The sequence below is a fragment of the Arvicola amphibius genome, chromosome 14 (genome assembly GCF_903992535.2).
Source record: "Arvicola amphibius chromosome 14, mArvAmp1.2, whole genome shotgun sequence".
Classification (NCBI taxonomy): domain Eukaryota; kingdom Metazoa; phylum Chordata; class Mammalia; order Rodentia; family Cricetidae; genus Arvicola; species Arvicola amphibius.
The window spans coordinates 13143487-13207281 of record NC_052060.1 but is presented as its reverse complement, the minus strand read 5'-3'; the positions used below and the strand labels follow the sequence as shown (position 1 = coordinate 13207281).

Below are 63795 nucleotides of genomic sequence, written 5' to 3'. Positions count from 1 at the left end.
TTGTGGATTTCTGTGATGTTCTCCATCTATTGCAAGAAGAAACTTTCATGAGGGGTGAGAGCTAAACGATCAGGCAAGGCTGGGGCATGAGCTGCACACCCAGGCTTAGGGAATGTGGAGATGGTGTGGGCAGGCTTGATTCTGGAGGACCTCACCAGGCAAGCCTGGGGCAGGAGCTGAGTGACGGGAGCCAGGCCTGGGAGTGTGGGAACGGGGCTTCACGTGAGGCTCTGGTAGATGATGTTTTGAAGGAAGGAAGTCCCCTTGGATTCCCCGGGACCCACCAAGATGCTGGGTTTTCACCATGAGTCTGTGTTATTGAAGTGCAGCGCTACAGAAGAGCTGGATAGTCAAACATGAATTAAGCTAATGACTAAACCAGAAACATCAAAACACAAAACACATTCTCCTTACCCAGAAACAGTCTTTTTTTCTTGACTAATCCCCCAGATTGCCAAAAATCTTTTATTTCCTAATTTAAAAATGCATTCTGCCAATGTTTGCTAATTTTTCATTGTTTTGAGAGTGTGTTTTTCATTTTTCTTTTTGTAACATATCCCTATTGGTGTATTTTCATTGTACCTGGGAGTGGGTTGGATGGCAACATTTCTATACAGGTATAGGCTGTGTTTGAGGGTTGTTCTCACCCCCGACAGCCATCTATTTCCTCATCGGTCCTCTTTGTTCCCCTAGACAGTTTTGTTTCTACTGACATACCATGTGCTCATATGCAATTTGGTGTATTTATATAAATCTAGGAAGCACAAGCGAAAGAGAACAGGAGCTGAGGCTCAGTCTGGGAACTTCAGCGGTCTTTGTCCTTCCCCCCGACATCACTGGCTTTTGGTTTTCAGCCTGCTTGTATCTAGAACATCTTTCCTGTCTGAGTTGTCTCACCAGTCCTTCTACCTTTCGTGACTAATGTCAGCTTTTCTCCTGTGACTTCCCAGCACAATATCCCAACACGTGTGTACGTCTGTGACTTCCTAGTCTATATCCCAGCATGTGTGTGTGTGTCTGTGACTTCCTAGTCAATATCCTCATACATGTGTACATCTGTGACTTCCTAGTCAATATTCCCACACATGTATGTCTGTGACACCCAGTCAATATCCCAGCACATGTGAACGTCTGTGACTTCCTAGTCAATATCCCTGCACGTGTGTATTTACTTAAATTTGACTGTCCCCCTGGCTTTGCAGTTGAGTGTCTCAGCCTTGACCAGAGACCCTTTCTGTCTCATCTACCGACAACTCTGCTGTGCGGCACCAAGAGTGTAGAGTGTCAGCGATGTCCCCTGGCTGCACGCAGATGCCCTCTGCTGCCTTGAGAGACTTGAGGCTTTAAAGAGGGGAAATGTGAAACCCTTCTGCCAGCAGAATGAAAGCAAGTTACCAGTGGACCTGTGAGTACAGACAGAGGTGTGCTGTGTGTATTCCGTTTACCTTAGCTGTAGTCTTTTCTGGAAGACCTGGGTTCTTCTGTAACTTAGGGTCATGGTGGAAAGTGATTGTAGCACCTTAGTAATTTCAATCATGCCTCAGTGTGTCTTTAACTGAATCTTGCCGCTAACCTGAAGATGTTATAATAGAGATTGTGGTGTGGAAGCTTCTAGAAGTAGTTAGTCAAAAGGAGTTATAGAGCCGGCCTGGGCACAGAGCTGGAGGTGTGACTGAGTTGGATCCTCTTTCATGCTTTCCTTTTTGAGGGGCCTTTTGGCTTCCCCGTGTTAGTCAGCTTTCATGACGATTTTAGTTTCATTTAATGACTACGGCAAAGACTGGGCTGGGAAGTTGAGGTTTATGTAATCTTGCCCTTAATTGAGCATTAAAGAGGAAACAGAAATCTGAGAAGTCCCTGATGCCAACAGCCCAGAAGCCTTTGGAACCTTCCAGAGTTAGCAACCGGCTCTCCGTTGTTATAATAGGACCAGACCTCACCAGGAGACAGATCATTATTTGAAATGAAACCACACGAGCTGGAGATAAGGGCCTCCTTTGTCCTTCTGTTAGATACTGTTGTACTAGTTGCTCATGATTCATGGGTGTTGCCATAGCGATAGGAGAAAATTCACTGGGAAGTGGCTGTGATGGAGAGTGCATTAGAGAAGAACGAAATGGCCTACACATCATTTGTTAATAGGACTTTGTCAGTAGCCTTTCATTGACTAGGTATGAAATGTCATGTGGCCCCATGAGAGCCACATTATGACATGTTACATGAAGATAGTGCAAGAATCCTGCAGCTCTGCGGATCGGTTTGTCCCTGTGTCTACTGCATTCACCTATGATCCCAAGAAGCTTAGGCACCAAGATAGAGACCTGGTCCTGTGTGTTTTTTACAGTTAGTTTAGGAACTAACGTCACTTGGAAACCAGCTATCCCAATTGGTGTCTCTCACTAGACCCTGTGTCCTGGTTATTTCCATGAGCAGTTTAATAATGAAGACCGACTGGTGTTGTCGTAACTCATTTCCCTCTGTCCTTCCTGCCATTATCCTTTGCGTGGATGGGCTGACCTCGCTTTTATTGAAGGGGCACTTGGCCTTTGGGCCAGTTTTATTTATTTATTTATTTATTTATTTATTTATTTATTTTGGTTTTTTGAGACAAGGTTTCCCTGTAGTTTTTGGAGCCTGTCCTGGAACTAGCTCTTGTAGACCCGACTGGCCTCGAACTCAGAGATCCGCCTGCCTCTGCCTCCCGAGTGTTGGGATTAAAGGCACAGTTTTATTTTCTTAACATCAGTGGTAGCGTATATGCTCTGACAAACCTGTGTGGGAATAGCCACACTTTCCTTCGCACTTGATTTTCTCAGTTGTGTGTCAGCATCAACTCTGTGGTTGTGGTCTCTAAGGGTGGAGTGAGGGTCTGGTGAGGCCTCCGGCATTACTCCAGAGATTGTTGTCTCTGCCAGGAAGGACACAGTCTATCCAGGGTAGCCTTTGTGGGCCTTCCTACTTTCCTGAAGTCCCAGGGGAAGAGTTACGATACTTGGATAGTCCACTTGAAACCACTGTGACAAAATCCTTGCAGCTGGATCGTTTTTTATTTTTTTTTGGTTTTTCGAGACAGGGTTTCTCTGCAGCTTTAGAGCCTGTCCTGGAACTAGCTCTTGTAGACCAGGCTGGTCTCGAACTCACAGAGATCCGCCTGCCTCTGCCTCCCGAGTGCTGGGATTAAAGGCGTGCGCCACCACCGCCCGGCTGGATCGTTTTTTAAAGACAGTGGCTTGTTAAATTCCGGTTCTAGGGGTTCAAGAACATAACAGTCCCTTACTTGGGCCTTATGTTTTGATTTAGGACTCTATGGCAGGTGGCGCCATGGCAACCACAAAGTAAGACACAAAGCCAGAATATGGAGAGGAGCCAGGCTTGCTTCTTTTGTAAAGAGCCACTCATGAAAACCAACCCCAGATGGCATGAGAATGTCATAAACCCATCCAAAGGCGGTGGTCCCTAAGACTGAGTGACCTCGGTAGTGTGCACCTCTCCAGGGCCCCCACTTCTTCCTAGCGTCAGCACACAGGAGACCATACTGCTAATACATGAGCCGAGGGGATGTACTCACCCCTTCCTATACCATAGCTGATGTCTAAGTTTTCTGAAGAGAAATTGTGGAGGGAAGAGTTCTCTGCGAGGAGGGGTAACAGCCACTTTCCTGTGGCCAAAGGGGGAACACAAAGCTGTCCTCGGAGGCTTGTGGGGGTAAGGAAAATAGCAGAAACATGTTTCTGAAAAGTAAAACACCCAAGGCAGGCTAGGCATATAGCTCAGTGGTAGAGAGCTTGCTCACCTATCAGGGGTGAGGCCCACCTAGGGTTAGGGGAACAAAGTCGGACACAAAGCCTCCGAAGGTGCTGGCCAAAAGGTCAAAGTCTGTGAATGGGGCAACTGATGATGGTTTGGTTAGTGGCAGAGGATGAAGTAGCAGGTGGAGCCACTAAGCTGCTTTTGCCTAGCCCTGGCCAACACAAGTGGCTGCTTTCACAGAGGAGCACCCCTCTTCCTGGGCGGTCACTGAACGCCACAGGCTGGGCGGGCTAAGGGGCAGAAGTCCTTCTCACACTTCCAGAAGGCAGAAGGCCAAAGTCAAGGCGCTGTTACGCTTGGTTTCTCCTGATTTTTTTTTTCTGTGTATGCACACCTGTTGGCCATCATCTCCCTTTTATAATGAATGATGTCACTTCTAAGAACTCTTTGTTTAACACCAAGGCACAAGGGTTTACCCCACCTTTCCTTCTACGAGCTTTAGATTTATGCCTTTCACTGAGGTTTATGAGCCATGTCCAATCGGTCTTTTAAAAAGACTGACTTCCTTTCCTACGGTGGACCCATTGCTCACACCGCCCGCTGCCCATCTTTCCTTCAGTGGGCTGTGTCTATTCTTCGTCAGAGATCAAATGGCCGTATTTGCATAAATCTATGATGGGAAGTGTTTGTCTCCCTCCACATCCTCATGCAGGTCCCTTTCGAGTAAGCAATCAGATCTGTCATGCTTCGTGAACAACAATGGGTGGGACGGGGGAGGGGGGCTTCCCTCTGAACACCCCAGAAGTAAAACTGTGGATTCCACTACCCAGGTGTTTCCTCCTGACTCAGACATCCCAGAAACTGAGGTGAGCAGTTACCAGACGGCATAAAGGGGGGAAAAAAAAGAAGAAGGAAAAGCCATCTACTTCCTGAACTGCCGCTCTCCTCTCTCCTCCCCTCACTTTCTCTGGAGATAGCAACTTAAAAATAGCTCAGCCTCACGTGACCGGGGTGGTATCCTGGCTTCAGGAGGAGTTTTGAATGTAAATACAGTGTGCTTTCTTTCTTTCTTTTTCCTAAATAGGCAGAGAGATTCGATTTGAAAAATCAAGTGTTAGCCAAGCTGCATGGCCTTGATGACTGTCCTCTGTTAAAACACCAAGTCCCCGGGCTGGTTTCTGGGTTTGGTCCACGGGATGAGGACAGTCCAGAAAAGTGTGCTAGCGATCTTGTGCACTTGGATGGACACACAAACCCACAGGCACAGGCCTGGGAAATGTCCCTGCCCCCGCCCACCCTGAATCATTTCTCATTCTTTCTCTCTTGTTAGACATTTCATCTTTTTAGCTTTGTGAGTGAGTGTGTGTGAGTGTGTGTGTGTGTGTGTGTGTGTGTGTGTGTGTGCTTGTAGGTGTGTACCCTTGTGAGAGCAGGTGTCTAGAAGAGGGTATCAGATCTCCTGGAGCTGGAATCACAGCCGATGTGAACTGTTGAATATAGATGCTAGCGACCAAACTCAGGTCCTTTCTAAGCAGTGCATCCTCTTAAGTGCTGGGCAATCTCTCCAGCCCCACTTCTTGAGCATTTTGCACCTAAGCCAGACTATCTTTGCCCAGTGAACTGCTTGAGGTCACAGCCTGGCTTTCCCCACTCTCATTGACCTCAGGCTGAGCCCTGGCCGTTAAAGCAGGCATCGTTATCTTTTTCTCTGAGGGGTGCTGCTACTTCTGGAAGTGCTGGGATATCCCAGAAGCTAATAAACAGTATGATGTTCTTCAGCTGGCTGGGTGCAGCCACGGCTTTCACAAAGACTTGAGGATTCTGGGCTTCTAGCATGTTCTCAACATTGGGCTGTTTTTCAGCATTCCAGCTAGTATTAGACTGTGAAAAATGACTTCCTTCAGGTGCAGACACATCTGTTCCTGCTGCTTTGCTCCTTTTGGGTTGGAGTCAGCCGTGTGTGTGTGTGCGTGTGTGTGTGTGTGTGTGTGTGTGTTTTCATGTGAGTGTGGAGGTCTGAGGTCAGCCTCAGGCCCGGAGCTCTCTAAGTAGGCTAGCCTGGCTGGCCAGCAAGGCCCAGGGAGCCTCCTTTCTCCATCTCCCCAGTACTAGCATGAGATACCACACCTGGCATTTTCCATGGGCTCTGGGGAATCAAACTTGTGTCCTCATGCTTGAACCACAGCTACTTTACTGACTGAGTCATCTCTCCTGCCCTGGGTGTATGCTCCTGAAATTACCCCAGGTCTCACCTTATTCCATTTCTACGCCGTCCGGGTTTGTTTTAGAGTCTGCTTTGCCCACAAAAATGTGTGAGTATGGGAAGCCTTGCCTCTGAATCTAGACAAAAGGTCAGATGACCTCAGTGCAAGAGGAAAGGAGACAGTACTCTTTGGTGGAACTGTTATGAATGACCCATGTCATGATCTGACCCAACAGAAACAAGGGAGGATGACCCATACACGTCACAAGAAGGCCCTTTGTCTTCAGTGAATAAAGCAGAACATGAAGATAAACATTTACTAAGATCCTATCTTGTGCCACATCCAGTGTGAAGTTTTCTTATGTCAGGCTTTTCATAAAAGGAGATGATAATTGAAGTGACCACAGGACCACGCGTGTAGTTGAATTTATAATACATAAAGGGAATGTTTTGTACCTTACAGTATTTTGTTAATTATAGATAGATGGGATACATGGACATTCCTAGAAACATGGATTTTCCCTTTTTCCTGCCCAAACTGAGATCATTTTTTTCTTTATTTGTTTGTATGGTATTTGGGGGAGGGGGGAGCTGGGAAAGAGTCTCACATTCAGCCCAAACCGGCCTTGAGCTCAAAGCAATCCTCTTGCCCCAGCCTCCCTAGTGCTAAGCTGTAAGGTGAAATTGCCATGCCTTGCTTACCATTTATTCTCTATAATTTTTATAGTGCAATGCCACAGATTTTAAGGAAGTATTTGATAATATTTACTGACCAACCTTGTGTGCACTAGAGGCTTCCCTGGACACAGAGAGCAGCCTGGAACACTGTTGCAGATGGTTTGTTATTGTGGGTTTCATCCATCCTTCAGTCTCCTGAGCTGCTGGATTTGACTCTTCCTAGATTAAAGCGAATCCATAAAGGAATACGTTAGAGTTTGTAGCCCTGACGATCTTGAGCAAATCTGCACATTTTAGATTGATTTGGGTCAGGCTAATCTTTCCTCTCCTTGCCATGAAATGTTTAGCCTCTCGATAAACCAGTAAAAACACTGGGTAAGCCTGGATGGGTGTGGTCTTCCCAAGAACCCTCGTTGAATACTAGGTTTGGTTTAAGATTTCTGAAAATCTTGAGCTGGCTCCCTTCATAAGGTTCTTGCCTTGAAAGCATGAGGACATGAATTTAGACCCCGGGACCCATGTCAAAAACTGGCTGCTATGCCACATGCCTGTGATCCAGCAATGGTGACATGGGAGGTAAGGCCCAGAGGCCCGGGAGCTCGACCTACACGACAAGGGTCTCTTGACAGTGAAAGATTCTGTCTCCAGGAAAAGGTAGAAGGCACCCAAGGATTGACACCTGAGCTTGTCCTCTGATCTCTGGGTGCACACCATGCCACAAGATCCCAGTATAAAACTATCAGGAAATTTTTTTTGACTACTTTGTTAAACAGACATTAAATGTGTTATTGGTCCTGATAATATATTGCACTTATCTGTCTATTATGTGTGTATGTGTGTGGAGGTGTTCAGGAGGCAGTGTCCTGGGAGGTGGGGAGAGATGGAGCTCTGGTCGTCAGACTCAGTGGCAGACATAATCTGCTGAGCCATCTAACCTGTCCCGTCCTCAAACTCTAAATTGAGATAGAGTCGGCTTCCATTTTCAATTTGCCTTGCAAGTAAATCATGAAAAACGAGATTTTTTTTAAAAAAAATTATTTTCCAAGGATAAAGGAAAATTTGAATTAACTGGATCCTTCTTGGTGGCCCTAGGCACACCCTTACCCACCAGATTTTTTGCTGACCTATTGTCCAATTAACTAGAGATCTGTATCTGCTAGGCGAGCCTGTTTTCATCAGCCTTTCTGCCAAGAGCTGAGCTGTGGAGCCATCCCAACTAGGAACTGGGCCATGCAGTGAGTCTACGCTGAGTTCACACAACCCACCCACCTGCTCTCTAGCGGGAAAGCGCCTGCAGGCAGTTTACCCTAGGTTCACGGTGCCTATGCTTCTCCAGGTTCCTCTCCTGTAGCTCAATGATCTGATTTCCCCGTTCATACCTGGCCAGAAGCTTTCCCTCTTGGAACAAAAGAAGTTTCTGGATACAACACTTTAAACCTGCAGTACTGGGGTAACAGATGGCTCGGCATCTGAGTGAGAATCGAGGAAGGTGCAGGTGTTTGATTCCAAAAAACCAGGGCAGCTTTACTGTTATCAGGAAAGGTCTGAGAGGAGAGGGATTGAGGTCACAGTTCCAGCAAAAGCAGAAGCCAAGGGCAAAACCAAAAGTATGCAGGGGAGAAAAGGGGACTTTGATGCTGTTGAAAGTGACGCGGAGAGAGAATTCCAAAAGGCAGGTTAAGGGGAAGAGGCTCTTGTTTCATTTGTGAAAAAAAAAAAAAAAAAAAAAAAAAAAAAACTCATGTGGTCGATTGGAATGTTGACCAGGGGAACAAAGTCCAGGGAAGAAGAGTCTAGATTATCTGAGAGCGCGTGCCCTAAAAAGAAGGGGATTTCCATGACACAGAATAACAAATGGAAAATCAAGGAAGTGTGGAGGGGATGCTGAGGATCCCGGCGGAAGCTGTAGCTTTTCAGGACGTGTTAAAAGTTCTGCATCGTCAGATGGAGCCTGAACCAGGCAGCCTAAACACAGGAGAAGGAGGTGGGTGGGGTCTCATGTGGCTCTCACCTGGAGCTGTCTGGGAGGCTATGCAAATGCAGGGCCACAGGAGAGAGTAGAAAGGCGGGGTTGGCAGCTGTGGAAGAGCACTGAGGAGGGTGGTTTGGGGAGCTGCCTGCCTGGAAGCCGGACTCAGACTTGAGCTGGGCTGTCAGTCCTTTGGATCACAGACAGTACACTGTGATTTTAACCAGCTTCAGGAAGATCAGGTTGCTGGGATTTTTTTTCCCCTGTGCTAAAACTATCCCCAGCCAGTCAGACTGGGGACATACTGCCTGAGCTATTGTCTAGAATGAGTTTTACTGGTAAAACGAGATGTGTTCTAGACTCTTTAGAGGACTGTTTATACTGATGTTATTTTGAATGTCAGCCATCAAGTGGGACAAGGAAATCACATCTAAGGTCAGCAGGTGAGAGGCAGGACTCTGCCCTCCTTTCCTCTGCATGTATGTGCCTGTCTGTAAGCCTGCCTCTCTCTCTCTCTCTCTCTCTCTCTCTCTCTCTCTCTCTCTGTCTCTCTCTTTCTCTGTCTCTCTCTCTCTCTCTCTCTGTGTGTGTGTGTGTGTGTGTGTTTTCTCTGTCTCTGTTTAAGCTTGCCTCTGTATGCACGAGTTTATTTGTGAGCTTGTGCTTTTCCAAATGCTGATCCTGGCTCTCGTCTGATTGACAAGACTTAACGCTGGGCATGGTAGTGAGACACCAGATGGCTTGTTTGCAATTTCTTGTTTGTTTATGGTAAGGAAGTAAATCAATTGCAGAATTTTCTAGATTGGAGGGCAGGGGATATTTACTGTCAGCAGGATAAGGACAAGGAGATGTAAAGACACTGCGTGCCAAGGTACACCTGGTGTCAGGACAAGAGGATAAAAAAGACAGGATAAACCAACATCGGGTAACGTCAGGTGGGCTCCAGTTCATTTCCATCGAGTCTCCTTTTTAATCTCTCTATAATTCCCTGAAAGATGGCAGACGGATTCTCTCACGTTGGAAAGGAAAACTGCAGTGAGCCGGCGAGAAGAGGCCAAGTCTCTGGTCCGTGCTCACAATTCCAGAGAAGTTTCATCCAGAGAGTAACGTTGCTGGGAAGGCTGCCCACCAGCTTTGTCCTCCATCGTGAAAAGAAGCAGAAGGTTGCTGCTATACTGGGGATTGACCAAGACACCATGAAGTCTCTTCCAGAGGGAGACTTACAAGATTGCCTGCTGAGTAAGGTAAGCTGGGGCTGGCCTCTCCTGGGCACGCCCTCTTCCTCTCCATCCCACTGACACTGATCCAGAAGGATTCCCCTGCTTCTGGAGATCATAAGATGGTCCTTGGGAACACAGGACCACTAGCATCAGCATGTTGAGAAGGTCTCTGAGGTTCTAGTGCCCAGAAGAATGCCGGGTATAAAATACAGAACAGACCTCTGACTCTGCCCATCGCTGACACTTATGTGGCTGGGTAATCTATCTGAGCCTCAGACTTCTTTCCATAAAATGAGGGTCTGAATGGGGTCACTGGAAAATGGCCAGCCAGGCATAGACACAATGGAGCATACCTGTGATGCCAGCATTTAAGAGGTAGAGGCAGGAGGATCAGAAGTTGAAGTTTTCCTGGGCTACATAGGACCTTGCCTCAAAAAGAGAGAGAGAGAGGAAAGAGAGAGAGACAGAGAGAGAGAGAGAGAGAGAGAGAGAGAGAGAGAGAGAGAGGAGAGAGGAGAGAGAAGAAAAGAGAAACTTTTTAAAACAGCAAAACTGATAGTTTTAAGAAATATCATTTGGGCACTGGAGGGAGAGCTCGGCAGCTAAGAGTGTTAGCTTCATGGGCACCAGGCACTCCTGGGGTGCACAGACGTGCATGCAGGCAAAACACCCATACATGTAAAGTAAGAGTAAAATAAATACATCCTTAGAAGATATTATTTCATTTGTAAGTTGGACATGGTGGTACACTCTTTTAGTCCCAGCACTCAGCAATAAGAAGCAGGCAGATCTCTGTGAGTTCAAGGCTGGTGTAGGGTCTTTGGATGATGGACTTTGTAGGGACCTTAAATATTATTTAATGTAAGAAGACCCATTGTTCCACTCACGCATGAAGCTTCTAAAGCATGCAGTTAATGTTTAAACGAGAGGGTTTAAGCTGAGAGGTAAGGACTGGTCTCTGGCTTTCAGGCCTTTGTATGTAAACAGAGCAAAGATCGTTATCACAATGATCCCTGAGTGCACTTTTTAGACAAAACCATGGAGGGAAAAATCTACGTATAAACGAACAAAGTGACTTTTCGTCACTCCTACACAGAAGCAGTGTTGACTGGCATCTTCCCGGGGTCCTGTGTTTTCTGGAAAAACAACATTCCACCTTTCTTAGCTTGACATTCAAGTGATTTCACTTGCCTGGTTTTCTGACCCTCTGTCTCTGAGAGTTCCCACCAGCAGAAACTGTAGATGGTCTTCCCGATGTGGAATCCAGTTTGGGCTTGTGTGTGGTCTCTTCGGTCTATAAAGCATTTTCTAAAGTTTTCTTTCACAGACATTTCTGACACTTCGCACAGGAATCTGGATTTCTGTCTCCCATGGGGAGTAAGAGTCAGGGTACATGGCAACCACTGGTCTGGTGTCTGGCCTGGAAACCATGGGCTGAGTGTTTGTTAGAATGTGTGTCAGTCAGTTCTCAGAGGCTGGAACGCCTTGCTCCCAGTCTGACAGGGCCTTCCTTGCTCCATCTCTTGTCCCTGAAGGGGAACCCGCCTCCACAACTGCCCTGTAAGAGCTTTGTCCTAAAGGACTTCAGACCTGGATTTGTTTTTGTTTTTGTTTTTCAAGACAGGGTTTCTTTGTAGCTTTGGAGCCTGTCCTGGAACTAGCTCTTGTAGACCAGGCTGGCCTCAAACTCATAGAGATCTGCCTGCCTCTGCCTCCTGATTCTGGGATTAAAGGCATGCGCCACTGCCACCTAGCCTTATTATTATTTTTTAATATTTTTTTAATTTTAGTCCTTTTCACATAGCTCAGAGTTGGCTTAATGGTTCCCCTAACACCTAGACGGAGAGCACTTTGCCGTCCTTGGAACTCTGGAGGTGATACTGTTTATTGATTGAACACTGTCTCCTCCGAGCATGGCTTTGGTTGCTGACTTGCGCCCTGGAAGGTTTAATTCCTTCCACCTTTTTAGAGGGACCAACAATGTCCTGGGTACATTCCTTTCCTTCCATATTCCCAGAGTATCTTGCACAGATGTGGCCTGAATCCCTTTGGAGTTCACGGAAGATGAGGAGAAACTGTGATAGGTTGAAGTGTAGGAAACACTTACTTAATGTAGCTGTCAGCGAACCTCCAGAGGAAGAAAGACATTCGTAGAGATGAAAGGTTTTTGCTAGAGTCCAGTGCTATATGGGGAAGGTACTGAGGTCTCAGCACAGCTGCTTGGGCCCAGAGGCCATCTCTCCTCTGCTAAAGTCCTCTTTCTCACAGATCCATGCCAAAGCCCCTACTTTATGTCAAATCCCGCTCTGTGGTTCGGAGAAGCTCAGAACTAGAGCTGTGGTCTGCTAAACGGGAAAGAAATGCTGTGCCTGCTTGAGGAATGGCTGGCCACACCTGCAGATTCTGTTCTTAACTCCCCAGGAAGAAGGGGACATCCTGTGTACAGTCACTGAGTGATGTCTGCAGTGCACACAAGACCAAGGGCGGCAATGGAGAGCCTTGCAGAGCGAAAGGAAGGGGCTTGGCTCTGCTGGGAGAAGTGTGGTCCACAGAAAGAGGAATGGAGAGGAGGGCTTGGAGGGTGTGTCAGGTTTCCACAGAAGAAGACGTAAAACCCAGCAGGAAACCCAGTTTACCCACCCACCTCGTTAGTCAGAATCCAAGGTGGCAAATACGGCCTGTCTGTGACTTCCTAACTTCGGTGCAAAGCTGCTTCCTGAGCCTCAATTTCCCCATCTATAAAATGGGAACCATTATCAAATGCTACAATAAAGGAGCCTCGGTACTTCTGTTCATATAAAGTGCCCAATACCCACCCCAGCTCCACAGTGATGCCGCCGCCGCCACATTTGGAGCCACGAACACCAAGTGGTCTAGGCATTCCTCACAGAACTGAGCAGAGAAGAAGGCCCACTGTTTCCTCTGTGTCTGTCAGTAAATTTATAAGGCTTTCTCTCTTTAAACTGGCAGGCTCTAGAGGACAGAGAGGGTTCCTATTCTGTTTTAACCGATTATTGGATTTAAAGCAATTCCGAGATTAACAGCCCAACTTCATGCTGTCTGGGAGGACGTTCTCGGCCATTTGTTCCAACCTGTCCTCCACCTGGGTGATGCTCATCTCTGTAGACCACCTGTTCTTGGTACAGCCAGGACCCATGCAACTTTTCCCTCACACTGCTTAACTGGCCCTCCATGGAGTTCAGGGAAGAGGATTGCAACACCTGTGAGTCAGCACGGTGTTGTTACAGGGAACAGTCTTGAATTCCCAATCATTTATATTTGAAACAGTAAATTATTCGCAAACCTGAACTATTAATAGCAGCAAAGGACTTGTGGGTCAACAATAACCCAGAAGCTCTGGCTGGGAAGGAGGGGGGCGAGCCTTGGATGAGACAGGGACATGTGGGCGGGCACGTACACACACCTGGAAAGACGAGACAGAGGCCCTGGACAAAGTTGCGGCTCAAAGGCATCCTCTGCTGCTCCAGGTGACCTTGGAGCATCCAGCCTCGTGTGCCTGGTTGATTCAATGTGGCTCAGTTCTGCCTGGGATCTGCCGCACCCATAAATGCAGCCCTTGAGGAAGAGAAGGGACCCTTTTTTGGTCCATCGAGTTTATCAGCAGAGGTGGTGGATATAAAACCTGGATAGGCCCCGAGATCAAGCTCGGATTAGTTACGCTCTTGAGTGCACTTTCTTCAAGTATCCCATTTCTTCCTTCTGTTTCTTTTCTTTTTCTTTCTTTCTTTTTTTTTTTGGTTTTTCGAGACAGGGTTTCTCTGTAGCTTTGGTGCCTGTCCTGGAACTGGAACTAGCTCTTGTAGACCAGGCTGGTCTCGAACTCACAGAGATCCGCTTGCCTCTGCCTCTGCTGGGATTAAAGGCGTGCGCCACCACCGCCCGGCCTTCCTTCTGTTTCTTATCAAGCTTTTCGTTGCCGGCAAGGCAGTTGGTGATGAGACTGTATGGCTGGCCTGCTGACATTCGTGAGACTGTGAAGAAAAGGGGCTCTGGGGTGGGGCTTGGAGCGGTGAGGGGGGCTGCCCTTGTAGAAAGGCTTCCATCTTTGATCAAAATGGCTCTGCAGTCGGCCTCAGGGCTCATCTCTGCATTTCCTCACCCAGACTTTGAACCTTCTTGCTCTGTCTCTCTCTGTTCAATCAAGAGAAATGGAGGGCAATAGTTGAGGGGGGCTGTCAGGGTCTAGGTTGGGGTTGCAACCTGAGCCCAGGCCTGGGAACCCCAGCGCAGAGCCTTTGGGGGCTGTAGATTGCTCAGGGATGCTGTAGTCGTAAGAGCCTGTCCCTGTGCGAGTGACCAGTAATGTGGGGGTAGGGCAGATATCACCTGATGAAAGTTGTACCCAGTTTTAGCAGCCTAGGCACTGCAGGGACAGCCTGCCTGGGGTTCTGGGCCATGCATGTATCACTGTCTGGCCCCCGCTGTGTTACCCTAGTATGCTTGTGGGATGCAGGAATAGTCTGGAGCACCCACAAGTGGCAGCTCTAGACTGCTGTTACATGGAAGAAGAGAAGGGATGGGCTCCACTCACAGCACTCCTGTCCTCGAGGGTGTGGCAGAGAGCACTGGAAAATGGCATTGGAAACCCCATGCATGCATGTGGTCTAGTTCTACTAATTGTCAGTGTGACGCAGGAGAGCCACCTGCTGCCCTGGAACTGTTCTGTTCAGTGACAACAGATAAGATGATTTCTGAAGCTGGAATAATTATAAGTTTAAGGCACCTAAGTGTAAGAAGAGCCCAAGAAGACTTTGTAGTCTTAGCTTCCAGACAGCCCAGTCCTCCGGTCTGACTTTCACGCCTGCGGATCAGAACACATGAGGACGCTGAGCTAAGCTCCCGGATAATGAGCGATGATAGCTACCTTCCAGGGTGTGTTCAGTCTTGCTCTGCCCAGTCCGAATCCAGCTCGTGGTCAAAATCACCCACAGCGAAGAATTTTTGTTGAATTTTTTTGTTCTGAAGAAGGCTCTTCCCCAGGGTGTTTTGCATCCCCGCTCCCAGAGCCAACACTATAACAGATCTTAGTGTGCTGATTCGGGTTTGCCGTCTCGACAGACGCTTGTGTCCTGTTGCTGTTGTTTTGTTCTTCCAGACAGAATTTCTCTGCATAGCCCTGGCTGCCCTGGAACTTACTCTGTAGACCAGGCTGGCCTCAAATTCAGGGATTTCACTACCTCTGTCTCCTAAGTGCTGGCATTAAAGGCGTGCACCACCATGCCTGTCCTAGTTAGAGTTATTTTGAAGAGGGAACATCGATTGAGAAAATGCCTTCATCAGATTGCCTTGGAGGCAAGGCTGTGGGGGCATTTTCTTGACTGATGGATTGGTGTGGGAGGATGCAGCCCACTGCGGGCAGTGCCGCCCCTGGGCAGGTGGTCCAGGGCTGTTTAAGATAGGTAGCTGAGCCAGCCATGGGGAGCAAGGCAGTAAGCAGCATCCCTCCAAGGTCTCTGCTTGAGTTCCTGCCTGCAGGTTCCTGCCCTGCTAGAGTTCCTGCCCTGATTTCCCTGGTGTGGGAATAGGATTGGAATGAGTAAGCCAAATATACACTTCCCTCCTCCGTGTTTTTGGTCTGTGTTTTATCATAGCAATAGAAATCAACTTAGGACACTTAGTGTATTAATGTGAGTGTGTGTGTGTGTGTGTGTGTGTGTGTGTGTCCATTGGGTTTTTCACATTCAAACTCTGTGGAATCATATCCATAAGCTTGAAGATTTGGGGAGTTTGGATTGTTAGCCTTGGCCCTCCATGCCTTCTGAGAATTTAGCTACTCAGTGCCACACCCTCCCAGCCACCCCTTCCTAGCCACTGATGAGCACAGTGCTCTATGGAGTCAGAACATCTTACATGGCTCTTTTATTGAGGTACTTATAATGCTTCTATGTAATTTTCCCTCACTACACCCGGTTTAGCAGATTCGTCCCTGTTCAGTGCCCTGTGATCTACCAGCCTGGCTATATACATTCATCGGGCTGAAAAATCCAACTCAGTGACAAAAACCCAACCAAGCTTCCGCCCCTCCAGGTCTTTCCTAGTATACCCCAAACTGAGAGCCTCAGCCTGACCTGGAGGGTTAAGCAGGGCAGCCCACTCATACCCCACAGCCTCATGGGCCTCACCATGGCTCCAACTCCTTACTTCCCTCTTTACACAAGTACCCAAGCTGTCCCTCATCCCTCATCCCTTGGGAAGCTGATCTAGTTTACTACCTGGAATCTGGCCCCTGCCCTCTCCTCAGCTTCTTGTTGCATATTGCCTCTCCTACCCTGTGAAGAAAACAGATTTCAAGCAGGAAATATCTTCAATCCCCACCACCCCCTCCCTTTCCCCTAGCTCTCCTAGTCTTCTCAACTGAAGCAATGCGATGGTGAGTTCCTGGGGATTTATTTGCATGACACCTTCCTCCAGGGAAATCCCTCCTCTCCTCAGTGTGTGGGCTTCTTCTTCCTGCACCGACACTTCCCTCCATGTTTGAACATGCCTAAGCCCCAGTGTCAGTTTGAGAGAACCTGCTGCTGGCCCTCCCGACATTGCCTAATTTGTTTGCTTCCATGGTCAAGCTTCTTGAAGTGGTGATCGTTAGTCCTCCTGATTTTGTAATGTGTCCCCATTCGCTCCCCTGTTCTGGCTGGGAAACTCTACAGACCCAGGGGTGGGGGTAGGGGTCACTGGCCTCTTCTTTCTTTTTAGGACCTGCCATCCTACACATGCATGCTGAGACAAGGTCCCATGTATCCCAGGATTTGCTGAGAAGCTACAAATGATCTTCCTGCTTCCCCTTCCAAAGCACTAGGATTATAGACTTGCACACTCAGGGCTTCATTCACTGTACCAGACCCAGACCCTAGCCCCTTGGCTGACTCCCTCTAATCTTACCTTCCACCTTCAGAAGGATCCTTTTCCTCCAGTTTAAACAGCTGTCCTTTTGCTGGGCATCCGCAGCATCCTGTGCATGTCTTTCCCCAGCTTCTGACCTTGACAATTTCAATTTGTCTCTCTTTGACAGTCTCTCTGTAAATCTTTTGCCATGCAACCAGTACACAGTCCAGCAAGAAGTGGGCATTCAATGCAAACAGGTACTTGATGTTTCCAATGAGGTTCGCAGGTCCGTAGAGCTGGGGGCCTCATTTGTCTCTTGCTACTCAGTGTAGCATTGAGCATCTGGACAGTACAGATCTGTTTCCCAGAGACAGCACTTTGTATATGGAATTGTACATATCCAAGAGATCTCTGCATACAGATTAGGGATCCCTTCTCTGCTGTATCCTGCAGCACCTCACACTTTCTGGGGAGGGAGCCCCCACACTAACATTCTCTTTCATATGGCTTCCCCAGCGCTGTATGCACATAGTCATGTCTGTCTCTCTTGTTCCTGGACCCAGCATGAAGCGGTACCCGGCATACAGTGAATGCCAAATAGATATTTATCAATGGGCTGACTCTGTGGGCCATGAAACCTGTGCAGATAGGTTTGTTCTCAGCCTTGCATTCTGTCTCTGTGTGGGATGGCTCTGTAGGAACTCTCTGGTGTCTGGAGTGATGGATGACTTAGCATTGGTCCAATGTCTTTCTGCCACTTGGGATTTTCTTATCTGGCTGTTTTGAGTAGTTTGGGAATCTGTTTTCCAGATCTCTTTCCATGACTCACTCAAACGTCACCTTCTCTGACCACGGCTTTATCCACTTCTCTTTATCCTAACTCGGCATTCCTTATGACGGCTTTTCAAAACTGGTATGTATGGCATTACAGTCTGCACGCACAACTCTTGTGTTTTCAACCAGAAAACAACATCTGTCTAATCTGTTGCTAAGGTTTTTTTTTGCTTTGTTTTGTTTTTCAAATTTAACTTTTTATTGATTCTTTACTGGATTTCACATCATGCACCTCAATTGCACTTGTTGCTAAGTTTTTTGAGACAGGGACTCACGTAGCTCATGCTGGCCTTGAACTCACTGCGGAGTCAGGGCTGGTCCTGAACATCAGATCCTCCTGCCTCTACCTCCAATGTGCTGGATTACAGGTGTGCGGTACAACCCCCCCCCCCCCACCTTTGGTTTTGCCTTGATTGCTATTATGTCCCCAGCCTCTACCTAGGAGTTAGTCCTGGATAAGTATTAAGTGACCGCACATGTTTTGGAAGGAAATAGTGTCCTTTTGGTCACTGTCAGACATAAATAGCTCAACTCCCTTGGAGTCCTGCGAGGCAAGACTTTGGCTTTGAACTTGGAGTAGGCTTTCCTGTGCTTTTGTCTTGTCCCCTGTGCTGGTGCCTTGGGTCCCGTAACTGTTTTGCTGATCCCCTCACACCCAGGTGGACCTGAGGCGCCAGCAGATTTCTCAGAGTGTGGAAGACGTGCAGAAAATTATCCACCATCTGACGGCAGAGATCAGCCACCAGGATAGTCGATTCCAAGCCGTGCCCGCCTCTACCACATACAACGACAGCATTAAGGTAAGCAGGTCTCTCTGAGGTGCTCCAGGAAGCACCCAGGCCCTGGGATGGGAAGGACTCCATGCGTGAGAGGGGCTCACCCCACTGAGAACATAGTACTACTCCAAGTACAGCTGCTCTTCCAGGCATGGTTCACACACACACATACACCATGAAGTTTTCCCTCACGGGAGCCCCCACACTCCTAGACCACAGAGGTTAGGGTGGAGGAAGCCAAAGTACTTGACTGAGTCCTATTTGGTCCTAAGGCCATAACTCAAAAGACTCTGATTCTGAAGCATGCTGCCCCATGGTCAAAGCAAGGCCAGGCAGCTGCTCATTTATTAAACGCCTACTGAATAGCTAAGGAACGAGGCAGAAGTGATGGGAACTGATGGGTGACATTCTCTAGAGTACAAGTGGGGGAAGCAAGAGGGTAGAGATGGCTCTGAGGAACTGTCAGAGTGCAGGGTAGCCCCTCCCTGCTGAGGGGCCCCACCGAGTTTAAACACCAGGGCCAACGCGTGACAGTCAGCAGTGACCTCACTCAGACCCCCTGTCAGCCTGTGGGCATACCGCACGCTCATCTCCGCTACAAAACAGGAAGGAGGTTCTGTGTCCCTCTGAATCCTTGGCATTCTTGGTGGCAGTTTTTCTGCAAACAAACCTCTTTCCCTTTAGTCCACATGTCCTGTTTCCCCACCAGTCTGTGAGATCCTCGGTTTTAAGACCATGTTAATTGGTTGCTTCATTCCCAGCATCCGGTCCATGCACATTTGGCCTCTGAAGAATGAGAGCATGGGCACCAAGATCTGTACTGGCCCAGTGCATCCCAGACTGCTGGGTGCAGGGTTCAAAGACCTGTGGGTTTTGAGGCAGAGTCAGATTTCAGGAAACTTACTCTAGGAGGCCGATTGTAAAGCTGGCTTTTGATCCTGTCATTTGAGAACACTTGCCCACCTCTTCCTCCCCTTCCTCCCCGGGCTAGTGTCAATCACGCAAATACAACCCCAGGACTAGAGAGAGCAACACCGCATCGCTCTCCCCTGACCTGGACCAAAAAAAGTTCCCTGCTATGGTCCCAGTTAGACTGATAGCTCAAAATAGATCCTGTGTTGACTAGCATCCTGTGCTGTTTATTATGCTTTAAAATAGGGTTGGAGATGTGCCTCGGTTGGCAAAGTGCTTGCCTAGCATGCCCGAAGCCCTGCGTTTGATCTCTAGCACAGTTGTGATCTCGGCACTTGGGAAGTGGAGGCCGGAGGATGAGACGTGCATTGTCACTTCTGATTTCTGTATTAGCTTGCTGTTTTACTGTACCGTTGCTGTGATAAAATACTGTGATCAAAGCAAACTTTGGAAGAAATAATTCTTGAGCTGATTATGGAGGTAGCACGGTAACATGGCAGCAGGCGGCGGGTGCGGCAGCAGGAGCAGAAAGCATCTTCAGCCACAAATATGACACAGGATGAAGTGGAGGCAGAGCCAGGTTCCAAATTCTCAAAGTCAGCTCCCAGTGGCATGCTTCCTCCATACTACCTCCTCAAAGAGTGCCGTCAACTGGGACCATTGTAAAGACCTGAGCCTATGGAACATTCTCATTCAAATCACCACAGAGCCACATCAAATCTGAAAGCAGCCTGAGATACAGGAGACCCTGGAGATGGGGGGAGAGAGGAGGGGATACATAAAATGGCTTTAATTTTTATCTTGAATTAAATTTGATAAGTATGTACTTATTGAACACCACCATTTGTATGGCTAGCGGTGCATTTGACGTTGTTGGGGATGTGGGTGTGGGTGGATGCTTTTGTACCTGTTCAAGTGTGTGTTCTGTGTGTGGGTGTGCTAAGAGAGGCCAGAAGTTGTATTAGATAGTGGACAAGTCGTAGGGATCCATCTGCCTCTGCCTCCCCAGCGCTGTGATTACTGGCATGCTCTACACACCTGACTTTTTGTGTGAGCTGGTGACCAGAACTCAGGTTCCCATGCTTGAGTGGCAAGCACTGTATGTATGAGCAGAGTCATCTGGGCAGCTCTACCATTGGACTATTGAACCCATGTGCAAGTGGATCCAAATGCATCTGTATTTTAGGGGTTTGTCCCCCCCTATTTAATCCAGCCTCAGGATGCCAGAAGGTATACGGTGCCATTGTCTAAACCATCAAATGTTCTCGGAAAGTGATGCAGGATCAGTTTAATCAGTCACTGCCCAGACCAATGCAACTATTGCTGCATTCCCCATAACTTTCTTCCAAGAAGAAAAGATGTGGCTGAATGAACAAAGAGGGTGCCAGTTCCCCGGGTCCAGCCAGAGTTCAGGGTCCCTCTGGCGGATCTGCAGTGCCAACTGGTTTACTGTGTCCTTGGCATTGTGTGCCTGCTGTGTCTGCTTTCTTCCTGGTCACTGCTCAACTGGTTCCCAGAGAGTGGGAGTGGGTGGATTTATATCCATTTTTCCATTAAACACAGAATCAACTCAATGGCTCACATTGTCCAGACAGACAGGCTTTCATTTCACCTTTGATCCTGCAAGGATTAGTCATTCATACTGACCCTGGGTCACTGTGACAGGCAATGAGAAAGGGTGGCACTTCAAAGATCTGTCACCTTTTCTCTTTCACATCGGAGTGTTCAGCTATCCCAGGACATTGTTCTTGCTGCAGAACTAACCCACGGTAGAACCACTGAACAAGCAGCCAAAAGAACTCAGTTAAAATTTCCATTCTTCTGCTTGCTGACAGCGTCCCTAAGGGATTGGCAAGCCCCTCTGAGCCTTAGGTTGCTCACTGAGTAGTGAACAAAGTTATCTCTTGTTTGACCTCAGAGAAGGAAGAGGCACAGCCAGAGACCTGAGCTGTGTGTGGCTCAGTGGATACATTTCCCTTCCCTTTCTTCTCTCTTAAACTACTGGTCCCTCCAGGATTCTGAGTTTTCTTCATACTTAACTTGAGGTCTCACAAAACCCAGAAACTCCTTGAGTCACCTCCTCTGCCACAGCCTCAGATGGGTTAGTGGCAAAACAAAACAAAACACACACACACAAAAAGAAAAAAACGACGTAATTCTCAGTAATCCCTTGGTCTCTTTTCTGCACGCCTCATCACATTGCTGAGGCTTGGACGGTCGCTTAAGCTGCCTGGTGGAATAGGTCAGCCCTTCTCTATGTCACCACCCCCACTCCCGTGGGTGAGCTCATCTCTTCCCTCTCCTTTTCTAACCCCAGGTTTTGGCCCCCAGCCTGTTCCACGTCACAGTCCCACTGAAAGGCCTTGGGGGATACAAGGCGGCCCAGGCACAGCGCTGGCGTTACTACGACCTGCAGGGCACCAAGCTCACCTGCCCTCTGCGCGACCCCGAGGGCCTGCAGCAGTGGCTGGAGACTGAGCAGTTCATGAAGACCCTGTGGCAGTGGCACCAGGCAGACGTGAACATAGAGGGGGACATCGTGCCTGCCAAAGTCCTCCAGGTGTTCCGGATGCTGGTGGAAAACGCAGTGAGAACCTGTCATCTCTCAGGTGAGCTGATCAAGGGAAGGCACAAGGGATGTGGTAGCCAGTTTTCTTTTACACTGTGGCAATGGGGGATGAGGGGCGGGGTGATCTGCTAGTCTGTTAATTAAATCCGCAGGGTAGGGATTCATTCTTAGGGAACACTTCCGGGACTTAGAAATTACCAGAAATTACTGCCCTGACATACCTTAGGCTGTGGGTTTTGTGCCCTTCCCAAACCTCAGTGTACATATTTATAGCAGCCATTACTCACCCCCCATCCCCATCCCAACCCTGCCCCCCACCTTGGTTACCGGGACATTTGTGTACAACTCGGAGCATCTGACTGAACATAGGGTGTGGAGAGCACATGCATGGAAAGTGCCAGCCTCCTACAGCAGAAGCCCTGAAGCCTTAGGACCCATTGACCTCAACAAATGCAAACACAGAAGGCACAGCACAGGGTGACATGTGTACGTGCATAAATGCACAGACATATACACACATGCACATGTGTAAAAACTGACTAAATTCCTTAATTACAGAAGTAGTTATAAACCAGGAAGGAAAAAAAGATGAGCTGGGCAACAGAAATAATGACACACAAAGCAAAACAGACTCAAACAAACAAACAAACAAAAATCCAGAAACAGGGATCTGGGGAGAAGAATATAAATGACTTTTTTTTTTTTTTTTGGTTTTTTGAGACAGGGTTTCCCTGTAGTTTCTAGAGCCTGTCCTGGAACTAGCTCTTGTAGACCAGGCTGGCCTTGAACTCAGAGATCCGCCTGCCTCTGCCTCCCGAGTGCTGGGATTAAAGGCGTGCGCCACCACCGCCCGGCTTAAATGATTTTTTTTTAAAAAGGAAAATTCAATTTTAAAAAATGTTAAAAATTCTATTAGATTGCCAGGCATGGTGACTGGTGCATGCCTGTAATTTCAGCACTGGAAAAAGTTGAGGCAGGAGGATTACTACAAATTTAAGGCCAGCCTGGGTTACAGAGTGAGGCCCTATCTTATGAAATTAAACATTCAGCTACCAGGACCAGAGAAATGCACAGTTGTTAAGAGTCATGGCTGTGCTTCCAAAGAACCTGAGTTCAGTTCCTAGCTCCCACCTCAGGTAACCACATCCCCTTGTAAGTCCAGCTCCAAGGGATCCTGACACCACAGCTGACCTCCCTGGGTACCTGCACGGGTATGTACGTACATACAGTCACACACACACATACACACACACACACACCCCACGTAATTTAAAATAAAGTAAGTCTAAAACAAAACAGTAACAACAAAGAATTCCAGCAACGATAAAAGCATATTAAAAACGCCTAGCCGATTAGCAACCGTGTGAAGTGTGAGAAGCATGCTCTTACTGGGTCAAGGGTGGGGCAGGTGAAACAGGCATTTTCGTGCTGTTCTTGAGAGCGGAAAAAAAAATCACTGTTTTGTTTTTAAAGGGCCATTTGCCCATTATTTATTCTCTATGATGTGCTTACTTGGCAATTCAACAAATAAACTTTTGCACACACACACACACACACACACACAAAATATGGCCAAGAATATCCTCTGCCCTGAGTTGGAAAATAGTAACTAACTAGAAAAAAAAATCTAAATGATTACTCAAGAAAATTGGCCCAGTAAATGATGGTGCCCTTGCCTGGCAGACCATGCGCAGCCTTTGCTGGGTGAGACATACACAGGCATGTATGTATTATGAAAATTACACAGGCTGCAGAACTCAGTGTCTGATGATACATTTGTAAATGTTTGCTTGTCCGAACAGAACAGCTCTGAAAGTCTCCATCCTGGTCACGTCTCATGGATGTCTACTTTATAGAAAGTGCTTGGGTGGGTCATTTAATTCTTGTGGCCGTTTTAGGCTGGGGTAACATGCAGCTTAGTTGATAGACTATTTGCCTGGCACGCAGAGCAGCCCAGATTCGAACCCCAGCACTACACCCATCAGAGACATTGGTGCACACATCCAACCCATGCACTCTGCCAGGTGGAGGGAGAAATTCAAGGTCATCCTCTGCTGGAGTGTGGGGCCTTTCACCCTTCAGCAAAATCCTGACATCAGAGAGTCCTTCCTCTCGCCTCCCTTCTCTCTCAGACCAGCATCGACGTTCTCGGGTGAAACAGAGCAGGCCTACTCCATCTCACAGTAGCTAATATGATCCTTCGCCATCTTTCCCATGGCTTCCCTTCGTTGAGCCTTCTGAAAAGAATCTATCTCTTAAATAGAAAAATCTCTGGACTGGGATTATAGCTCGGAGACATTGTGATCAGCGTGTGTGAGACACCCTGGGCTCTATCTTCTACAACACACACACACACACATGCTCGCACACACATATGCACACACACATATACACGCACGTGCATGCACGTGCACAAACACACACACACACACATACACACGCACCCGCACAACCCTACAATAACATGTGCTGAAAAGCTTTAGAATAGTGGGGAGAAAAAGGAAAGACCCTCTGACCGTGAGCTTTCCCGGCAAGGCTATGACAATGACTGACTGTCTGGTGTCAGTAGAACCGACACCGTGTGACAGTCACACTGAAGGCTGTCCAGACATCTTCCCAGATGCTAGTGTAAAGCATAGGCTCTCTTTCTCTTTATCAAGTGTCTCCCTGGTTGCTTTCCCATCAGGCAAGGTCAGCATGCTGACCAACCGAGCTGCTGTTTGGGTTGCCATGGAAACGTCCACAGGCCAGGTGGAGCTAGAGCTGGCCCCTACTGTGGAGATCCCCACGGCCTGGTCTGAGAAAGCCCAGTGGCCTAGGTGTTTGAAGCGGTGGCCTCCCCCAGAGAGAGTGGAGTGCATCAAGGTACGGGTGCTCATTCTGCAGAGTGCTAACAGCTGTGCTGATCTCATTACTGACAATGTAACAGCTTACTGGGGAAGCAGGGGCTTCCTTGGAGCTGCTGCTCCAAGGCGTGGGCCCCCCTCAAGCGGCGGCATCACCCCTGAGCTTACCAGAAGTGCAGGTTTCTCATCAGGAACCCTGGGCCTGCCAAGTGAGCATGGGACAGAGCCCTGTGACCCTGGAAAGGCTGCTAAGTCCTCAAGGACTCTGACACAGGCAGAAGCAGCTGCTTAAAGTGGTCTGAGCCTCCCCCCGCAACCCCACCCCCCCGCCTCCTGTGTGAACTCAAAATGCTTTGTGTTTTTCCACGCTGCCCTTTGGCCTCTGTGTTTTGCCATCCACATGTGAGTGAGAATATTCAGTATGTGTTTGTCTTTCTCTGCATGGATGCTCTTTATACCCTAGACTAATTTCATCCATATTCTTGTGAATGGCTAGATTTGATCCTTCTTGTTGGCTGAATAATATTCCATCACACAGACATACCATACGCTGGGGGCCGTGGGTCCCTCAAGCTAGGCAAACTGCTCTCTACTTGAGCCAGCTTCCTGTTTCTCATTTTCTTCCCAATTCTTTCTCCTTTGCAGTCATTTGGGTTCAACCTGGTGGCCCGGTCCAGCTATCACTGGCAGCTGAGCTTCCCCCAGGCGGAGCAGGTGTTGTTCGAGCAGTTGGATGAGGATGGGGGCTGCCGCAAGCGGTGCTTCCAGGCCCTGAGGCAGCTGAAGGAGGATGTGTGGTGTCCAGGGAAGAGGCCAGTCATCACCACCCACCACCTGCAGGTGAGCAGGGGTGTGGCGGGAGGGGGGGGAGTCGGGGCAACTGTCTCTAGGTGGGTCCCCGTGTGTGATGGGATTGGGAGGGGGCCGGCCGTGGGAACTGTCTTCAGTCCCAGGGTTTCTACACGGCATGTGTTTCTGCTCAAGGAGACTTGTAAACCCCAGCTGTGTGTCGTGCCAGGGCTGACAGCAATTCCTCTTTCTTCTCTCCCTCACTGACTGCCCTTTCCCTTCCTCGTCTTCTCTGCCCCTCTCTCTCCTCCCTTCTTGTCTTGATTCAACATTAGGGATGGTCTATTGTACAAATAAACACCTTATGTCACATAATAGTTTGAGACACACAGAACATCCGCCATGAAAAGCCACAGTGACCAGCATGTCTCCTCAAACTTTTATCTTTGTGTTGGAAGCCTTTGAACTCCTCTAGGTATTTCAAAACAGAAAGGAGTTGCTGTCTGTCAACCTCAGGCACATTGCTGTGCTGGCGAGGCTTGAACTATCCCCACCACCCAACCTTCCTCTGACCCTTCCTCCTCCCTTCCTAACTTCTCATAAGCACTGTTTTCCCTTCTGCTTCTGTGACACCCTCCATATTAGTGCACACGTGACTAGGAGCACACGGTATCTGTCTTCTACTTCCTTTCTTATTTCATGCAACATAAGCTACCCCCCCCCCCCCCGTTCCTTCCACGTTGCTGCACAGGGCGGGATTCCACTCATTTTTTTTTTTTTTTTGTGGCTGAGTAGTAAGTAGTCCACCATGCAGGCGTACCACATTTTCTCTGTTCTTCTATTGCTAGGTACCTAAGTTGTGTGTGTGTGCATGCACACAGTCTTCTCTCTCCCCCTTCTTTCCTCCTCCCTGCCTTCCTAGTTTTCCCAGGTCCACTTTAGTTGAAGAGATTATCCACTTTTTAAAATCTCAAATGTGTATTATTATTATATGTGTGTGTGTGTGTCTATCTATGTGAGTATATACCATGTATGTGCAGGTGCCTGAGGAGGCCAGAAGAGGGCATTAGATCCTCTGGAGCTGGAGTTACAAGCCATTGTGAGCTACCTGAAAAGGGTATTGGGACTTGAACTCACGTCCTCTGAATGAGCAGCAAGTGCTCTTCATTAATCCAGGAATTTAAGTATACACTTTCTTAAAATTGACAATTTTATTTTTGATTGTCGTGCTTAATTGTGCATACTAATTGGGTTTGGCGTGACGTTTTTATATGTGTGCACAGGGCACGCCAATCACACCCAACCTCCCTTTGCACTCCCCCCCTTTGCCCCAGCCTTTCCCCAATTCCTGGTCTTCAGCACACCACACTCAGATCTACTTCATCTCTTAGTTTCCACTGTGAGAAGCACCGTGCCGTGATTGTCCTTCTGTGTCTGGCTCATTTTACTTAACACATGTCCCTCCATTTTGCTTCCAGCCATTTAGATGTAGAGAGGACAGGCTTTCGTTCTTTCTGGACAAACAGTTCTCCATTGTATCTTTGTGTCCTGTGTGCCCTGGCCAGCCACTGTTGCCACTTGGGCTGGTTCCACCTTGTTCTTGATACCTGCGTCTGTCGAAAGGCTGGCAAGCAAGGCAGAGGCCAAACCTCACAGAGCGTGCTAAGAATTGCATCCTCAGCCAGAAGTGGTGGCACCCACCTTTTAGCCCAGCCCTCAGGAGGCAGAAGCAGGAGGCTATCTGTGAATATGAGGCCAGCCTGGTCTACACAGCTCCAGGCCAACCAGGGCTACATAGTGAGAACCATGTTTTGTATCTTAGTTAATCAAGAGTGAAAGGAACTGTTAATTAGATAAAACAAACAAAAATCATGAAGATTTATACTTTAAAAATAAACAAACAAAAAAAAAAAACCCTGCAGATTGGCTGGTAACTGGAATAAGCACAGACAGGTCAGACTGCTGCCAAAGAGGGGGAGACATGGTGGGGAGGTCAGTGGGAGGGGAATGAAGCCGAGTGGCAGGGCTGAGAGACCAGTGCGCAGGAAGATGAGCCAGCTTGGACTGTGAGTGACAGGGAGGAGGAGGATGCTGCCCTAGGTTGTGTCTGGCACAGCTGGCTGGATAAGCAGGTCTAGAGGCAGAGCAGGTTTGTGGGAAAGGCCACGAGTTCAGTCTGGGCATGTTGGAATGGAGGGAACTTTTCCAAACCCAAGACTAAACAGGTCAGAAGCAGAATCTGGGCTGGAGAAGGTGCGGTGTGCGTCTGCCATCTTTCTAAGAAGGAGGGAAGCTGGCAATAAGCACCAGGCGGGGGGGGGGGGGCAGGTGGGAAGGTGGGGTCTCCTTAGAAACCCCAAGGCAGAGCAGACACAGGTGGATGCAGAGCAGAGCAGAAGCTGGGATGGGAGGAGAAATTCTGGAAGAGCATTGTCTTAGGGGTCAAAAGAGCGGCCATTAGAAAGGCAGGGTGTGGTCAACTGTCTGATCCTCTGGTAGGTGAGGCTGGAAAGGCCCTGCCCTGCTTTATGATGCTTGGAGATCTTGGGCTAAGAGAGCAACATTCAGGGTTAATTAATTCAGGGCAGAAGACTCCTCGCTGGAGGAGTCGAGGGAGGCGGGGAATGAGTGAGAGGAGAGGAAGTTAGCAGGGCGCCAGGACTTGCTGGAGCAGAGACTGCCATGGGAGAGCAGGAAGGCTATGACCAGGCCAGGGGGACATCGCCAAAGAGGGGAGTGGATTCTATAGGACTCCTGGGAGGCAGAGGCCCATGAGAAAGTGGCAGATGCAGAGACAGAAAGAGGAGACTGCCATGGTGGCAGAATTCTGTGGTCCAGGAGAGGAGGACTTCCGTGTTCCCTGTGTGCTAGAGGGCAGAGGGCCTCTATTTGAAGCAAGGAGTATGTCTCACTGGGAGAGCATAAAGGAACGGGAGAGAGAGGAACTGGGAGGCGTGAGCCAGCTTGTTAAGCCCCAGGCCCCGGTGAGGCAATGGATCATGAATTTCCTGGTGAATCAAGTTTTCCCAGGATGCCTTGCTCCTCCTCCCAGAGCCACGAAAACTCAACTCATTCCCACCATCTTTCGTCCACAGACCGTGCTCTTCTGGACCTGTGAGAAATACCCAAACTTCAAGGACTGGCAGGTCTTCCACCAAGGGCTCTTGCGCCTGGCCCGGAAGCTGCATAGATGTGTGAGCCAGCACTTCCTGAAGCATTATTTTGTCCCAAAGAGCAACCTCCTTCAGTCAGCCAACCCTGGTGAGCTGGATGCTGTGGCCCAGAAAGTGGCCTTCTTCCTAAAGAACCCGCAAGTCTCTCTGCCCTGAGGTGGCCCAGGGAGCCCTGGCTTCATTCCCTCCTGCTGATCTGGTTCTCAGGGCGGTTCCTCTGCCAGCTGCCAGGACCCTACGCTAACAGAGAGGCCACCAAAGCAGACCGGCAGCTCCCACATCAGAGGCAAAGGCTTCTGCCCCAGGTTCACACAAGCATTTCATCTTTCCTACCTCTCCCGGGGACAGCTCCCTCCAGCCTCCCCAAGTGGTTGATTTTCCTTGCTCCGGTTCTTATTGTCTGACAAGGGGAATGGAGATGGATTCAGGGAAGGCCAGGTATTAGCCTGCTGCTCGAGAATATTCCAGCTGGCTGGACCAGGACCCACACACTGACAGACAGCCTACCTGGTTGCTGGTGTCCCTTCATGAATCTCTGTCCTCCAGCTCCAAGCAGGGCCAGCGGTCCAGGCTCTCTAACTCTTCTGGTGTTCCTCTATCAATTGTACGGAGTCATCGTAAGGGTTAGCAAAAATCCAAGAGAAGGGAGCATCTGGGACCCACCTGTCACGTGGCTCTAGTCACAGCCCTCTCTTCCGTGGTCAAGGAACTTGCTTCCACTCCAGAATTGAGCTCCATGCTGTGGCTTTGCACGGACCCACCTCTAGGTCATTCACGTCTGGATGTCTTCCTTAGCTCAATCCACTAATTTACTTGTGGATACATAAATACTCGCTGGGTATGGAGAATGCAGGCGAGCACCAGACAGACTCCCTGGAGAAGACAGGAAGTGAACAGCACATCGGTGACCTCCGTCACTACACATAGAAGGAAGTCTGCTAGAATAAGGTCACAGAAAGATCCCAAGGGAGAACATGTGGGCAGGCTGGGTTGGGTAGGCACGGGTTCCTGGCTGTGAAAAGCTGGGGAGTGGTTGGTATTACTGTGTTCTGGGATCCAAGGTGCAACGTTTACCTCCAACAAGCACCCTTCAGATGATGGCTCTGGTGATCGCACCAGGAGGGACTCCGGGACCCCTGCACCTCCCATTCTTAAGGACACTGAGGCCCACAGCATCACACACCTGCACGCTGGCTGGGGATTCCAGGTGCTCTTAGAGAGGATGGCTTCTTTGGGCATTTTTCTTAATGCCTCTCAGCTCCGGGGATCTGTCATGACTTTTGAAACATTCTCTCCAGATATGCTTAGCAAAGTACTATTTCTTAAAGCACAAACCACTGGTCTGGAGGGCTTTGAAGAAGCCTGTGTGTTGAGGCCTGAACCCGAGGCCTCTGACATGTAGCGCATGGGCCCTGCCAATGAGCTAGAATGACTTTGTTTTGAGGCTGGATCTCACTAAGTTGCCCAGGTTGGCTCTATTTTTTTATTAGTTTTTTTTATTAGAATATATGAATTATCCATTACAATTGGTTTTGTTGTGATATTTTCATGCACATGTGACATTTTGTGTGTGAATGTGTGTGTGTGTGTGTATGTGTGTGTGTGTGTGTGTGTGTGTAAACAATGATTTCTGCAAGGATTCCGCCCAGGAACATGGATACGGGGCTGGTTGCAGGAGAATGGGCACCTTTAGTGGTTTTACCACTGAAGATAACACTCCTGTAGTCCCCAACAACCATTAACTGCCTATAAATCCTGGGGAGGGGCGGGGACTTGTGAGCATTTCCTGTCCACAATGGGGTGCTGATGAGCCCCATCTTGTAAGAGTGAGCACAGCTTCCGAGAGCTCAAGGGTACATTGATCATATTGTACCTGAAGACAGCAGCCCACAATGCCCCACCCCTGCCATCAACTCTTGCCTTCTCGCCCCATTCCACGACATTTCTCAAGCCTTGCTGGGGGTGACAAAGATGTCCCATTTAAGAGTGAGCCCTCAGCAGCCACTGCTTCTCAGCACTTGGGCCAGTTCTGAGTCTATGCAGTCGCTGCTGGCTGCCGCAGAGAGACGCTTCTCCAACTACTGCTGGCATCGGAATAGATCTATAGACACCAACATGGACAGTTTGAAGGCATTTTGGCAGATCGGTAATATCAATTTCACAGAAGCCAGGAAAGTCTTCCCCTCTAGGGCCTATCATCTCTCCAACCACAGGATTTTGAATGGATTTGCAGTTCAAAGATGTGGATTGAATCCTAAGAAGCAGGCCTAATGTCCAGAAAGCTGTTGCCTGCCCATAACAATCATGCCATTATTACACCAGGGTGGCACACAGGTCTAGACTTGGATAATGCCATTTATGACAATCGTCTCCAGAAGCCTTCACAGCACCTTCTGGCCCCTTATAAACCAGCCATTAGGGAAGAAGCTCCCAGCCAAGGCCCAGCTTGATTTTCTACATCTTGCAGAGTATGGTGTTTTCAGGGTCTTTCTCTCGAGTTCTGGTGGGCATCCGAACAGCAATGGCAATAAGCTAGGCCGGCTTTGAACTCTAACTCAGGCAAACTTTGAATGTGCAATCCTCCTGCTTCAGCTTCCTAAGTAGCTGGAATTAGAGTTCTGTACCACCACTTCTGAGTTTGTTTTGGTGAAAATCAGTATTACTTTTAGTACTGTAACCGAATGATGGAGTTCCCCAGTTATTGTTGTCCGAGGTTTCTGTCCCGCCCAGTCCTGCAGCCGTTAACTCCCAAAGAATCACATGGAGGTTTACATTAGTTATAAACTGATTGGCCCATTCACTTATGCTTCTTATTAACTAATTCTTATAACTTACATTAGTCCATAATTCTTGTCTGAGTTAGCCACGTGGCTTGGTACCTTTTTCGGTGAGGCAGTCACATCTTGCTTCCTCTGAGGCTGGTTCACAACTGCAGACCAAAAACTTCCCTCTTTCCACGATTCTCATTGCCCCGCCCCTACTTCCTGTCTGACTACTGGCCAATCAGCATTTTATTAAAAATAATACAAGTGACAGGATAAAAAGCCATTATCCCACAAGTTATCACACAGTAAGTCATATTTTTAAAAGATTGAAAAACTTTCTAAAGTAACTGATTTTTTGAGAACCATGAAGTGGTAGGAAACCTGTGCTTTGCTAAATCACCAAGATTAGCCAAGTTCTCTGACCGTGGGAAACTTTGTTTGTTTTGAGAAGGCAGCAGCTGAAGTAAGGTTTTGTTTCTGTTTCTAATATGTAAATGTCTTAAGAAAGTGTTATACAGCTATACAGTACCAGTATACAAAAGTGAAGTGGGCTGAGTGGTTATTTAACAGTGTAGAGTGTAGAGAGGTTGGACCCATATGCCTGTCAAACCAAAGCTTGCTCTGTTGATTCTTCGTGGTTCCCACATATGGCCAGCAGAGGGCAGCAGGCACCAACAAATGAAAAGCCAACCACTGGGTCCCTCATTTTCAGGGCCCAACACTTGTTACTGTCTTAGTCTAAGAGCTGTACCCTGCTCCTCCTGAAAAGCTGGTTTTCTGCTGATGTTAAATTGCTGGTCTTTTATCGTGCCTTAGCTAATGCCCCAGTCTTTGTTCAAAGCTGAGCTCTGAAGGGGAACCAGCAGCACAGGCCAGCCTGGACGCTGCAGACGTTCAGCTCTGGTGTTTCGGAAGATAGATTGCCAGCACAATGTGAGGTCTGATCACGATGCTTCTTGACTTTGGTCAGTTTCTCGGTTTGTTCTCACTACAAGTACATAGACATGCTTGTGTGTCATGCTATGTGGGTTCAGGTGCCCACAAGTTCCAGAAGAGAGCATTGGATTCCCTACTGGAGCCGCGTGCAGTTGTGAGCCACTTGACATGGGTGCTGGGAACGGAACTTGGGTCCCCTAAAGTCCTCTTAGTTGCTGACTCGTTCTCCTTGTTTCCTTCCTCTGGTCTTCTCTCCCTTCCTTCTTCCCTCCCTCCCTCCCTCCCTCCCTCCCTCCCTCCCTCCCTCCCTCCCTCTCTCCTTCCTTCTTTCCTTTTTAAAAAATTCTCCAGAGGACCTTTTCCATCTCCCATAATGCCCCTGGATGTGGGGCTATGCTCTCTCAGGGAATGGCAGCTATCTAGCCATTCAGATGGACCTGGCTGTGTGTGCTCCTCACCTGTGAAGCTGACTGAGCACTTGGCCTTCACCAGGTGCCTGACTTCTGAGTTTCCAACTTCCCTCTTTCCTGAGACAGCTGTTGGTGCCTAAGTGGTATCTCTCCCCCAGTTCACCTCCAGGCCCTTGGAGAAATTATTTAAAATTTATTTAATTAATTTAAAACATCATCCCTAGCACATTGAAAGCAATAAAGGGACAAATGGATGTGAATCCCTGGGCCTTGGTACAGGTCGCTGCCATGGAAACACTTGTCACGTCAGTGCCTCCTCCTCCCTCATGGTCCGCCACCCCTCATAGCTAAACGCACTCTTTATAGAAACAGGAACCAGCCATGGAATAGCTAGGGGTGTACCTCAGGGGGAGAGCACTTGTCTCAAATGTGTGAGTTGCTTTGAAGATTTTGCTTATTTTTTTTTACATTAAAATCTACTAAAGAAAAAATGTAAGCAATCAAAACTACCCCTGTAGAAAAGTCTTTCTGCTGCATGACCCCTGTGGTTGCCACCAGAACGGGCAATTCACAGAACTTCAGGAAACGGGGTTAGTTTTATCCAGAGTTATTTCAGCACAAATGGACCTAAAACTGATAGCAGATGCCCAGTAGGGTCCCATAAGTTTTGGAGTTTAAAAAATGTTATTGTTTGAAAACCTCAAGTTGGCCGGGCAGTGGTGGCGCACGCCTTTAATCCCAGCACTTGGGAGGCAGAGGCAGGTTGATCTCTGTGAGTTCGAGACCAAAAAAAAAAAAAAAAAAAAAAAAAAAAACCTAAAAAAAATGAAAACCTCAAGTTGTGTAGTGGTTTGAATGAGATTGGCTCCATGGGCTTAGATATTTGAATACTTGATCCCTGTTTGGTGGAACTGTTTGGAAAGGACCAGGAGGTGTGGTCTAGCTGGAGGAGGTCTGTCACTGGGGACAGCTTTAAGGTTTCAAAAGCTCCCGTTCCAAATTCATTCTTTCTCTGCCCCCCTACTTGCAGATAAGGATGGGAACTCTCAGCTGCTTCTCCAGTACTGTGCCTGTCTGCCTGCTGCCATGCTCCCTGCCATGAAGTCATGGACTCTAGCCCTCTATACTTCTGAGCCCCAATTAAGCATCTTTTTTTTTTTTTATAGGCTGCCTTGCTCAGGATGCTTTGTCACAGCAATTGGTAAGTAACTAAGACAGGTGGCTTGGTTATATTTGCATTCTTAACCACAAGGGTGGTCTGAAAAACCCCAATCCTTTCACAGTCTGTGCAGCCAACTTTTAGGTCAGCATGTCCTCATTAGCCTATGTGCATGCCAAGAAGATATGCAAATATAAATTTGAAGTTCAATACGTAGCAGGTTACCTGGTCACATGCTGACTGACCTTTCTGTATTTCTGATATTTTTTTCCTCTGCATTTTTCCAACATTTACCGAACAAATTGTTTTTAAGTCTCCCACGGTGTGACTAGTTTTTCAGTTTTTTTTATGGTTTTCATTGAACTTTTGTTTATTGTTGAGACTATGTGGTTAGGGGCATATAGGCTCAGTAGTGCTACTATCTGCTAGGTAACAGATGCGTTTAACATTAGAAAATGGCCTTTTCTAAACTTGTGAATACTTTACTTGTATACAATTTTGTTGGAAAGACCGCATCTTATTTTTGTTAGCATCTCTCAGTGTAGCTTTACCTTCCAGTCAGCATCCTTTGCTATTGAACCTTCTGTTTTAAAGCAGATGTTAGAAAGGCACATTTAGTGGCTGAGCTCCTTAGCTTGTGTTTTGGGGCCATATGTTTATATATTGACATAGTGGCTTCATTGCTCCTCTATTGTCACATGGCTTACAGCTGATCCATCTTGTCCTCTCCCTATGCCTCCTGGTCCACTTTCTCACCTCTGTTAAAACTAAAATGATTATCTTTCTTTTTCCTTTCCTTTCTTTTCTTTTCTTTCCTTGTGTTTCTTTTGCTTGGGAGTTTCTTGCTCTGTCTAATTTCTCTTAATGGTTACCATGGCTACGGACCAGAATCCAGAGCTAGCCAACATCTTCACTCTAATCTGCCGAGGACCTTAGTAGGCCTGGTTCCCATCACTTCCTCCCTTTCTGCTACTGTCAATCAGGATGTTGGTTTTAGCCCATCTGACACTCCATACACACAGGTACATAGACAAAAATGGGTATTTTTGGATATTTTTCTTATATTACTTCTTGAAGTTCTATTTTATTTGGTTCACACATTTAGCACTATCTTTACCCTCTGGAATCTCAGACTTTGTGTTATTTCCTTTCTCCCCAAACACACATGCTAGCATTTTCAGTACCAAGAGTATACACACTGCAGGGGCGGCAGACTGGGAGTTTTATTCTTCAGAGAAGTTTGCAACTCTTGGTTCACACAATTGTTCTTAGCACATTAAAAACATGTCTTCTGCTGTTAGCCAGGCAGTGGTGGCACACACCTCGGGAGGCAGAGGCAGACGGATCTCTGTGCCTTCGAGGCCAGCCTGGTCTACAAGAGCTAGTTCCAGAACAGGCTCCAAAGCTACAGAGAAACCCTGTCTCAACACCCTCCCCCCACAAATGTCTTCTGCTACCTTCTGGCATGCAGGCATGCATTATGACTTTTAACAAGTCTTCCAGCTGACCATTTGTCAGAGGGTACATGTCTTTTCTTTCTGTTTTGAATGTTTTCTCCCCCACTGTGTGTGTGTGTGTGTGTGTGTGTGTGTGTATCTTTCTCCTCTTTTCCTTTGGATTATTAGATTTCCTAAATTTGAAAAATAATTTCCAGTAATTCTCTGGAATGATTAGCATTTAACTCTAAAACTGTCTTCACACATTCTTCCTGTGGGAACTCCAGTGTGGGTGTGAAGGAAACTCAACATTCTACCCTCTGCGACTATCAACTTCTTTCATAATTCACATCATTTTATCTCTCAGAACTACATCCTGGAGGTGTGTGTGTGTGTGTGTGTGTGTGTGTGTGTGTGTGTGTGCACGTGCGCGTGTGTGCACGCTTGCACCTGTCTTTAAGATGACTAGCTCTCTTTGGCTGCATCTAAGCTGGTGTTGGTTGTCCCCACTGAATATTAATGCTACTGTTTTGTTTATTATTTTAAGGGTCTGTTTGGTCATTTCTCTAACCTGTGCGATTATACTTTAGGGTTTCCTGTTCCTGCTTATGCTCTAAGCTCCTCTTTTGCATCTTTAAATATAATAAATAATTTTATTCCATGTAAGAACATTCTAATACCTGAAATCACCAGAGTTGTTTCTGGATTTTCTTTTTTGTTTCTGTAATTCTTTTTTTTTTTTTTTTTTTGGACAATCAATGGTAGTGTTTGTTTCTTTGTGTGCTTTGTTAATTTTTAATGTGATTTTTTTGGTTTTCCTTTAAACTTCATCCACGGGAATTGTTTGAGGTATGGGTTGAAGCTGGACCAAATAAAAAGATTTGCTTTTAAATCTCCCTGTTATCCAAAAACACACCCAAGGTCATTTAAATGACATTTGATGTTTGTGGGCTTTCAAGCCAACGGATAGACAAGTCCAGAGAGAGAGCAGTCAAAGCCACCTTGTGGTCACAGGTCCCTACGGGACGTCTGCATGATTTTCACCACTCAGAGCTAATGTCAAGGTGTAGAGATCTCTTTCATAGCAAGCTTGTCCTCACCCGCTCTATTCGAGAAATGTTGTCTTATCTGCCCAGACGTAATCAGGAGACTCCAGAATGCTAGATTTCCCTCTCAGGCAAAACACAGACTTTCTTCTCCACTCCCTAGATAACAGCCCTTGATGAAAGGCTCCAGACCTCTAGGATGCCACACCTGGCTCCAAGGATCAATGCCAGTTCTGCTGCCCACCTGTCTGCCAAGGTTCTTAGATTTGCTTCATCTTGGGAGCCAGCGGAGTCCTGCTTCTTTCTTTCTTTCTTTCTTTCTTTCTTTCTTTCTTTCTTTCTTTCTTTTAAAGATTTATTTATTATGTGTACAGCATTTCTTCCATGTATGCCTGCAGGCCAGAAGAGGGTGTCAGATCTCATTACAGATGGTTGTGAGCCACCATGTGGTTGCTGGGAATTGAACTCAGGACCTCTGGAAGAGCAGCCAGTGCTCTTAACCACTGAGCCATCTCTCCAGCCCCGGAGTCCTGTTTCTATGTCATGAGTGCATTTAGAAAGATTTCAGAGGCCATTCATTCAACCCAGTCAGTTGAGAAGGTGATGTGCTGCGGTCCTATTCTGATGAACGACCGTCTGCAATTGCCCCATCCAAGCCAACTGGACCCCTGCGTTCCTTTTCTGCTTTCTCTGTATGGTCCCAGTTCCTCGCATATCTGGGCTAAGCCATCACCTTGGCCCTCTAGGCTGCTGCAGATCCAGTCTGGCTTCAGTCCCATCTCAGTCCTGCCCCCACGCCACTCCAGCCCCAGGAGCTAGGATGCTCTTAAATATTGCATATTCAGTCGCTACTCTAACCCTTCTAGGAGCCTCGCATCACTTCATTTAAACCCTTGCCCATGGCCTGCAAGGCCCACTTGGTCTCCTTCAAGCTATTCCACCACATGGGCGCCCTTGCTGTGCTTTGAATAGAGCAAGTGCATTCTGCACACCTTGTACCTAGTCATCTCTTGACTCATGAACCTCCCATCCCATATGATGGCATAGCTCACTCCTCCCAGCTTGACACGGCAAGCTCTCCACTACCCTGTTGCCTTCCCACACTGGCTGACTTGTTTCCCTCTGTAAAATTACTCTGCATGGATGGTGCCTGTTTTATTTTGTTCACTATGTGTTCTGCACTCAGAACAGTGTCTTGTGTTGAGCAGTGGATGCTTACTAAGTGCAGCCTCAGATGGAAGGACGGATGGATAAATGGATGGAAGATGGATTTGGCTTCATGACATGTATTTTCTGGGGGTTGGATGCGGGGGCTAAACTTCATCTCAAGTGAGGTTCTTCCTAAAGTAATTTTGAGATGTCGAAGATCACACTGGGAAAGAAGAATGGCCTCTGGCTCCAGAAGCCGGTCTTCTGTGAAGAGCCTCGCTCCTCCCTCTGTGCAGAGCACAGTCCCACGCCATTGACCTGAGAAGGCACTGATAGCCCAGCGTGGCGGCTCCCGACAGCTGGTGTCTGCCGCACTCAGCCGTCCTAACTGGGGCCCAAGGTGCTCTGCATGGACAAAGCACATGCTCTCTGCATGTATACAATGCCTGTCAGAAAGGAATGCAGGCTGTCTCCCTTCCTGTCAAGCCTGGGAACAAACAGCAGTGGTCTCGGCAGAAGCTCTCCCTCCCCGTCTCTTTGTTTCTGAGTCTAGACCATTCATTTCCTCTCATTCAACAGCTTTGCTTGGGAGGGAGTCTCTTTCCTTTGCCAGCTTTATGTTGTAAAGTTCTCAGACAGTACCTCACGACTCTCCTGTCAGGACACAGCCCACAGGTGTTTGGATACCAAGGGGCAAGGGACTGGTGCTCACTCCTGTAACTGAGCAAATCTTCTCCCCTAATAACAGCCTGAACTTGCTCAAAGTGCAGAGAGTAGCCTTCTTCTTCTTCTTCCCGGAGGAGGATGAGATATTCTATGGGGCACCCAACACTAGCGCTCTTAAACAAACCCAACCTGTGTTTCAGGCCTAGAGACAACCACGAATGGGGAACTCATTTGGTGAGCCATGTGCCCAAAGGGGTCTGGGCTCCTTTCTCCTTCACTCAGACCCACACCCTTCTCTCACTTTGCTCTTTCCTCTTCTGCCTCCTTCTAGAATGTTCTTCTTCTGTCCCTGTGGTGAGAATCATCAAGAACGCCCTCTGCCCTTGGTTCTCTCCACGTCGGATCCATATATGTATCCAGGAAATGTGTTCCAAATTGAGTAAGGACCAACAACAGAAGGGGTGGCCTTGGCCATCACTGCTGGCTGAGAGAGACCCTCTGGCTGTGGCGGCCCTGCCTGTGCTGCGCCGTAGAGGCGTCAGGGGGCGCTCGCGGCTCCTTTCTGGCTGACTGCTGAATGCGGTTGGTGGTGGCTCCATCACACTACGGCCCTCACCCATGCAGGCAGGCTATTCTGATCCACAGGCTCCCCACGGATGCGCCTGGCAAAGGGGAATGTCGACTGTGCGGGATCGCTCACCCCCCTCCCCAGTCCACCCTGGATGCGCAGGGGAAAGCGCTGCCTCCCCTCCAGCCTCTGCATGCAGAGAACAGATGGGTGGAGGGTGAGATTGTTCTGGAAAAGGACAGGACAGGACGAACCTCTAGATTCAGAGACACGTGTCCTCTCCTGTGCATTTCCTGGGTGGTTTTTTTTTTTTTTTTTTTTTTTGTTTTTTTTTTTTATACTTTGTCTCGTTTGATCCCTTCAGCCTTTGAACTAGAGTAGGCATTATCAATTTACCCATGAACGCATGAAAAATCACAGACAAAAACGAACCCAAGGTCATCGCCTGGGCGTGCGTGCGTGCATGCATGCGTGCGTGTACGTCATCGCTGATCGTTCACAGTGCAGGTGGCAGGAGAAGCACGCGGAGAAGCAGACCAGGACGGCTCTCCAAGTGGAAGCCTCCAAGGTTCCTGGCCTGGTCTGAGCATCGCAGGTGGGGCAGGTGCCTGCCTTTGACACGCCCTGTCAGACACGGAGTGTCCTCCCAGAAGGCGAGGGGAGTAGAGTTCTTGAGGTGACAGATTAGGGAGGAAGACTTGTTAGCATTTGCCCTGGACTGAAGTTTTCAGGCCGCCCCTTTGAACCCTGTAAATCTCCTCAAAGCCTACTGCAGGCAAAAGCTAATCATTCACTTTCCTCCCTCCACCAGCCCTATGACCTTTGCAATGCAGTTGAAGTTCGTTTGCTTTTCTTAAAAGTCCTGTAGTTTATGATCGGAGCAATGTCCCTGAGGCCAGGAAGAAAGGAACTTCAGGGTTCAGTAAAAGACTTGTTTTTTTTTTTTTTTTTTTTTTTTTTTTTCCAACTCTCTACCTCTAAGACCATATTTCCTCAATAACAGCAAATGACGTTAGGAGCAGGCGGCAGGGAATTGATCTTTTAGAACTCCGTGTCTCATGGAGATCCTAGCAACCAAAAATGTTCCAAAAACAGCAACAATAAACTCCAATCTATCACCACCCATACCCCGAGGAGGAGGGTTGGTATTTGGAGGTACAACTTCTGAACTAGCTGTACACAGGGAGAGGGAGCGCGCCTGCAATTGGGAGCTTTCTGATAACACTGAAGGTCTGATAAAAGCATTGAAATTCAAATCATCCAAAGTTCATTGGCCTCTCGTCAGTATCACAGGAACAAAATAGCTGCCTGCTCCAGCAAGTCGCCGGACTCCCAGCCCCCTTCCCTAGTGGCCTCAGATCCACCTGTGTCATCCTGTGTCCTCCGTGGAGGAACGAGCCTCACAGTCCCTTGCCAGATCAGCTTTCTACATGCTGGAGGCCTGCAGGCTGCCTCAAAGAGTCCCCTAGCTGGGGACAACGGTGCACACCATTACACCATTAATCCGAGCACTCAGGAGGCTGAGGTAGCCGGGTCCCTATGAATTCGAGGTCTACATAGTGAGACGGCCCTCCTATCTACAACAACAAAGCAAATTAAAAAGTAAAAAAAAAAAAACTCCGTTGCCCAGTTGTGCTCCCCTGACTGTTTAGAGCTCAAGCGTCCAGAAGGGCAAGCTGTACCACACTGACATTCTGGCATCTAGGTAGCCATTTTCACTAGGTAATTCCCACGAGACACTCAAACCTGGGGGTCCCTCCCATCGCTATTTATTGCGGCTAGACTTCGCCCGCTTCCATTTTGTCCTCCTAGCGCCCGGCCTCAGAACTTCAGGGTCACCTTTGAGGTCTCCCGGTCCTTCAGCCTCCATGTTTCTGACACCCAAACACACCATCTGTGACAGGCCTTCCTATTAATAGTAACAGCGTCTCTGTCCCACACGTCCTTGTCACCTGTAGCTCCTGCTACCATCACCCTCCTCCCTCCCCCCAGCCTCCCAACAGTTGCCCTGCCTCTAATGTCACCCTCCCACCCCCATTGCCTGCCCCTCAGCCCTCCACTGGTCCACAGGTCTGGTTTGCCTCTCCTCTGTGGAAGGATCTGGAATGGTTTCCTGTTGCCAACTGGACGAGCGCTTGTCACCTGGGGCTCTCCATGAACTAGCACATTCTCACACTGCGGCCAGACTCCCTGATGCACACGCACAGCCCTGCTTTCCTGCCCCCCTCTTCCGTGTTCATTCTGAAATATGAGTGGCTAGCCTCCCAGTCTGTGGCATCTCTACCCTTCTCCTGAAGGCCCAGCTCCGAGGCTCCCTTGTCTCAAATCTGTCCAAGAGGCCGAGGCGAGGTCCCGGGTTCATTCTCTGAGAACAAGGAAACAAACTTTCCAGGAGGTACCTGCTAAGGATCCTATTCTCATTTGTTTATTCTGCCAAAAATAGGTATTGTGCACGGACATCATTGCCAGACTCTCTTCCAGGCCCCAGGAACTTAGTGGCGAATGACAGTGATGAGTTCTGTCTGCCCTTGGGGAGCTTGCTGTTGCTAGGTGACAGAACCAAACAGGTAAACAAACAAAACCCTGTAGGCTGCAGGTGGGCAGCGGAAGGAGCCCTTGTGTGGCTTGGCGGTCACCACGGTCTACTTGTACCTTGTCTGTTTGCCTTTATGCTCTCCCTTGAAGCCCGCTAGGAGGGAGCTGAGTCTCACTGATCTTAGAAGCCTCCAGAAACCTAGCTCAGTAGATCTCTGACTCCATGATGGATACTTCTGTCAACTGGACAGGGGTTGGAATTGCCTATAAGACATGTCTCTGAGCATGTCTGTAAGAGAACTTCCAGAAAGGCTTAATCCAGGGAGGAACATCAACCCTGAATGGACGTGGTGCTATGTGCCAGGAGTCCAGAAAACTAGAGAAAGCCACACGCGTGCCAGCAGGCCCCTGTTTCTGATTCCTGATCCACTCAGATGTGAACAAGCCTCTCCCACCATGCCTTCCCTGTCACCATGGCCTGTACCTCCAAACCATGAGCATCAAATAAACCCTTCCTCCTTTAAGTTGCTTCCAGCAGGTATCAAGACACAGCAGAGAGAAAGGCAACTTAGCTTATGGGCCATGTAATTGTCAAGGGGTTTTGTAGTAAGTCCCTTCCTCTCTTTAAGACACTGAGGTCCTCATTTACAAAATGAGGGACCTAGAGTGTGTGTGTGTGTGTGTGTGTGTGCAGTCAGAGGACAACTTTTAGGGAGCAGTGGTCAAGTCTCTCCTTCCACCCCGTGGGTCCTAGGGATTAAACTCAGCTCATCAGCTTTGGCAGCAAGTACCCTTACCAGCTGAGTCTTTTTGTTGGCCCTGAAATGATTCTCATAAAACTTGCTTTACCGACCTAGAACTCCAAGTGAGAAAGGGAGCGGGAAAGCTCTAAGCTAACTGGGAAAGGAGCTGCCTCTTGGTCAGCCATGAAAGCAGATGACCCTAGCTCCCTGGACAGACTGTGCTCTGGGAACAATAAAGTAAGCTAGCCACCCTCAAATACCAAAACCCTTTAGACTCAACGGTCTTTAGAATCTTACATCTAAATCTACCCTTCTAGATTATGAAGGAAGGATCCCAATATTCCTAGGATGCCCTCAGGCTGCCCGAGAGGCAAGTATCTTTTTTATCCCTCCCTGCATGGGTGTATTCTAATCTTTAGGGCTTGCTTCTTCACACACAGGAGGCGTATGATTACCCTGGCTGGAAGGCATGCCCTCCGCCTTGTGCTCCAGAAAATAGGGCACAAGCTGACTGCTAGCGGCGGCAGTGAATGCTGGCTCACTCCAAACTGCCACTCACCCAGCACAGATTGCAAAGACCCTGAGAGCTTCTATTTTCTCCCAACGCCATAACAGTCTCAATTTTATGACTTTTATTATTCCATTCTGTGGGTCAGAGTGTGTGTGTGTGGGGGGGGTAACAGCAACAGCTTAGCCTCAGGAAGGGTCAGCTAGTATAACTCTTGAGACAATAACGTCAACAAGATGTCATTTCTACAGTGTCAGGGCCGTGCAGGGGACCCCCAGAAAGCAGATTCACCCTTTGGGTGACTGAAGTTTCCAGGGCTTTGGTATAAGTTCCTGCAGGATTTTGAGTTGTTTTATAATCAAGCCACCCTCCTACCACGTGACTCCTGGGTGCTGAGATCTTTGACTCTGACAAAAATGGCCTGTTAGCAGTCGCTCAGGCAAACATCAGGGTTTGGTGAATGTTCATTGAACTGAAAGGAGAGGAAGAATATATACAAATTCTTCAGAGCAGTATGTTAGGACATCCCTCATTACAGTTCTAGCCTGTCACCCTCTCCTAACCACCTCAAGCAGGCCCCTGCATGTGTCTAGCAGGACCCCATAGATGCGCTTCTAATTCTTGCTCTTTGCAAGAAATGAACTTGCTGACTTTGGACACAATTGCTGTCGTGTTTGCTTTCTGCTGGGTGACAAGGATTTCACTTCCATCAACACCTGGGGGGAAGCAGAGAACCAGGGCTGGTTAGTGAGAAAGGAGCTCTCGGGCAGTGGCCTGGATACATTAGCGTGTATATTCGAATCATTTCCTGTTGCTCTGGTAAAATACTCCGACAGGCTCAGTGAAAGAAGAAGAGGTTTATTTGACTCACAATTCCAGGGTACAGACCATCACTTTGGGGAAGTCGAGGCAACAGGAGCTTGAAACAACTAGTCGCATCAGAAGTCAAGAGCGTGTGAAATATCATGACAGCACACACGGAGATTGCAAACAGTAATTGTCAACCTGCCGGAGCCTAGAATCGCTGTAGAAATGAGTCCCAAGAGGGGTTGTCTTAACCCCTGGCGGAGGGGCACATCTGTAGGGGATTGTCTGGATGACATTAACTTTGATATGAGAAGAACGTTTGGAAAATGGAAAGCGCCTTAGGCCTGGGTCCTGGACTGCCTGAGAAAGGAGGTGAGCTGAGCGCACACAGGCAAGCATGTGTTCTCTCTCTCTCTCTCTCTCTCTCTCTCTCTCTCTCTCTCTCTCTCTCTCTCTCCTCCTTGCTGCCTAAACTGCTGCAGCTGAGAAGAAAATGGATGCCTAACATTGTTTCCTTCACAGAAAGTCTAAGACACGCCCCTGACTGTTAAGAGATGGACCCCACCCCTGACCTGGCACTGTGACAATCAGAAAACATGTACTCATGGCTGTCTCCTCAGTTTAAAAAATGCCAGGGGGCTGGAGAGATGGCTCAGAGGTTAAGAGCATTGCCTGCTCTTCCAAAGGTCCTGAGTTCAATTCCCAGCAACAACATGGTGGCTCACAACCATCTGTAATGGGGTCTGGTGCCCTCTTCTGGCCTGCAGGCATAAACACAGACAGAATATTGTATACATAATTAATTAATTAATTAATATTTTAAAGAAAATGCCAGGAGGTCAGGACAGGGGCTGCTCACAGCACTCAGGACAGAGGGTGGCCCCAACACTCAGTTGTGTGACTTCAAGGGAAACAGCCACCTTTCTGTGCCCAGCTCCCTTGCCTCCTTCTTCCTTATCACATTTGGTCAGGAGACCCTGCCTCTCACTCTCTCTGGCAACACTAAGAGCTCCTGTGGATAAAGTGTGAGGTCCGTCCAGGCCTACAGTTCATCTCAGCCCAGGAGCCATTGCTGCTTCAGCCGGTGCCCCCGCGCCACCAGCAACGGGAAGCCACAGAAGTCTGAGCACCCTCTTCCCTCCTCTGTGTGCATGAAGCACCTGGCCACTGTGGTCTTCTTGCCCTGTGGCATCGAAGTGAGACCTACACCCTTCGGAGACAGATAAATGTGTGACCGTGGGTTTCCCACGAGCTAGAACTGTAGGACTCTGGGGGCAGCGAAGGCATGCTGCAGGAGGCAGGCCTTTAGATAGGACTCAACGTTCAGCAGTCGGGAGCTCCAGAATGACACCATTAGGAACACGTCCCTTTTCATCTGAAAGCAAAATACCAAACACGGCCCCACAGTCGAATGAAGCAATGGGTCTTCTCAGGAGAGCTGCACTTGGTCCGGGGAAATCTGTCGCCCCCAGCATTTGAATTTCAATCTCAGAACAGAAGCCCCTCTGGAAACCAGATCCACTATGCAGTAAAGAAGGCGCACACCCTCCTTCCTGCTCTCCCACCTTCTAGCAGATCCACTCAATAGCTTGTGACCTTCTCTGACTCAGCCAGCAAAGGAGGCTGGGAGCAAGTTCCCATCTGGAGCAGAGAGGCTTATGGAACCCTCCCAGGCCTCCCTGTTTCCTGTTGAGTGTAATGGGCAGACAAGGTCCGCTCCTTCTTGGATTCTTCTCAGACTGGCTTTTGTGGTGGCTTCGAAGCAAGTGATCCTTCCGAGTCGGTCCCAGGAGCACTGAAGACGCTGAGTGCGGTGACTCTCTGTGACACCCTTGGCTTCTGCTTTCTCTACTGCAGTGCAAGCCTGGTAGGGGTAGCTGGCAGCCTCGGCCACCAGCCCAAGGCCTGCGAGTTGGGCCCTGAGAAAGCAATTTGTAAGTGCTCTGGACTCCTCTGGGAGGAGGACATTAGCGCTGATGTTATTATATAGTAATGAGAAAATGTTCCCGTGGCAGCGCTTTCTGGCAGAGCACACTGTACTCTGCAAGGAAATAGAGTTACAGGAATTATACTCTTATGTATCTCCCCTCCAGGATATCAAAGTTGACAGGCGGACTCCGGCCTGTGGTCATTTGCAGGTCGCCTATCTGGTCCTGGCTCAACCTCCCCTGGCCTCTGCAGCTGGATGCTCAGATCAGGTACCTTCCCACCTGTCCATCCAGAGAGCTGGGGGGCGGGGGCAGGGGCGGGGTGCAGCAACTGTGCAAATGCTTGGCTCAGATTTCCCTGTCCAGTTCATGTGACAGAACCAGGGGCTGAGCAAAGTTTGCTTTAACAAGAAAACCCAGACCTGCAGTGGTTAGAGTCAGTTGGTCCGTGGCACCTCCAGGAAGGAGAATCCAGGAAGGAGAAGGATATTTGGCTCCATAAATGGGTGACCTGACCCCATGCTTCCCAGCCCTGGAGTCTGCGATTTCTTCTGTGTGGGTCTGGATACCGAGAAAATTGTAGGCATAGCGGTGCTTGTCATCCCGAGCATGGGGTGAGCATGGGGTGCCGTGGAGCCAAGAAGTGCTATAGATGTGCTCCCCAGCTGTGTAAGAGGAGGAGCCCCCAGGCAAGCTGTGGGTCCCACAGAGTGGGCAGAACTCCTCAGGTCCCACCCACCTCAATCATGTGTGGTCCTAAAGGATGGTCTTCCCGCTCTACGGCTGAATGCCACTCTGACACTGAGAAATTGCATTAGCTTCCTGCATACATCCATTAGCAGGGCTACTGGAGAGGAAACTCAATAGTATTTTAGAGTAACCTGAGACGACCAGCTTTAAGCTTGAGGTCCTAGAGCTGATAACAGTGACAGCCATTGAGAGGGGGCTCCGATTAGCAGATATAGTATTTTCAAGACTCGGAACAGATTATTTATGTTGCTGAATTTTGCTCCATATTATGGCTTTGTATGAATGCCATCCTGAACAACAATTTAATAAAATAACGTGTTTCCACATACACAGAAAAATGAGACAGCCGGAGTCCCCTTTGGGTCGCCTGTACAGAGCGTACCTGTGGGGAAGGAGAAGCCCGTCATTATGTATATTCTGGCTGAAGCAAAAATCTCAGGGATGGTGTGACCAACGCAATGTGTCTTAAACGTTTCCTGCTTTTAATGTATAGGTTTTCGTACCTGTGGATAGACTTGGCATTTGTTTTGCTTTCCTTTTGAATTTCATTAATTTAATTTATCTTGGTTGCCAGGGCCCCCCAGAAGCCGCTGTGTATAGGGCAGCTGAGTTAGGAATGCCAGCTGCTGCGCACGGGCTCCAGGCCAGCTCCCTGAGCGTGGCCTTTGGCCAAGGAGAATATTCTAGCTTCATTCTGGAGCTCTAATAAAACACTGACCAAAAGCCACTCTGGAGAAGAAAGGTCTTATTCAGCCTACACTCCCAGGTCGCTTTCTGTCACTGGGGGAAGTCAGGACAGGAAGCTGAAGGCAGACATGCTTGCTATCCCACACAGCATTCCCTACCAGGAAACTCACTCCCAGCAGGAACCGTGGAGAGAGTTGCTTGCTAGCTGGCTCACAGGCTGGTCCTCAGCTCGCTGGTTTTCTTCTGTGCCCAGGTCCACCTGCCCAGGAAATGGTACTATCTTCAGCGGACTGGGCCCGCCTACATTATTAAGACAATGAAGAAAATTCCCCACAAACACGTCTACAGATCATCCCCATAAAGACAATTATTCATTAAGGGTTCTTTCCCCCTAGGTGATTCTAGATTATGAAAAATTGACAGTCAATATTAACTAGGATAAGGACCTCCCAGGGACACTGGACAAAACGTGCTGGAGGCTGTCCCCACAAACAGATTCCATATCCATGCCCTCAGAGTGCATCTGTCTGGTGATTGGAAGGGGCACTAGGGTGGCCTGCACCATGCTGCCACATTGTATCTTCACGTCTTCCCACTAGAATATGTGTGTGTGGAGTTGTGCAAATATGGCTGTGCACTAATAGGGGTCAACAGAGTGTGCTAAAGTGTGTGTGTGGTGGGGGGGGGACAGGGTAAGCTATGTGTCTGCACGTATATGGGGGTTAGGTAGGCTGAGGTTTATGGTTATGTATCCCTGTGGATAGAGGTTTGTTCTGCAAGTTTTAACAGTGGAGACAGACAATGGCCCCTCTGCCTCTGCTCTGAACCCCCAGCAGTGTTCTGCTTGCATTCCTAGAGGACGCAGCCTCCCAGCTCTCCCCACGGCTCCTCCTTGGCTTTGCAGGCCTCCCCCAAGCTGAATCAGGATGAAGCTGGGTATCACACTGTTTGTTGGAGAGCAGTCATCCTTGAACAGAGAAAGGGACAGGTACTCAGGATCAGGGGAGCCTGGAGGCTGTGGCCACAGACCTCCACCACGTCTTACCATCCCCTTCTGACCCAAGTCTCCCCGCTACCCAGGCGGGAGCAGTCTAGGAGAGGGTCCTTCTCCCTTAGTTCCCTAGTATCCAGCATCTGGGTGGTTCCCAGGGCAAGGAGGGGGGCTTCACCAGATGCCACCAGAGGCTTCACCAAAGCTTAAGGATCCCAATCTGTCCTGCCCTGTCCAGTTGAGAGAGCTGGATGGAGGCTCTGGGCTCCTGACACTGTGTGAAGACACTCGGAAGCCTTGTCAGGTGAGTAGATGTTGCCACCCCCCCCCCCCCATCCTGAGGAACCATGTCGTTCCTTCTGTAGCTTCTCTTCCTCCTCCCAGGTCTCAGCATCCCTGGCCCAGGTCTTTCCTGACTGGGCGGGGTCAGCCTCAGGCTTCTTTTCACAGAGGGCTGAGCAGGGTGCCTCCATGTGGGGGATGTTGCTTGGTGAGGGAAGCAACCAGAAGTGTGGTTATTTTGCCAAAGCCTTACGCTACTTCTTCTGTCTGTCTGCAAAAACAGAAGAGTGAAAATTAAAATTAAAGCGGCTGGACCAGCATCTGGCAGGCAGGAGACTTTAATGTCTTCTGTTAAAGGGTGGTCTCTGCCAGCCATGCTGACTTCTCCGAGTCTGCTGAAGGGAAGAAAGGACATTTATCTTTTGCTGGGCCTGAGATGGGAAGAAGGGAAGAACGTGACCCTGTTAGCCCCAAGAAGTAGCAACCCCATCGTTATAGGGAATTCCTCCTGAGTCCGCCTCTCTGTCAAGGCAGGTGAGGATACAAGCAGGGCACAGACCCACCTTCCCAGGACAGTGTGCCTCACCTGCCTCTGCCTGCCACCTCTGAAATCTTTCCTTAAAGGTAGGTCAGGGGAGCACAGCAATTCTCTCTAGACTGCATCTCTTGATAAGGCCAGCAGACACAGGCTCTAAAATTAGGCTTCAATAAGATTTTAAGTAAACATTAACAACAACAATTCTGACCACAATTCTTTTCTCTCCTGGAGCCATGTGACCTATAGGAGGCTCAGAGGAGGAAATATCAAAGGCTTCAGAGCGTGGGAGTAGACCCCTGGAAGAAAGGCAGTCTGGATGCTGGCCTGGCTTGAAGGGTCTGCTCCAAGGGCCCTAAACCACACCCTAGGTGGCCCCTGCAGCCCACCACAACCAAGGCACAACTAACCCCTGCTGCTCTGTCTGGTCAGAGCCCAGCAGGGAAGGACAGGTGGCCAGTGTTGGCTCCCTTCACTCTTTCAGTGAGTGTGGTGGGCACAGAGCTTGTCAAGAGATAGGGGAGGGGCAGGGCTGTGCTGGGGCTCCTGGGAGCACTCGGGAGTCTGGGGACACAGATGTACAAAGGTCCTTCCTGCTCCTTCTCTCTGCTTCTCCCTGCCAGATGAGAAATGGTCAAAGGGCCGCTGAACCTGTCTGTAGCTCCAGCCAGGCTCGCGCCTTTCATAAAGGAGGAGGGGCAGTGGGAGGGGAGGAAGGGAAGAGGAACGACCTGGAAAGGGGAGGGGTGAGGGATTGTGGGGGGGAAGGAGGTGTAAAGGAGGGGTAGAGAGAGTGTGACACTCAGTTTTCTCCGCCCTGTGTGTTTGGGGGGAGGATGCGAGGGTCCGCTGTTCTCTCACTGGGGCCCCTCTGGATGGAGCGCCCAAGCAGTGGGGCAGTGGGGAAACCGGTTGGGTGGGACGGCTTGAGCATCTTCCAGCCAGGGGGCATTGCAGTGCGGAAAGCAGGGTGACACCTGCAGAGGATCAGGGTTGGCGATCTGGCTCAGCGGCGCCCCCTGTCGGCCCGAGGGGCAACCAGCTTCCTCCAGCTTCTCATTTTCTCAGGGCCTTCCCTTGACCGGATTGATTTCACTGTTTCCTTCCTGCGGCGGCTGTGAATTATGATTGTACTTTCGCCTCTGTTTCTGGTTAGGAATCTGAGGAGGAAAAAAAAAGCAATCTCTCATAATTAATTCAGATGGCTGTCCCTGTGGCCACAGCTGGCCCCAGGCAAAGAACACTGCTTGAGATGCGGCGGTTAGGGAAAGGAAACAGAAACTACAGCCTAGAAGTGGCACAGGTAGGCCGGGCGGTGGTGGCGCACGCCTTTAATCCCAGCACTCGGGAGGCAGAGGCAGGCGGATCTCTGTGAGTTCGAGACCAGCCTGGTCTACAAGAGCTAGTTCCAGGACAGGCTCCAAAGCCACAGAGAAACCCTGTCTCGAAAAACCAAAAAAAAAAAAAAAAAAAAAAAAAAAAAAAAGAAGTGGCACAGGTAAACCTGGCTCAGCGACCCTGCCTCAAACTAACTCTGCATTGTTATCTTCTGTTTCACGCGGCCCCTCTTGACTTACAGTCCCTGGAGATTCGTGCGTGTGTGCGTGTGTGCGTGTGTGCGTGTGTGCGTGTGTGCGTGTGTGCGTGTGTGCGTGTGTGCGTGTGTGCGTGTGTGCGTGTGTGCGTGTGTGCGTGTGTGCGTGTGTGCGTGTGTGCGTGTGTGCGTGTGTGCGTGTGTGCGTGTGTGCGTGTGTGCGTGTGTGCGTGTGTGCGTGTGTGCGTGTGTGCGTGTGTGCGTGTGTGCGTGTGTGCGTGTGTGCGTGTGTGCGTGTGTGCGTGTGTGCGTGTGTGCCTGTGTGCCTGTGTGCCTGTGTGCCTGTGTGCGTGTGTGCGCTCACATGTGTCTTCCTGTCCAGGCGCATGTGGAAGCCAGAGGCATCTTATTTTTGGAGGCAGGGTCTCTCCTTGAACCTGGAACTCACTGATTAGACTGGACAACTGACCAGTAAACCACAGCCCCCTCCCAACTCCTGTGTCGACTCCACCCCAGCCCTGAATTACAAGGCGTGTCTCCGTTATCTGCTTTCTATGTGGGTTCAGGGGGTCTGAACTCTGTTCTCCCGCTTGCAAGGCGCTTTGCTGGTAGAGCCATCTCCCCAGGGGCAACCAAGCCCCACATAGATTCCTTGCTTCGGAGAGTCTCAATTTTCTCCTAACCTCTCTTAGCCTAACCCATCCATTCTCCCTCTGCCTCCCCGCTTTAATATAATGCCTTCAGTAAGAAGCGTCTGGAGGCCGTGCATATTAAGCTTTATGAGAGTCTGAAGTGTTCTCTCCCCTCTCAGATTTGTCTTTATGCAGCCAATAAGTGCCTGAGTTCGGATTCCAGCCCATTCATTCCAGCAGCTCCTCGGTTAAGCACAGCCATTTATTCTCTATCTAAATACTGTTCTGCTTGTGCTTCTGGGTAGGAATGGAGATTAACCCTTCCCTCCCTGCCTGCCGGGTTCCGAAGGCCAGGCAAACAGACCCGTGTACACACACCGTTGCACTAACGAGTGGGAAGAGAGCAGAAGGGGTGAAAAAAAAAACTGGTGGGGACCAACTGTGAATGCAGGCAGCTCCTCGGCCTCCACAGGCCTGTGTACTGGCTTCTTATGGAGCCCCTTACACTGTCCCTTGGCTGAGCCCTGCTGTGGGCCATCCCATATCCCTTCGGTTTTCCAGGGATTCGCAGATTGGTACAAAGGGCCCCACCTTCGATGTATTTTGGATGGAAGAAATCCACAGGAGCCATCATTTTCCTTTGCGCTTCCAGTTCAGCACAAGATGATTTAAAATTAATCTAAACTTGAAGAATAAAGGCTTTTTTTTTTTTGGTAGGAGTCTTAGGTAAAAATGGAAAACCGTTGAAACTCGCTGTATTTTCAAGGTGTCTTTTTCTGTTTCCATTTTGCAGGTTTTCAAAGCGGGATTGAAGTGTAAAACAGAGGGAAGCTTCTCTGATATAGCATTTACATAAGAAACACACTCAGAAAAAGAGGCTGTGATTTTGAAAGCGTCCTTATTATACAGTTCTAAAAATTTCCCTTGGGCTGGGGGAGGTTTAAATGAGTTGGAGAGAGGAGGAAATAAAATCCCCTTCTTCAAAATGAAAATCGCTTTCAAACCTAAAACTCCACCTTGCGAAACAGCCCTGTTGTGCTCAGGAGCGGACAGAGCCCTCCTTGTGGAAGGGCTCCACCTTCCCCAGCCTTCATCACAATTGGCCAGCTCTTGCTGCATCCTCTTGACAAGCCCCAACCTTGAGCTTGATGCTAACGCAAGCCTCCGCACAATTCACAAGGAGGCCTTGTTTCCACTGGCGGCGTATTTTGCTGCAGAGGTGTATCTATGGGACATTTAATTGGCCGCAGGAATCAAAATTAGCGGGAATAGTACAAAATGTCACATACTCTCATCGTGTGTTTTGAATCTGTTCCTCTGACATCGTTCAAATATTTGTATGACAAAGTGTGTGAATGTCACACATAGGGCTAATGCTGTTGGCAACATGATTCTGATTGCCTACTGCAGCAGAACAAAGCGCCCCAAATCCAGTGTCTCAACTAGCAACCCCTGTGTCACGCAATGTGATTTTGTCGGGAGTCAGGGCGGGGCTCAGCTGGGTGATTCTCCTGCTCAAGGGTGGCCTTGTCTGGAGTCCTCTGATGGTATTCAGTGTTCAGGCTGCTCTAGAGAATCCCAAGCAATTTTAGTCACATGACTGGCACCTTGGCCAGGAAGGCTATGAGACTGGACTCCACAAATTCCTCTTTCTCCGTGTAGCCCCTGGGTCTCCCCACACAGTCTCTCTGGCAAGGAGGTCGGAGTTCATACATGGAAGGTTAGGGATCCAAGACTGAAGATCAGGGTACACAAAGCCTATATTGCAGGTCTCCATTAAAGAACTTTCTTTGGAATCACAGTGTGGCTACCTGGTTTGTATGGTCTCCTCTTACACCTTGGGTTTGTTCATTGCTGGGTTCATGTGACAAGCTGATTACTAAGTGTTGTCAGGGTCTATGTGGCAAGGGCATTGCCTGAGAACTTGTTAGGAATATCAATTTGGGGGTTCCAGAAATGCTAGGGGTGGAACTCAATAAGCTGAGTTAGATAAGGCCTCGAGGTACAGATTCTGATGTGTATTACAGTTTGAAAACATCTGTTCTAACACAATAAATTAGTTACAAAAATCAAACCAGCAACTGAGTTCCACTCAGAGACTCCATGGTCCCTGTGATGCCTCGGTCAGGATGTTTTCAAGGCTGGTATCCATGACAACACTAACATGCAGTCAGTGTCAAGAGGCAGATGGAGTAGATAAGAAAGCTGACACCAGTCAGTTAGGCCAGCGAGCTCCCAGGGAGTTAGAAAGATGATCAGAACAACATGGACCCCAGGGCTCTGTGGTAACTGGGTCACAGGGAGTGGATGTCTTAGCTAAGGTTTCTGTTGCTGCAATGAAACACTGTAACCAAAAGCAAACTGGGGAGGAAAGGGTTTATTTGGTTTATACTTCCGGATCATAGTGCATCAATGAAGGAAGTCAGGACAGGAATTCAAACAGGGCAGGAACCTGGAGGCAGGAGCTGATGCAGAGGCCACCAAGGGGTGCTGGTGACTGGTTTGCTTCCCGTGGCTTGCTCAACCTGCTTTCTTAGAAGCCAGGATCAGCAGCTCAGGGCGGGCACCGTTCATAATGGACTGGGCTGTCCACATCGATCACTAATTAAGAAAATGCCTTAAAGCTTCATCTTGAGGCATTCTCTCATCTGAAGCTCCCTCCTCTCTGATGACTCTAGCTTGTGTCAAGTTGACATAAACTAGCCAGTGCAGTGGAACACAGAGAAGTCTGTCCTCATCCCCCTCCGTGATATCAAGTAACTTATAAGAGAAAAGGTTTGTGTTGGCTCCAATAGAATCTGTCATTGTGGGAAAGGCATGACAGCAGGAACCTTCCTGCATCTGAGTGGACCAGTAAAGCAAAAGATGGGGATTCTGGTGCTCAGATGATGATCTTATTTTCCTGATTTTCAATCAGCCTAGCACAGCCCCCCTCCCACTCATGGGGTGGTGCTTTTCACATTCAAGCTAGAGCTTACTCCTTCAGTTCATCCTCTCTGGAATAGCCATCAAGGTGTGCCCAAAGATGTTCCTTATTAATGGGCTAGGATTTTATTAATCCAATGAAGATGATCATGAAAATTGGGTATCCCATTGGATCAGCACTAGTGGTATCAAGTGGAGCTTGTTACACACAAAGAATCCTAGGCTGTGGCAAGATGTGCCTACTGCCGCAATAGTGGCATGATCGTTATGGCGTGATACCTTCCTAATTAGTTATGAGGCCTGCCCCACAGGAGGCATTGCTGCTACTACACATCTGGTCAAAAAACCAATGACTTGGGAGATCCTAGATCCCAGAGGAAACCTACTACTGTTGCTCATGGTGCCAAGCTGCCTTCTAGACAAATGGTTTTATCCCCATAGATTTGTGTTGTTCTCGGCTTTTGTCAGGGAAGCTTCATTTGGAAGTGGGTAGGAGTTAATGTAGAGATTCAGAACTGGTCAAATGAGGAGGATAAGTACCTGACTGCAAGCGCTCAACTGTGGGTGAATCATCTATAGCACTCCTGCCTCCATCCAAGGCTCAGGGAACATTGTGGAAGATGTGGCGGAAAGGCTGTAAGAGCTGGCAGGTAGAGAGAAGAAATGCTTTTTGCTGGCATAGCGGGGCTGATGGATCAACACACAGCAGCTGGAGCTATCTGCATGATGCCTGCGCTAGATCAAGCCAATCAAATTCCAACAGACTCCTCTACTGGCCCAGTAGAGTGAAGCTGCTGTTTTGAATTTGGATTTGGATTATCTTTACCACATTGCTCTGCTCCCAAGCGCCCCCACCTACCTCGTAGTGCCGTACTACGGCGACTTTTCTTCCACTTGTCACTATGGAGAGCTCATGGTAGATTCCACTAAGGTTTTACTGATCCCATTTGGAATCCATGACTTGCTTTAAACTAATTCAACTTCCTGTATGAGTGACAGCATTGTGATCAACTATGGTAAGATAATGAGAGTCTTCCCAAACCTGGCTCTGGGCTTAGCTGAACCGTTCACTGCCCCAAATCTAATATCCAGGAGAGTCTGGAGGAAGGAGGCAAGCCTATTCAAGAATCATTACCTGGGAAGATGGGGTGCGAGTATTGTCCTCTAAGCTCCATCTTGGAGGAGTATTGGGGTCAAAGGGCTTCAGTAGACAGGAGGAAAGCTAGACAAAGTAGGTATAGTGAGGCAGTGGGCAGGAAGGCTATGTGTTGAGCAGTATCTTCATGGTCCAGGACAAGCTCTCCTCCCTGACTCCCATGACCAGAACATCACAAGTTACCTTGACCTTTTTTTTTCCTGCAAGTTAAATGTTATAGCAATTCCATGATTTGCCTTCCTTGATGTATTAGGCAAAGGTCCAAGGAACTGCATTGCAAGGATCACCATATACTCTGGGTCCTGAAATCTGATGAGAGATTATTTCACACTTAACGTTTCAGCCTCAGGACTGGCTTCTCCTTAGAACTTACAATGCTGGGGAAAAGAGGGGCTCTGTTATTTACAAAAGGGTCATGGAGGGAAAACAGCCTTGTAAAAGGATAAAGGGAGAGGATGATGATGCAGGAACTCTGCCAAGGACCACTGTCCCCAAAGGAGTGGCTCTTTCTCCCTTTCAGCACAGAGACTCCTTCTTAGCCTTTGGCCAGTTAGCCCAGTATCATTCCAGAAGGTTGCAGCAGACGCTTCTGCTTGGGTCCCTTTGTCAGTCTCGCCATCTCGTCCCGCCACTTGGAGTGCAATCTTCTCAGAGGAGAAAGCTCTCACTTGAAGATGCCCACCAGGTCCCCAGCATCGCAGGACTATATTCAATACCCAGCTGGCTAGGCACCAAGCAAGTCAGTTCCTAATGGAAAATGTTTGCCATTTTCACAGGATGCTGTGTTTTTCTATTTTTAACAAAGAACATTGTCTGGGGGACAAGAAAAGATTTGGGCTCTTTGATGAAAGAAGAAAGTCACATCAATGTCAATGGAAGAGGGGTTTGTCCTGATAGAATAATTCATTTCCTGGTTGAGGTACAGGTGGCTGTGCTGGTACCGGACACGGCCATCAGGATGACGCTTCCCTAGCTGGCTGCACCGCTTTAATGAGGTATGTTGTCTTGTGGGCGGACAGGAGAGGAAGAACTATGCCAGGTGGGATGAGTTTTCTGGTGTGAACACAAATAACCAGCTTGGAGAAGGGGTGGGGAAAAGAGTGTTGGCAAACTAGATCCGTCGGGGGAGAGACGTTACGTTCTTGTATTGTAGGAAAACCGCTGAGTTGGGATGATGGCTCAGTGCTTGTGGTAAAAGCATAAAGGACCCCAGTTCAATGCCCAGAGTGTAGAAAAAAAAATTGAAAGCCAAATTCAGTGGTGCACATTTATAATCCCAGCTCCAAGGAGACAAAGACAGGGAGATCCCTCAGGCTCACCAGCCAACCTACTTGATGAGCCCTGGGCAAATTAGAGACCTTGTCTCCAAAAACGAGGAGGAGGGTAGCTAAGAAACGATACCTAAGACTGCCAACTGACTACCATACCAACACACACACACACACACACACACACACACACACACGTGCATCTGCACACACACCAGAAGAATTTCCCACTGGGCTTCTTTCAGTATTAAGAGCTCAGAACTTCTCGTCTGAGAAGAGACAAAAATGTGTCATGGAAAGCTGGCTGGTCAGGCATCCCAGTATGATAGCAACCCCATGGGTACCCTAGAGGCATGGTCTACTTATTGGTCTGGACATACCTGACAGGACTCTATGGGACTGATTACTACTGACCTAACTCATGTCTAAGGTATAACTCAGTCATCAATATCTTGATTTTTGTAGGAACTCCCATTTCCATTAATTAACTCAATGTGTTTGTTTGAAAGGCTAACACAACCTCAGATTTTCTAGTTGAGATGGCCTCTATTCCCAGCAGGGGCTGAGACAGTAAAAGATAAGTTGTGTTTGCTATGCTCAGGAAATAGCCATGCAGCTATCGTGGTGAAGTCCGAGTGGAGCCTTGTCATTTTCTTGCAGGCCATTAGGAGGTCTCTGACTTTTGCTCTGGGATTCAGTGGTGTGGGGTTCTAGAACCTGACTAACATTTAAGTGCGAACTTAAGCTGACTAGGAGAAGAGGCTGCAGGCAGGGAAAAAAGTGGGGAGGCTGGTCCAATAAGAGAGGTGCCCAGAAAGGGTCAGGTACCGGATACATTGTGAACTTGAATCCAGAGGTTTGCGCTTTTGTTTAGATGGGGTGCCTGCCTGCCTGTCTGTCTGTCTATCTGTCTATATGTGTCTGTGTGTCCTCATGCATGTCTGGGGAGGAGTAAGGAAGTCAGTCTGGAGGTACTCACTGTGTCAAGCCCACCCTGAAGACAGCAGAAGATAGGAGTGTTGGGAATTCAGTGGAGATGTATGGACTGAAGACACAAAATGGAAGTCATGGCACAGGGGTGACATTGCAATTTGAGACGCCAGATAAAACTATCTAAACAGAGAGTGAGGGCAGTGGAGCTAGCATCTCTGTGAGACAGATGGCAGAACTTCATGGCGAGAGTGAATTAGAATCTTGTAGGCCACGGCCAAATTATCATAAATTATTTTTAGCCCCTTTGGAAGCCACCCGTTTCCTGCTGCAGTGTCAGACCTAATGCTACTCAGTCTCAGGCACCTTGTTTCAGAGACAACAACCAAAAGTTATGATAATAAGTTTGACAAGAACATTGTCAGTACAGAAGCGAGAACAAAGGTCTAATTGAAGGGACCCAAGACAGGATGGCAGGGAAGGACATGTGGGAGATGAGAAGGGAGACCTCTAGAGTTCTTCTGCAGAGAAAATAGAGAACAGGGGTAATCATTTTGTTGTTTGGCTGGGTGTTGATTTTGTGTGCAGTGATAACCACCCATAGGCAGGGTTGTGTCTAGGAGTGACATCCTTGGGCAGGTGGAGGAGGTGCAGTCCAGTGGCTGAGGGAGAGATTGCCAGTAGGGGCCTAAGATCATCGCCAGCAGCAGAGAGGAACTCACAGTGCAGAGTCAATGAATATGTGATGGTGTGGCTGTTGGGAGAGATTTGATTGCACTGTGTAAAGATTTGTCACTGTGATTGCTTTAATAAAAAACTAAATGGTCAATACCTAGGCATAAGGCATAGGCAGGACTTCTGGACAGAGAGAACTCTGGGAAGAATTAAGGGGAGTCCCCAGCTGGACATGCAGGAGGAGAGGCAAAACCCACAAGCCATGTGGCAACACATAGATGAATAAGAACAGATTAGTTTAAGTTATAAGAATTAGTTAGGAACAAGCCTAAGCTAAGGCTGAGCTTTCATAATTAATAAGAAGTCTCCATGTCATTATTTGGGAGCCGGCTGGTGGAACAGAGAGATACGTTACATGTGGTCATGTTTCCTGACTGCTTTTCTCTGTTCCCAGTGAAATGGGCAACAGGATCATCTTGAGATGGAGGAGCTAGTTACCGAGAGGTGTTAGCTCAAAGGAATGGTGGTTGTCTTGAACAGCTAGAGAGTCAATGTCCCCAAGGATTGGTTCCTCAAGAGGAATTCTGGGAATCATGGGATCAGCTTCTCCTGAGGAAGGGTTGGCGATGAAGAACCCAGGCCCCACCCCCAACCTCGAAAATCAGGAGCTCTGCTGCTCAGGTCTACCGTTTGGGGCCTTAATAAATCTAGGTGAGTGTGATATACACTTAAGTGTGAGAGTCACTAGTCTAAAAAAAATGTGGTACCACGAAGTATAAATGCAAAGTGGCGTGAAGAGCCTTGAGGACATCGGTGACCATAAATTTGCAGAGTACCCAGTCAGGACCTCCTTCCAAGCCAGTCCTGCACCTCATCTGCCCATCCAGCGACGGGACCAAGAACGGATATCAAACCATGTTTAACATAATGCAGTCAGGGGAAGAGTGTGCAGGGGAGGGCTTTTAGTGAAGTGTTCCTGTCTTCAAAATGAGTCCAGCACACTGAGACTGGTGGTTGCCTGGAATCATAGCCCTCAAAAGGCTAAGGTGAGAGGATGGAGTTTGAGGCCAGCCTGGGTTACAGAGTTAGATGCTGTCTACAAGCAAGCAAGCAAGCAAGCTAACTAACTAACAACTAACTAACTAACTAACAAATAAAAGAAGATCCATTTTCATTCCCCCACCAAGGCAGTCTAGCACTGTGTGCCCATCTTACCGTGGAAGGAGGCAGCCCTGGACCCTTGTCTGTCCCACCATCCTGATATGTACTGCTGATGAATAGCTGCCTCCCACTGGTGCCCAAACTATGTCCTTGAAAGCAGTTTATAACATAGAGATCCACAACAGTGTCATCTCCAATACTATGTGTATATTTGATTCAAATGTATACATTTTGTTCATACACACCTTTTCACTGTGCACACCAAAAACACAGCTTTCACTTCAAAGGAAATAAGAAACAGTTTTGTTTTTCTGGAGCCAAAGATGAATGACCATGGCCCAGGAATGTGAATTCAGGATGTTCCTGAAGACATGTTCCACCATGGAAATGGTTCGGTGAGATTTTTATTAGCAGAACAAAGAAAGTCATGAATCCAGGTATTTATCAAAGGCATTGGTGAGGGCCACAGGAGGGAGGTTGAAGCGGAGTGAAGGCAGCTCTGCTATAGGCCTCAGATGCTATCCACAGCGCTTTTAGCTTTTGTATAGGTGGAAGCTGGAGCAGTCTGCTAAGAATACCTTTTGAAGGTTTTAATGGTCACAAAGACATTAGGTCACACACAGGGGTGAGCCATGAATGGCTTTCCAAAGGTCCTAAAACTACCCCAAGATGATGTGGTTCTTGCCTACAACACTTTTCCTGAGATCTTCACTTTCCCTTTACAGGAAGTGAGGTATTAGAGGGCATGGAAACGATGCAGAGACTTTTGTAGGTGGCTCTCCTAGCCAATCATCTGTCACTGTGCAAATCCCTCAGATGCACCCTTCTGCCCCAGCCTTGGCCCTCACAGAAGTGCTGCTAGGATGATCTGGAGTGAGTCTGACCAACGAATCAGCGCGTAACAGAAGCCCGAAGCCCAGATAGGCCAAGCAGAACCCAAGAGCTGGCTCAGAAGGGCAGGTCACATGGCCTTAGAAGAACAATTCACGTCTTTCACCTGTGTGTGGACTTTATGGTCCTTTCGGCCCCTCCCTGATATGCTGGCTAGTTCTTGCCAGCTTGACACAGACTGGAGACATCTGGGACGAGGGTCCCTCAATGGAGGAATTACTTTCACCTCTGGCAGGTGATCCTAGAAGGCATAAGAAAGGTAGCTGGAGGTGAGCCCGCGGAGCAAACGAGTAAGTGGCATTTCTTCTTTAGTTCCTGCCTTGTTTTTTCTCTGCGGACTGTGATCTGGAGGTATAACCCAAGTAAAACCTTTCCTTCCCAAGTTGCTTTTGGTTACAGTATTGATCGCAGCAACAGAAAAGCAAACTTGGACCCTTGAAAACAGAGTTCATCTTGTCTAAATGTGTTTTCCACAGCTTGCAGGACTCCGAGTGTCATCTGTGATAGTTAATTTGATTGTGGACTTGAAGGGATGGAGGGTCACTGTGGAAACAAACCTTTAGGCCTGTGGAGGATTCTCCAGATTATGTTGCTTGGCACAGGAAGGTCCACCTAGAGTGTGGGTGATACCATGCCATGGGCTGGGGTCCTGGACTGAAAGCGGCCCCTCTCCCCCTCTCTGTTCCCAATTGAAGACACCATGATGTGATCAGCTGCCCTCTTCTGCTGCGATGCCTTCCTCAGCATCCAACCACGAGCCAGAATAAACCCTTCCTTCCTTGAGTTGCTTTTTTTTTTCAGCCGTTTTGTTACATTAAAGAGAAAAGTAATGAATGTAGAATCCATCACAACCTTGTAAGAGGCCCAAACGCATCCTTTACCCTACTGAGTCCTCACGCACCCCAACCAGAGTTCATTTCTCCGTAAGGTCGTGTCACGTGACCACCCCTTCCTCCTGCGATTTGCTGCCTTTGGCACCTTCCCTTGGATTACGTCAAATGCCTGCCTAGTCAACAGTCAACCCAACTTCTACAGTGTATTCATTTTAAAAGCCCCGTTAGACTCTCCAATGTTCCCTAGCAGTTCACAAATTCCATTGTATAAACACTGAATGTTCACCAGGCCTAGAGAGAAGCAGTGCCCAGTGTCACTGGGACTGTAAGACCTTGAACCACACTTGGCCAGCTCAACTGCTAAGTGTGTTGAACATCAATTTGCTAACTCAATAGTTTATTGGCGTTGGATGGGCTTGAATTTGACCTGTACCTCCCATGAGAAGCCTTCCTAAAGGCGACACCAGGGAAGGAGACATAAGTCTGTGGGAGGCAGCCTGAGTGTAGGAGGGACAGAGCTGATTGCAGGCAGTAACTGCAATAAAAGGGCGGCAGGGAAGCCATAAAGCTATCCACCGGAGGAACAGGGACATGGTTTTCCAGAGGGTGGGTGACCAATGGACTGTTGGAGTTGTGGCCCAAGGGCCTTCAGCATACCAAGGCTGAGTATACCTGTACCTGTCTGCAAAATGCCAGTTGGAACAGGTTGGCACAGGGAGGCACCTGGATGTGAGAACCACCCATATCCAGGCACCTATAGGGACTGCCACCCACTAGAGTGGCCTCTGCAGACCAGAGGGCTCTGTTGAAGGGCTGGGGAGGTCTCCTGGGAGCAGAACGGTCTAGACCTTGGCAAGGCCCACATCACCTCTTTCGAGAAACTCTGTGGATAACGCAGCATGCAGGGCTCTTTCCAGAGACCTGGAAGGCATTCGGAAGCATCTTGTGCTAGCACCCAGATCCTAACCATGGCCTCTTGGATGCCACACTCAATCCTCTCGGGTGGGGAGAGCCCTCCACGAGTCCATTTTCAGTGCAGTTTACTGAGTTAAATGCTAAGAGCAGAAGTGGATGGCTTTTCTTGACAAGGGCCCGAGCAAATACGGGGGCTTGGTGGGCCATACAATCTCACTCACGGCTCTGTCCCAATTGTAGAAGAGGCCTCAGATAACCCATAAATAAGGGGCGGGGGTTCTGTGGGCTGAGAGAACACTGCAATGGACAGAGACATTTGAGTGTATGTTGTCTTTACTATCCCAAACCACTGTTCTGAGTTTTCGGACAGCTAAAAATATGAAAAGCATTCTTTGCTCACAGGCTGTGCAAAAACATGCAGTAGTCTAGAGGCTGTGATATACTGTCCTCTGGTCTGAAGTATCAACAATGGCCTGTTATGGGAAATAAATAAAAGTCTTCCTTTGGGTACTTCCTGGTCTCTTAATGATCACCGAGTGCACAATGTCCTAATATTAGATCACTCTCATCCCCCCAAGGAACACACACAGAGACACATACGCAGAGGACTATCTAAGATGGGGTTCTTGTTCTGGACATGAAGATGTGAGGTGGAAAGGCTCTGGGTTGCCATGGTAACTGCAGATGTTCTTTTAAGGAGGTTGCTGCTGCTAAGCAAGCGAGAGGAGAATGTCAGCAACTTGATTCGGAATTCTCTTCCCAGCCTCCACCTACCATCTATCTCCTCAAAACTTATTAAGACAGGGTGGAGACCGGAGTGGAGCGCATGGTTGTAAGGCCAGACAAACAGCAAGGAAACGGTTTCTCACCCCAGCCTCGCTCCTCTTGAGCTTTTTCATCTTGAGCACATTTAAAAAAATGATTTGTTGGTTTTCATATTTATGTATGTGTTGCCTGAATGTAAGCGGCATGTGTGTGCAGGGTCCCCGGATTCCAGAAGAGTTCATTGGATTTCCTGGATGGTTGTGAGGCGCTGTTTGGGCACTGGGAGTGGAATCCTGGTCCTCTGTCTGCTCAGCAAGTGCCCATAACTGCTGAGCCCTCTCTCCAGCCCCTCTAGTGCATTTTATTTGATTAACTTTTCAGGTTTTGGTTCCGTGGCTCCCAACAATGCCACAAAGGGATGAAGCACCTTGCCAAGGGAAGGGGAGTTGAGAGAGCATCGGATGGTTGTTTATGTGGCAGAGATCAGAGCAAGGTATATATCAAATAGATTTGCTCCTTTATTCAGTAAGCCAGTTTGAGTACAGTAAATCATAGGCTTGCGACATAAAGATGAGGAAGAAATAGCTGTGTTCTTCCTGCAGGTGCTGCCACTATCTGGTTCCCCAGGCGCCCTTGCTTGACTTCCCCGAGAGAGCTCTGTAAGAAAGATTCTCAGACTCGGTTTCCTGGATGGTTCAAATCCCCTGTGGAACAAAAGGCCTTGGACCAAGCCTCTTCTCACACCCTCAGCCTTGACCAGCTCCCAGTACAGAGACAGCTCTTCCAGTCTAGCAAGGCAGCTAATCTCTCCCTCTCTCACACACAATCTGCATTTTTTTTTTAGTTTTATTTGCTTATTTGAGAAAACATCTTGCTGTATAGTTCAACCTGGCCTGGAACTCACTATACATCCCAGGGTGGGCTCGACACCTAGTGACGCCCCGCCCCCTAGTGACGCCCCGCCCCCTAGTGACGCCCCGCCCCCTGTCTCAGCTTGAGGATCAAGCATGGGCATCACAGGTCTTTACCGCCATGCCTGGTTGTGTTGAGAACACTCATGTATCTTTTAACGATGTCTAATTACTGATGTTAGTGGTGTACAATAGAGCCCTAGAGTGTTGTTTTGCTCTTGTGTGACTGAATTTAATACCCTCTGATCCTATCTCCTGCTGATCCCCGCCCCCCACACCGCCCCTCCAGCCTCTATTAGCCTCCATATTTCCTCTTTGATCTCTTAGTTCGAGACACAGTCTATTCTCTTTCTGTTTCCTTTTTCAAACAGGGCTTCTTGTAGTCTAGGCTGGCCCCCAACTCTCTAGGGAGATAAGGATAACCCTAAATTCTGATCCTTCTGCCTCTGCCTCCCAAGCACTAGAACTATAGGTGAGCACCTTGCCCCAGGTTTATGAAGCGCTGGGGATCAAAGCCCAGGGCTTCGTCCCTGCTAGGCATGCTCTCTGCCAACTGAGCTACATTCTCAGCCCGCACAAGCAAAGTTCTGGAATAGGATTTAGTGTCAAGGTCCATTGGGAAACCCCAGGAGGCTCCAGGCGCATTGCACAGGGATTAGGGACTGAGGGAATGGGCACACCAAGCTGTGTAAGTGCCACCACAATGGGTGGTCCTGCCATTTCCCTCAGCAGAGTT

General features: G+C 48.6%; 1 protein-coding gene across 4 annotated transcripts; it reads left to right on the top strand.

Moving 5' to 3' along the window:
* The first annotated feature begins 8422 nt into the window (after positions 1-8422).
* Mab21l3 (mab-21 like 3) lies at positions 8423-30088 on the top strand. Of its 4 annotated transcripts, none has more exons than XM_038311591.1 (7): positions 8423-8615; positions 9596-9844; positions 18157-18297; positions 21503-21794; positions 24441-24619; positions 25246-25440; positions 28485-30088. In XM_038311591.1, exons 2-7 carry the CDS (start codon positions 9596-9598, stop codon positions 28716-28718), a joined length of 1290 nt encoding a protein of 429 aa, XP_038167519.1. In that variant the 5' UTR covers positions 8423-8615; the 3' UTR covers positions 28719-30088. The 4 variants fall into 4 exon arrangements, with proteins under 4 accessions (XP_038167519.1, XP_038167517.1, XP_038167520.1 ...); XM_038311589.1 differs by lacking the exon at positions 8423-8615 and adding an exon at positions 8711-9035; XM_038311592.1 differs by lacking the exon at positions 8423-8615 and adding an exon at positions 8711-9043.
* Positions 30089-63795: the final 33707 nt, after the last annotated feature.

Coding starts and splice junctions, on each gene's coding strand:
- Mab21l3 (XM_038311589.1), top strand. CDS start 8,997: ATGTCAGCCATCAAGTGGGACAAGGAAATCACATCTAAG. Junction 18,298..21,502: donor CATACAACGACAGCATTAAG/GTAAGCAGGTCT, acceptor TTCTAACCCCAG/GTTTTGGCCCCCAGCCTGTT. Junction 21,795..24,440: donor GAGAACCTGTCATCTCTCAG/GTGAGCTGATCA, acceptor CTTTCCCATCAG/GCAAGGTCAGCATGCTGACC.